Here is a 72,089-nt window from a genome sequence, read left to right as displayed (position 1 = left end):
CAATTGCTTTTCAACTGTATGCTTTACAGTACATTTTCTTTAAAAATAAATTTATTTTAATTCATACAATTTATTATATATTTATTTCTCCTTAATACTTCTATTAGTTTCTTTCTGAAGCTTAGATTCGCTTAAGATAAACTAAGGCTTCTAACATTCTGGAGCAATAGAGACCAACCTAAAAAATATTCAACATTTTGCCTTGATTTTCTTTAACAGTTTCAAAAGGAAACAATGTATAAACTGGAGAAGTTATCCATGTGCTGAACTACTTTAGGAGATTGTCTTTTGTCACTTAAAGTACTCAGTGAATTTTACTTCATGTTGCAGTTAAAGGCTATAGCAGAGAGTCCTGAGTCATCTTTGAAGATAATTTCTCATTTCCTATCTCATGAGAAGAGGAATGACTGTTTCTCTTTCTTTTGCCCTTCGTATGTTTTAAAGTGTGATCATAGTAGAGTTTGCAGAGGGTGTTATTTATTTATTTTGAAGTGGACAAGTAACAACGTCACTAGGGATATCCAAAGTAAAAGGTGCTTTCATAATATCTACTGTGTTGCAGTAAGGCAAATGTAAATTACCAAAATGGAAATATCTTCTTTTGGGGAAAGCACAGTGGAGAAGAAATCACACTTCTAACAATGGAATGATTTTTTCTTTTTTGTCCTACCTATCTTTAACCTGGCAGTATTGATAGATACTTTTAGCATCTAGCTGTTTTGATGGTTTAGAGTAAGTCACACAAGACTTTCCTTTTAGTGAACTGAGATTAGTCATTCACTCTTTCATCTTCTTGAGTCTGTTTTTACTCTCCCCACCCCACCCCCAATCTTCTTATTTTCAGAAAAAAAATCCCTTGGCAATAGAGTACACAATGTTTTTCCACCTCTCCAACAGAAATTGTTTGTGTGAAACAAGCCTTTCCTAGACAGTGCCATCTTTAACTGATCCTTACATTAGTACTTGCTGCCGTATGGCTTGCTGCAACTATTTGTACATCCCAAAAAGACTTTCTTTGCTTTTTTACAGTTGTAGGTGAAAACAGCCTACGTGTGACACAAAAAAAGTGCAGCAGGAGGAAATCAGTTCGGGAGAAAAATCAGGGAAGGTGTGCTGGTCTTGATTGGGGTAGAGTTAATTTTCTTCATAGTAGATAATATGAGGCTATGTTTTGGATTTGTGTTGGAAACAGTGTTGATAACACAGGGATGTTTTTGTTATTGTTGAGCGGTGCTTACACAGAGTCAAGGCCTTTTCTGCTTCTTACCCCACCCCACCAGCGAATAGGCTGGGGGTGCACAAGAAGTTGGAAGGAGACACAGTCAGGACAGCTGACACCAACTGACCAAAGGGATATAAGACATCATGATCAGCAACAAAACTAGGGGCAAGGTTGGCAGGGGGGCTGCTCCTCGGGGACTGGCTGGGCATCAGTCAGTTGTTGGTGAGCAGTTGTTTTCATTTGCATCACTTGTCTTTCTTGGGTTTTATTTCTCTCTCTTTGTTATTTTCCTTTTCATTACAAATTATTTATTTATTTAAATTGTTAAACTGTCTTTATCTCAACCCACGAGTTTTCTCACTTTTACCCTTCCCCTCATCCCACTGAGGGGGGGTGGAGTGAGCAAGTAGCTGCGTGGTGCTTATTTGCCAGCTGGGGTTAAACCACGGCAGAAGCCATAGATTATGGCATCAGTTTTTCCTTGGAAAGGGAAGATTTAGTTGGACGAATGGAAATAACTTGTGGATAGAAGATGAGAATCCAAGTGATAGATAAGTTGATAAAGCAGGGTACAGGAGACATTAGCAGGTTTAGTTTTCTTCAATAAACAGAAAATTCTTAAAATATCTATCTGCTTTTCCTGCCAAAAAAACCCAGACTTCTAGCAGTCTTTTTCAGTTGGTACCATTAATTCTTCTCATCAACGTGTGTAAAAAAATCTAAATAGAAAGGAAATAAAGGAGAAGTTTAAAAAGAAAGATTAAGTCTGCCAAAAACCTTCTGTAGTATGTGTTGTCATAATTTAATGATTATTTCTTCCATTTATTCTTTCCTCTCACACTCACAAAAATGCAGCTGTTTTCACAGTTATTAGTTACCTTTGATGTAAGGACACAACACTTTTCCAATATTTTTTCTCATTTTGATCACCAAAAGTTGGCATTTGTAAAAACAGCTGTAAGAGATGCAGCTGTTCTGACACTTCCCCAGAGCATTCTGAAGCAAAAGCTAACAGTGCCATGCTCAGGAACAGACTGCCACAAGGGCAAAGTCCTGGTGTTAATTCTTTAGTAATTAGGTAAATGTACACTTGGGGTTACATTTAGACCATCCATTTGCATCAGTATCTCAAATTTAATAGCACAGTCACTATGTCTCATAGCTACTTTGAAGGCAATTATTTTGACAATTATTCAGAGACATTATAAATAATTCAGGGAATAATAATGCAAAATAAATTCATTAAGAAAAAAGCCCTAGGGCAGAAAGCCTGGGTCTCGTAAAGTCATGAATAAAATACTTTTCCTGGAGGCCAAGTTTCCTACCTTGTGACTACATATAAGAAGAACGGCCAAAGCAGGTTACAGAATGTGTAACGTTATAATGCTAACATAGTAAATCCTTTGCTTAACACTTACCTAATGCAAATAAGGGAACGGTGATTCCATCATAGTCAGTAAACAGAAATATTCTCTTGGAAAATGTCAGGTAAAGTTGTTGATGTTCCCATGTCAAGACTGAAGACTCAGCAGATATGGGAGGAAGGGCTGAAGGATGTGTGGGTTACCCTCAGAAGACAGATGGTAAGTGTGCTGGAAGCAGGATGGTCCAGAGTCCTCAGCCTGCTCTGTAACAGCTAGCAGAGAATGATGGTTTCCTGGATAGATGCAGAGTGATCATTTGAATATTCTTTCAAGTAGTTTTAGGTTGCTGATTTTTTAAATCCTCAAATAAAGATCATGAAACCCAGGAGGAAAAACAGCACCTGCAAAGCAACCCCCAGCATACTGCAGTGTTTTCTTTCAAAGCATTCTATAATTTCTATAATTTGAAAAGATTCAGTGTACAACAGTATAGCTGTGGACAGCACACCACACAAGAAGGTTATTCTAGATGGAATCTAATTTCCTAATAATATAGAGCATGTTTGTTTACGTGTTTTAGGAAGCCTATGTTTGGTATAATCAGGTTGAGTAATACACTCAAAATATGTTTTAATTGTTTGAGAAATAGTCTCACTAATGTAATAGCCAAGGCTTAATAATATGTATAAGATGCACAGTTGTTTCCACGATGCCTGCAAAATCTTTGCAGCCAAAATATTATCTTATGCTTTTCTTTCCTTTCCTATTTTTATGAATAAGCTTGTGCTTTTGCAATCCATCTGTGCCTCTTGGATCTTATCCAAAGGCTGTCCATGCACCATTGCCAATACCTATATGTTCTATCATAGGATTAAATAAGTGGACATATACAGATACTGATTAATATGTGGCATGTTTCCATTAAAAATTATATATTGGAGAGATTATTCATCAAACACTGGCAAGGCATGGTTTCTAAAAAAAAACCCCAAACAAACCACTAAAATGATTTATGCTTCTTTAAGGTATGAAAAAAACCCAGTGCTGCACTTTCTAGAGAGATATTAAAAAGGCTGACTTTATTACAATTTGTCAATTTTGTATTGTCAAAAATAGATGAGGACTTGAGACAAAATCCTAATTAAGAATGATTAATCAAGTAGTATTTAATTATTTATTGAGAATGTAGTTGCTGATTGGATTATTTGGCCTTCTGAGCCTCAATACCCATCATGAATTCTGCATGCTGCATGTTAAATATATCATAAATCATTTGCTCCTCTCTACCGCAAAAAAGGTGAAAATTATTATTTTTAAATTGTATGTCACCATTAGTGTAAAAGAAATGTGTATCTTTGCTCATAATTGCTACTACTTAATGTCTCCTAACTGGCTACATTTTTTTTCAGTGTTTTTCCAGGCACAGGAAGGACAAGAAGGTAAATGAGTACAGCCAGCTGGATTTATCAAAGGCAAATTGTGTCTGGCCAATCCAGTTGCCTGTTTTAGTGAGATGATCAGTTTTGTGGACAGGGACAGAGCAGTGGATGTTATATGTCTTTGCTTTAGCAAGACCATCAACAAAGTCTACCACAATATTCTTATAGCCAAATTGGAGATACTGGATAAGTGGACAATAAGGTGGGTGGAAAGGTGGCTGGACCATCAGGTTTAAAGGGTCAGATCACTGGCACAAAGTCCAACTGACAGTTTGTGACAAGCAGTATCCCTCAGGTATTAATACAGGTGGCAGTACTGTTTAATGTCTTTATTAATGACCTAGATGATAGGACAGAGTGCCCACTCAGCAAGTCTGTGAACTATGGTAAATAGGAGGACTTCTGTTTAGGCAGTGTTCAAGGGGCTGGAGAAATGGGCCGATGAAAACCACATGAAGATGAACAAAGCAAAGGAGAAATCTTGCAGCTGGGGTGGACTAAGCCCATGTAACAGTACAAGCAGGGTGCCAACACAGCACTGTGTCCAGTTTTGGAGCTTCTCATTACAAGACAGGACATACTGGAACAAGTCATTTGGAGGACCGCTAAGACTACCAGAGAGTTGGAGCACATGGCATATGTGGAGATACTGAAATAGTTAAGTTTGCTCATTTTTAAGTGAAGATGAAGTGTGGGGAGGACCTAACTGCTGTGTTCAGGCTGCCTAATGGGAAAACAGAAGATTAATTCAGACTTTTACTAGAAATTTCAATTAAATATAAGTAAAAACTTGGTCACCATGAGGGTGTCTGGAATGAGTTGTCCAGAGTGATTATGAGATCTCTTTCTTCAAGATTTTAAAAATTAGACTGGTGATTGGACCAGATGACCTCTGGAAGGCCCCTTTAGGCCCATTATTTGGTGATTGTACCATTCTAGAAGACAGAATCCAGAAAAATATGACATTTTTTTCCTCTATCTTAGCTTCATTAACAATATGACATAGTGTGAGAGACTGAATTGTTACCTAGAGCTGTTTGTCTCAAAGATTGTTAAGTGTGAGACTGAACTGTCATCTCAAGCCATTCATCTCGAGGATTGTTTGACTGAATTGTGAACTGCTTATCTCGAGCCCTTTGTCTCTGAGATGGCCTGCCTAAGCAGGACATTCCTCTGTCCATAAGGACGATTACTAGGCCACTGAGACATCCAGGAGAGGAAACAGGCTGAAGCCAACGAAGCAACTCTGTCCCGACTGCTTGCTTGATTTCTGCCTTTTCTTCCATTCTATCCTATCGCTACTATTTTCTACTTTTGATACTTTTGATAATAAAAACTTTTTTGGATATACGGCATTTGACCTCGTTTGTGTCTTAATCTCGCTCTTGGGATCATATCAAAGCCATCCACAACATTGGATCGGGCCACATAGATTAGACAACAAAAGTTCTTAATGTCAAACTTAATGTCTGTGCTCATCACTCTGCTGACATCAAAAAGTCTTAATACTTGGTAGGGGGCTAAGAAGAATGGCTCATTTACTCTATTGCAATACTTGCTACTACAACACTAAAAGATAAGAAACTGTACTTCACAAATGCTAAAATGCCTATCTTTTTTAATATTTTTTAAAAAGTTTATTTCTCAAAATCTTTCTCAAAATTTCTGTAGAAGTCATTCAAATTTTGTATTCATACATGTCATCATGCAATAGTCCTCAAATCCTTATTCTTTAATTCTTTGTTACATCCGGTCAGGACTTTTCTTTGGCATTGTTAAGAATCCCCATTTTGGACGCCACGCTAATCAGCACTTAGCAGATTAGCAAAAACAGTTTGTTGTATGTGCTGCTGTTAAGTGGCCAACGGTAATTCAAAATCAGAATTTAAGCTGTGCTATAAAGCCTAAAGTTTTGCAAAGTGTACATATTTAAACTTGCATTTTGTGCACAACTAACTAATAATATTATACTTACTAGTCCATAAATTCAATTTATTTAAAGACAAATTTGTTGCAGCTTTGAAGAAAGGAACACTGCAAAATATACAAAGTAATCTTGTATCATTTGAAAATGTCTATATTCTAACAAATATCTGGAAAAGTGGTCAAGGATCTATTAAAATTAACAGGATTCCTCTAATAACCTTTTGTTCATTTAAAATGGAATTAATCCAAATTAGACTTGATTCTAGAGAGATTATAAAAGGAAAGAAAATATCTTAATGTCATTTTTCTGTAATGTTTGAAATTAATTTATCACATGGTTTTACTTTGATTATACTTTATATAGGTTTCATTTGATTTCTTATCATACCAGTTTAATTATAAGCAAAAAACAAACACAAAAAAGCAAACGAACAGCTTCTAAATCTGCAAATATCAGAATAAAACCAAGTAGCTCTAACTATAATAGTTCATTTCGGTTGGAAAGAAAAACTAAGCAGAAAGAAAATTATCTAAGTTAAAAGGTCTTACCCAATTACTTAATAAGAGTTTCAGGATAATTTGGTCCTTGGCTCCTGTACTACCTCTAGGATTTAGACAATGAATTCTTTATTTGCTGCTGACTTTTACAAGCCAGAGATAATCTCCTGCTTTACACTGAGAAAAAAGTCTGTTCAGCAAAACGAATGACAAATTCATCATCATGTATTGAACTATTTTCCTCATGTCACAGCAGATTTTAAAATTATGAAGGAACATAAAGACATGTTGTATAAAAGAAGTTATTTTTTCCCATCATGAAAAAAATAGAAGCAGAAGTTAAACAGAACAGCAAACTTAAACAAGACTCTCAAACACTAGAGAAAAGAAATGTGGTTATGTAGTACATTTATGAATCAGCATCAGAAGTCCCCCTCTTTTTCAGTCCTGAGAGGGTATAAGTTATTATACACTCCAGTGTTATAAAGGCAGAATAAGTACATCTCAACATACTACTAAATTTAAGGGACCTCAGTTTTTATTTCTCTGGATTCAAATATTCTATTTTATTTCAGCGGCTGGAAGGATTCACACAACTGTCCAGCTGATCGGGGAGAGTTAGTTTAGAAGCATTAAAAAATGCTTTCATTTAAATTAATGACCTGTGCTTATTCAAGTTTACCTATTCTTGAGCAGTTGTTGGTCCTTAGGTTCGTAAGAATTTCCTGTAGGAACACCTTCTCGGTTGGCTTTAGCAAATGAAAAATACCTTTATAATGACAAGGAGTACCGCATCATGGGCTAAGAAGGAACAGCCTACAAAGAGCTGATATTTTTAAAGCAGAAGAAAAATTTTTAAGACAGATTTTTTTTTACTTTGTCAATGTTAAAAAAAAAAACAAATTAATTCCATTTTCTTGCTGTATCCATATCAATGTCTCTTTGTCCCTTATGAATAGGTTTCATAATAAAACTGAGAGTTTGGGGCCATTCTGTCAAATAAGTTGAGCTGAAAAGTGACTAGGGTTACAGTTTTAAATTGCTTCCCAAAAAATCTGAACTAAATCAATTTCTTGGATGGGTTTAAGTGGTGTGTATATATATATATGTATATCCACATGTAGGCACACAGGCTTTTATAGCTACATGTTGCTCTGATGCTGACATGGGCTTCTGTATGTATTGTAGGATGCTGAGCAATGTGTGATCTTGGTTCCTCTTCTATGCAAATGGTGTTCCTTGTTCTTAATTCTGTTGTGGAAATGGTGAGTCACTTTAATTTACATAGCCATACAATAGAGAACTTGATCTCAATAATTTATTTTTTGCCTAATCAGATATTAATTAAGTCAAGAGAGACTTTCCCATTAACTTAAATAGGTGCTGGACTTCAAGCCCTGAAGAAAGCTTTATATTTGATATAGGATTTATGCCACTATAAATTTGGAAAAAAGAAAGTGAATGTATATCATATGCATTTAAACAATAACTTCAAATAAAGCTTGAAGCATTACTTTATTGCTGCTGATAAAGTATTTCAGCAAAAACCAGGCATTTATTTGCATGTTTCTTAGCAGCATGAACAAGTTCCAAAATTATGCATTAAAATTCAAGTCAACCTGTATTCATGCATTGCAAAAGATTAAGGGGAAAACATTCAAATTTGGCTAGACTAGATCAAGTACTGAACTAAGTGTGTGTAATGTCATTTGCAATGCACAGTGACAAATAGGCATTGGAAGTTGAAAAAACTCTTCAGTCAGTTATGGCTGCAAAATTAGTATTTGCAGTTCTGATTAAAAATTGTCCATATTTGCTAGTGTCTAAAATGGGAAAAATTTAGCATTATGGAAGAAAAGGATCTTGTAATTACCTAGTTTGAATCTTCATTAATTTAATCTGAAGGAAGATTTGATTTCCATAATAAAACCTCTTACAAGAGCACTAACTTCTTAGTAATTGCAATGAAGGACAGTAGTTGACTTCTATAACAGTAATGTAAATGCATGTTGGATCATTTTTTGATGCTGAGGGTTACTGAACTCTCTCTAGTCTGTGCTGTTACAGTTGCTGTTGCCCAGAATAAGTTGAGAGTGTCCCATCTGCAAGCTGTTGGCCCTGGCCTTATCACAGAAAACATCCTACAAGCCTTTTCATCCTCTCAGCTATGTACCTCAGGCACTGCAGACACACAATGTTCCCCTCTCATCCGCCCTATGCAGGGCATGTCATCGTAGCTGCAGCTGCTTTATAAAGTGGTTCAGCTGCACACAACTTCAGACTGTGGTACTGGCTACTTTCCAGCCACCATGCCTACCACATTTGCCATCTTAACATGCTCAGGCTTCTGGGGTTCCTGCTGTTTCTGCTCATGTTCACACTGTGACATTTCGCAGGCAATGTGGGTCCATTCCATTTCCCAAACTTGAGGCTACCAGATTGATGCTCAGCACCATGATGGAAACTGTACGTTTCTGATGGGAAGACATTGCACTATAAATGTGGCATCCCATGGCAGCTGGTGCTGAACAGCAGATGCAAGAAAGCCCTTCTCCCTGGGCACCACTTCCACGAACCCTTACATATGGAGAAGGGAGTTGCCATTGTTCTCTTGAGCTTTGCTATCTCTGACTCTCAGTAGTCAGTGGGTAACTGGTTTTGGGTCTTCAAGTCCATGATAGGAGAATAATGGTGGCAGACAGAGAAGTGATAGCAGGATTGTCGACCCATGATTAGTGTCAGCAATATTTATTAGGCCTCTAGTCCTCTTTGTCTATTGCAGCCCCCCTAACTGCGTAGCGTTTGCTGTAATTTGAATTCTTCTTTCAGAGTCTTCTACGAGTGCATCAGCAGTAGCAGCTGTCATTCATTTCTGTGAACCACCATGGACATAGGACACCAACTAACTATGCTCTTTAAGTGTGTCTGTCCTTCATGAGCAATCCAGAAAAGCATCCTTTTCCTGACCATGGGTGTCAGTCTTCAAGTGGATACACTGCATTGTGAAAGGTGACACTTCCAAGTTACGATCCTGACTTTAGCCACAACGAAAAGCATCATGCTCACTTCTGTTGGTCCCTTCAGGATCTCAATGAAAATTGGATTCAGTTGTGTGTCAGTAATCATGTCACCCCTCCTCAAGAGTCAGTCTCGGTGTGTGATTTCCTGCAGTACCATCAATTACTTGTGCAAGGACACTGGTGAGCAATTTCAAAGTGATGCATCACAGCAGAATTGGTCCTTGCATTCCTTTTTGCCAGGCTTTCCTTGCAGCTATGAGGATGCGGACATGGAGATGTCTGTTCTTATCTGGCTTGGGGTTTGTTGCAGCCCAGTCCTTAGGGATGTGGTAGCAGAAACCTAAAAAGGCTTTTCAGAGTTCCAGTAATGAATTTTAAAAAAGCCAAACAAACAAACAAAACCCCAAAGTGGCTTCTCTCCCTCCAAACTTCTCAGACACACGGTCTTTGCAAATTCCCCAGCTACCTCTTGTTCTGTCTGTGCTCTCTTAAGAGCTTCACACTGACAGCCTGCTTCTAGGCATGGATTATAGCCTTTTGGCTCTTAGTAACAGGTGTCTCAGTTGAAACTCTCAAGATACTTATAGGTCTCTTCTCCTTGTGTTTCTCTGCCATCTCCTTTCTTCATCTCTGTAATTTAAACAGATAGGAAATGTCACAAAATGCCTAATGTCTCGTGTAATGCTTTGTTGCCTTATTCCCCTACTCAAATCCATTCTTCCCAAAAGACCTTGGTTAATCTGACCTCCTTCCCTGCTACCCACCACCACCTCTGTAGCAGAAATATTCCTAGGGTATACAAACATACATAGGTCCTCTACCTGACTGACTATCCAACAACTTTTACAATTCTCCTGACAAAGGCCAATAAAAAATGTGGAATGCTGTTGTCCTGGGTGAGTTGCTTGCTCCTATAAGGAAAAGAGGCTTTATTGGAAAGGAGCTCTGAACCATACAGCTTGCCAAATTCTGATGAATACGACAAGGAGTGGTGGAGATGGCAGTACGTGGGGTGGGAGAGGAGCGCCTAGTGACCAGCATACCTTGGAGAAAGGCTACTGCTGCAGCAGCAGAGGGGGTGGGAGGCAGGTGTAGGAATAATACCTTCAGGACCTAGGAAACAAGGGGTTCAACAGCATCTGATGATCTGTGTAGGCTGACACACAGCTGCAGTTGTGCTGCAACACCCTGGAATGACAGTAAGTATCCTTCCCTCTTAGTCATGCCATTTTGAGTTTTATCTTCTGTCTGAGTTGCAAAATGTTGTTGCTTTCTTCAATCCACGTACCTCGAAGTCATAGGTTAAGTTAGGGATTTGGTATGAAGGAGGTCCAGGCAGAGATGGATCCACGTTGTTTCTCACTCCATTTCTCTCAGATGGCAATGACAGATATCCTTTTCTGAAGACACTCGTCAAAACCACTTGTGCACATTTTGTGCATCAAGGGACTGAACACAAGTTATGTAGCTTCCTTGACTTGGGGTTTTGTAGCATGACGTTGAGCCATGTGTGATGTAGCAAAAGGGCATAAGCGTCTACAGATATAATGCCTGTTGTGATACTGCTGGAGGACTATTCTGAATGACTTTATATTAATAATTACCAGTAATTAGTCATTAATATTTAGGAACTTCCTTTGAAATGCGCTAAATCCCAAATTCTGCCCAGGAATTATCTGAAAGTCTGCTTGTTGACACAGGACAAAAGTGTGCTATTTCTGTTTTGTTAAAAAATTAACCCTGTAGAAAACACCAGTGCCTGGGTATAATTTATATCTTCTCTGTGTTCTTCTTCAAATTTCCAGTGAAATGCTTCAGTACTGCTTAATTTAGCAATACAGATATAGTTTGCAATACCTCCTGAATTTGGATGTGGATTTCTTTGTCATCAAGGGAGTTACAGAGATACTTGGGATCAAGGTGTTCTCATTTCTAAGTAGAGCTCTTGTTGATTAAAATTCCTAATTCACGTATTTAAAGCATGTCTCAAAAATAGTGTAAGAATATCCTCTCTAATTTACAAGCCTCAAAATATTTTTAAAAAACATCAGAGGGATACATTGAGAGAGAATGAGCTGCATGTCCATTTCCAGTAGAATTCTATTCTAATACACTCCTAAAAGTATCAAATAGGTAGGATCAAACCTTGATATTTTTTATGTGACTACTGCACCAGACAATGATTCTAGCAATGATGTAGCTTAAAGCATATGAGGAATTTATCCCCATTTTTATTTGATATTCTCTTTCATATTCTTCCAAAGATTAAGTTATTCTTTTTTACTATCATTAGTAAAAGGAATGTTCTTTATTATGAGTCACTCAGAGCAGCATTCAGATTTTGCATTCAGCTTAGTCTCTAGATTATTTCAGGATCTTTTCATTTGAGAGTAGTGACTTATATGTCCGAAGTTGTTTGTACATTCTTTGTTCCTAAATATGATCTGCATTTAACTGCATTAAAATGCATATTGAAGCCTTTAATTTGACACTTATTATATTTTTTAAAATGCTTCACTTAGAACAATTGTTATAGGCTTGATGAAGAAACTGGATAAGGTTATTTGACATTAAATTAGATTTTTCACATGGTACGTTCTGGCAAAGTATACTCATTGTCATAACTGCACTTTTTTTCCCTACGAAATGTAGTATTTCAATGACTTTTTTTTATCTTTTAAGAGAAAATTCACAAACAAATTAATTTCTTAGTTATTTTAGCTATAAAATATATTCATAATTTTAAAATTGTAACAATCATTAGACCAGTCTGTTCCTTCTATCATTACATTTATTTTAATTTAAAATATTTGGGTTTGGAGTAGGGAATTCTGTATGTTTATTTTTCCAAAACAGTCCTTTTAAAAATTATTTTCCCCTAGACATTCAGCATTATAAATTTTCATTTTCACAAAATAAAAGTGAAAATACACATTTTCCATTTTTTACCATTGTCGTGGTTTAACCCCAGCCAGAAACTAAACACCACACAGCCGCTCACTCACTCCCCCCCCACCCAGTGGGATGGGGGAGAAAATCGGGAAAAGAAGTAAAACTCCTGGGTTGAGATAAGAACGGTTTAATGAAACAGAAAAGAAGAAACTAATAATGATAATGATAACACTAATAAAATGACAACAGCAATAATAAAAGGATTGGAATGTACAAATGATGCGCAGTGCAATTGCTCACCACCCGCCAACCCACACCCAGCTAGTCCCCGAGCAGCGATTCCCCGCCCCCACTCCCCAGTTCTATACTGGATGGGATGTCACATGGTATGGAATACCCCGTTGGCCAGTTTGGATCAGGTGCCCTGGCTGTGTCCTGTGCCAACTTCTTGTACCCCTCCAGCTTTCTCGCTGGCTGGGCATGAGAAGCTGAAAAATCCTTGACTTTAGACTAGACATTACTGAGCAACAACTGAAAACATCAGTGTTATCAACATTCTTCGCTCTGAACTCAAAACATAGCACTGTACCAGCTACTAGGAAGACAGTTAAATCTTTCCCAGCTGAAACTAGGACAGTACCCACCCCTTATTCTATACCATTGACGTCATGCTCAGTTCCCATACCTTTAGTTACCTCCTGGTCAATCATCATCACCTCTTCCATCCCTTTGAGACATATGAACAATGATATATATATGTATATGTATATATGTATACACACTCAGAGATATCATTCCTTTAGTTTATGTTTTTTGTTCATAAAATGTTCGTTGAGTTCATTTAGTTCCCGACTCTGGGCTCCATCTGTCATACCAATCTTTCTGGGCAGGAGGGATGGTGCAAAGTCCTCTCAGTCGGTAGAGCAGAATTGGGCTTCAGTGCGGTGTGATGAGCAGGTGACATTTGATGCAGCAGGAGGATGGTGTGCACTGTTGGATTGTTGCATGCTGGAGTCAGTTCTGGTTCCATCACTACTGCGCTTTGCTCAGTTTTATCACAGCTCTTTCTTGCTTGATCTAAGTGATTCTTACTATAGTACTATGGATATAGCATATAACAATTATAGTAATGATAACATACAGTAGCAGGGTTATATAGCAACTAATATCATACAGTTTACTTCTGGCTATTCTCACCTCAAATCAAATCTCCTTGAGGCACACATTGGACTTCCCCATCTTTTCACATCACCCACCAAGTGCACCCAGGCCCTTGAGCAAAAGCAATCCCACGAATGGGTTTACCTTTGCCTGAGGCAGGAGTAACCCAGACTGTCTTCCCTAACATATTTTTTATGTGCACTACAGGGACTTTATCCCCTTCCACAGTATGTAAAAATTCTGACTGGGCAGGGCCACCCCGATTGGCAGATCCTCTGGTGTTGACTAACCAGGTGGCTTTTGCTAAATGTGTATCCCAATGTTTGAAAGTTCCACCCCCCATTGCTCTCAATGTAGTCTTTAACAGTCCATTGTATCGCTCAATTTTCCCAGAGGCTGGTGCATGATAGGGGATATGATACACCCACTCAATGCCATGCTCTTTGGCCCAGGTGTCTATGAGGTTGTTTTGGAAATGAGTCCCTTTGTTTGACTCAATTCTTTCTGGGGTGCCATGTCGCCACAAGACCTGCTTTTCAAGGCCCAGGATAGTATTCTGGGTGGTGGCATGGGGTACAGAATATGTTTCCAGCCATCTGGTGGTTGCTTCTACCATTGTAAGCACATAGCGCTTGCCTTGGCGAGTTTGTGGGAGTGTGATATAGCCAATCTGCCAGGCTTCCCCATACTTATATTTCAGCCATCGCCCTCCATACCACAGGGGCTTTAACCGCTTGGTTTGCTTAATTGCAGCACATGTTTCACATTCATGGATAACCTGTGCGATAGTGTCCATGGTCAAGTCTAACCTCGATCAGGAGCCCATCTATATGTTGCATCTCTTCCCTGATGGCCTGAGGTATCACGGGCCCACCAAGCCATAAATAGCTCACCCTTATGTTGCCAGTCCAGGTCCACCTGAGCCACTTCAATCTTGGCAGCCTGATCCACCTGTTGGTTATTTTGATGTTCTTCAGTGGCCTGACTCTTAGGTGCATGGGCATCTACATGATGTACTTTTACAACCACATTCTCTAGCCGGGACGCAATATCTTGCCACAGTGTGGCAGTCCAAATGGGTTTACCTCTGTGCTGCCAGTTGCTCTGCTTCCATTGCTGTAACCACCCCCCCAGGGCATTTGCCACCATCCATGAGTCAGTATAGAGGTAAAGCACTGGCCACTTCTCTCTTTCAGCAATGTCTAACACTAACTGGATGGCTTTCACCTCTGCAAACTGACTCGATTCACCTTCTCCTTCAGCAGTTTCTGCAACTTGTCGTGTAGGACTCCATACAGCAGCCTTCCACCTCCGATGCTTTCCCACAATGTGACAGGACCCATCAGTGAACAGGGCATATTGACTCTCATTTTCTGGCAGCTTATTATACAGCGGGGCTTCTTCAGCACGTGTCACCTCCTCCTCTGGTGACATTCCAAAATCTTTGCCTTCTGGCCAGTCTGTGATCACTTCTAAAATTCCTGGGTGCCTGGGGTTTCTTATGCGAGCCCATTGTGTGATCAGTGCAATCCACTTACTGCACGTGGCATCAGTCGCGTGATGTGTAGAGGAGACCCTCCCTTTGAACGTCCAGCCCAACACTGGCAGTCGGGGTGCTAAGAGGAGCTGTGTTTCAGTACCAACCACTTCTGAGGCAGCTCGAACTCCTCCATATGCTGCCAATATCTCTTTTTCAGTTGGAGTATAGCGAGCCTCGGATCCTCGATATCCTCGACTCCAAAACCCCAGGGGTCAGCCTCGGGTCTCCCCAGGTGCTTTCTGCCAGAGGCTCCAGGTAGGGCCATTCTCCCCGGCTGCAGTGTAGAGCACATTTTTAACATCTTGTCCTGCCCGGACTGGTCCAAGGGCTACTGCATGAACAATCTCCCGCTTAATTTGTTCAAAGGCTTGTTGTTGCTCAGGGCCCCATTTAAAATCATTCTTCTTCCGGGTCACTTGGTAGAGAGGGCTTACAATCAGACTGTAATTTGGAATATGCATTCTCCAAAAACCCACGACACCTAAGAAAGCCTGTGTTTCCTTTTTATTAGTCAGTGGAGACATAGCTGCTATTTTGTTGATCACGTCCATTGGGATCTGACGACGTCCATCTTGCCATTTTATTCCTAAAAACTGGATCTCCTGTGCAGGTCCCTTGACCTTACTTTCTTTTATGGCAAAACCATCTTTCAGAAGGATTTGGATTATTTTCTTCCCTTTCTCAAAGACTTCTTCTGCCATGTTGCCCCGTACAATGATGTCATCAATGTATTGCAGGTGTTCCGGAGCTTCACCTTTTTCCAGTGCAGTCTGGATTAGTCCATGGCAAATGGTGGGGCTGTGTTTCCACCCCTGGGGCAATCGATTCCAAGTGTACTGGACGCCCCTCCAAGTAAAGGCAAATTGTGGACGACACTCTGCTGCCAGAGGGATTGAGAAAAACGCATTAGCAATGTCAATTGTGGCATACCACTTGGCTGCCTTTGACTCTAGTTCGTATTGAAGTTCTAGCATATCTGCAACAGCAGCACTCAGCGGTGGCGTAACTTCATTCAGGCCACGATAGTCAACTGTTAGACTCTCCATTAGACTTTCGCACTGGCCATATGGGACTATTAAAGGGTGTGCGAGTTTTGCTGATCGCTCCTTGGCTCTCCAGTTGGTGAATCAACTTGTGGATGGGAATCAGGGAGTCTCGGTTGTATGATATTGCCGCCGGTGCACCGTTGTGGTAGCAATTGGCACTTGTTGTTCTTCAACCCTCAGCAACCCCACAATCGAAGGGTCTTGAGGGAGACCAGGCAGGGTAGACCGCTGTTCAGTGCCCTCTGTCTCCAAGGCAGCTATACCAAAAGCCCATCGATACCCCTTTGGGTCCTTAAAATACCCTCTCCTGAAATAGTCTATGCCAAGGATGCACGGAGCCTCTGGACCAGTCACAATGGGGTGATTATGCCATTCATTCCCCGTTAGGCTTACTTCAGCTTCCAATACAGTTAACTCTTGGGATCCCCCTGTCACACCAGAAATACAAATGGGTTCTGCCCCTTTATAACTTGATGGCATTAGAGTGCACTGTGCGCCGGTGTCTACTAGAGCCTTATACTCCTGTGGGTCTAACGTGCCAGGCCATTGAATCCACACAGGCCAATATAGCCGGTTATCCTTTTCCTCCACCTGGCTGGAGGCAGGGCCCCTCTAATTCTGGTCAGAGTATCCAGTATTCACTTCTCGTAAAATTGGCTCAGAAGTCCCTTCAAGGGGATCGGAAATAAGATCAGCCCTTCTACTCTGTTTGGAAACTGGAGTGGCATTTTTCCTGGTAGAATCCCCTTTTGTGGTGGTTTTTCCTCGCAGCTCACGTACCCTTGCATTTAGGACTGAGGTAGGTTTTCCATCTCATTTCCTCATGTCCTCTCCATGATCACATAGGTAAAACCACACAGCACCTCACAGTGTGTACCTTCTATATTCTCTCTCTTGGGCAGAGGAGCGCTCACTCCTAATAGCTGAGACATTGGTCCTCACAGGTGGGCAATAGGACATCTCCTCTTTGAATTGCTGGAAATCCTCAGACAGCTTCTCCACAGCTGAAATGCAGGCTTGTAGGGAGGAGGAGAGATTTTCTTCATATTGACAGAGTTGGCGAACCACTTAATCCACTGTCGGTGCCTCTTCGTCTTTCCAGGTCATTATTGCCAGGGAGTTGGCATAGGACGATGGTGCGCTCCGTACAAACTTCCGCCACATGGGTCGTGTGCATTGGACTTCGTCTGGATCTTTGGGTAATTGTGGGTTGTTCGGGTCATAATGAGTCATCTCTAGCACAGCTAATTCCCTCAGATATTGGATACCTCTTTCCATGGTGGTCCACTTGCTTGATTGACATATAACATCTTCCTTAAAGGGGTACCTTTCCTTCACACTTGACAGGAGTCGCCTCCAGAGGCTGATGGCTTGCGTCCCTTTTCCAATTGCCTTGTCAGTGCCACCTTCCCTGGCAAGCGATCCCAGCTGCTTGGCTTCCCTACCTTCTAATTCTAAGCTACTAGCCCCATTGTCCCAGCATCGGAGGAGCCAGTTGATAATATGCTCACCTATACGGCGGCCAAAATCTTTTCGCATATCCTGCAGCTCACTCAAGGATAGGGACCGGGTTATTACCTCTGGTTCTGCCTCTTCCTCCTGTTCCCGTGATGACCCTGGTTCACCTTCATCCTTTGCTAAGCGAACTGATTTTTTTGTATATTTCTTTTTCTGTATGGGGGCAACTGATACTGGTGCAGGTTGGTCTGCTGGTTCAGTTGCAGTACCGCTCGACGGGTTTTGGATAACCGCAGTGTCTGTTGCCAAGGTTTGGGTAGCAGCAGTGCTCTTCGCTGGGGCTGGAGGGACCTCAGTGCCCATTGCTGAGGTTTGGGTAGCTGCCGTGCTCATTGCCGAGGCTGGAGGGGCTGCAGTGGCTGTCGCTGAGGTTTGGGTAGCCACAGTGCTCGTCGCCGGGGCTGGAGGGGCCGCAGTGCCCGTTGCCGAGTTTTGGGTGACCGCAGTGCTCATCGTTTTGTTGTTAGGTCCAGAGACCTTCTCTTCCCCTTGAGGGTACTGAGTGGTGTCGAACAGGGCTCGATAGGCATGAGCCAGGCCCCAGCACGTTGCAGTGGTTTGTATCTCTCTGGAGCTGCCGGGGTGACAGCATACCTTTTCCAAATATTTTACTAGTTCTTCCAGATTCTGCACTTGTTCAGGGGTGAATTTCCAAAACATTGGAGGTGCCCACTTCTCTAGGTACTTGCCCATACTACCCCACACACCCTGCCACTCATAATTATCCAGCCTCAGGGCAGATCTCTGGGTGATCTTCTTAAATAGTTGTTTAACCTTAAACAAGAGCTGAACCACATTCGGGAGCATGCTAATTCCTAGCAGTAGGGCTAGGACCGTGCTGGTCCCAACATCCCAAGAGTATTCAAATTTTTCAAAATTCTCAAACACCATTGTAACTGGACTGAAAGAGAAAGGAGAGGGGAAGAGAGGTACGCCACCCATAGACTGGTTTTCCAAGGAGGAAAGGTAAATGGTGTAATTATTAATAGTTTCCTACAGATGGCTCCCGCAGTATAAAGGTGACAATGCTGAGTGCAAGTACCAGATTAATCCCACAACCAATGACTTTATCATACCATAAACCACTGTTATACAGTACATCAAAGCAAAAACCTTAATCCACCTCCCACAGATGATAAGCAGCAGAAGAGGGACTACATACAGCAAGCGAGGTGACACATAACAGAACTTTAAAAACCAGAGCAACAACTCTAAGAACACATAAATCAACATAATGACCAGCGAGTATTAGACCAATATAATGAATACTTATAACAAATTTGTTTCATCAAGCTCTGGTCAGGTTTGTCGTTATCTCAACCCTTCGTGCCCCACGTTGGGCACCAAAAAGGACTGTTGTGGTTTAACCCCAGCCAGAAACTAAACACCACACAGCCGCTCACTCACTCCCCCCCCACCCAGTGGGATGGGGGAGAAAATCGGGAAAAGAAGTAAAACTCCTGGGTTGAGATAAGAACGGTTTAATGAAACAGAAAAGAAGAAACTAATAATGATAATGATAACACTAATAAAATGACAACAGCAATAATAAAAGGATTGGAATGTACAAATGATGCGCAGTGCAATTGCTCACCACCCGCCAACCCACACCCAGCCAGTGCCCCAAGCGGCGATTCCCTGCCCCGACTTCCCAGTTCCTATACTAGATGGGACATCACATGGTATGGAATACCCCGTTGGCCAGTTTGGGTCAGGTGCCCTGGCTGTGTCCTGTGCCAACTTCTTGTGCCCCTCCAGCTTTCTCGCTGTCTGGGCATGAGAAGCTGAAAAATCCTTGACTTTAGTCTAAACACTACTGAGCAACAACTGAAAACATCAGTGTTATCAACATTCTTCACATACTGAACTCAAAACATAGCACCATACCAGCTACTAGGAAGACAGTTAACTCTATCCCAGCTGAAACTAGGACAACCATGAACAATTTTTTTTTTCATTATTCTAACTTCTCCAAATCTGTGAGAAAATGTCCAAAACTGGTATGTTTAAAGAAGACTTAAACATGGGAAGGAGCTTATTAAAAGTCCCTTACTATTTTGGTTTGGGTAAAGGAAAAAGGATAAAAAAACCTAGTATGAAATTCCCATTTTTTTAACTACATTGGAAAAGTATTTAAGATATATATTCCCTAAAATCATTACATTACTGGAGTAATTTAAAAATGCAGTATGAATTGTGAAGTTAGAAAAAACATGTTTCCTAATCATTTATCATTTTAGTTATCATAAGTGAGATCTTCAGATAAAAAAATTAGTAAACTAATGACTTTGAAATCTAATTTTTAGTTACTTGTTGCTGTTATACAGGAGAATCAGGAAAAAAATAATGTTACTGAAAGTCTTTTATAAATGCAATATTCTATATTTCCCTATAAAAGTATTCTGAAACAAAATATGATGGAAAATTAAAAAAAAATAGCCTGGTATTGCTATTCACTATAAGAACCCTGGCAATTTCTGCAAAACCTTTGTTTCTCATTAAATTAGACTTTCCAGCTCTCTTTATATTTTTCAGCATTAATTCACTTCTGATCAATCTTTTATTTGAAATAAATTGCCCTAATCTTTTCCTATTATATGAGATATTTGCAGTGATTCTAAGGTTAAACCTTACAAGAGTGTGCATTTGGCCCCGGTCTAAATATTTAAATATGTAAAACTGTTTGAGGTACTTGGGAACTTAAATAACTGGTCCAATTCTGGCTAGGCTATGAGACCAGAAAAGCAGAGGAGTACCTCAGCCTAGACTTTGTCATTACTTTATATATTATGAATCACTTTTAGGAAATTATCACCTTAAATCACTGTACTTTCAGCAAGTTACATTTCCTTATGTGCTAATAACATGTACAATTTTTAAAAGGGCTCAGTGCCAACTGCAATTTAAAATTAATATTAGAAACCTATAGGAAAGTACTAAAAATGAGCAAGAATAAAGAAGCATTTGGAAGGTTTAAAAAGAAAAATAATCCAATTTTACTCTGGGCCACTTCATAAAAAGCTACTCTTTTGGCAGCAAAACTATTCAATTAAACAATGACAAAAAAAATCTAATTGATATATCTCAGATCTAAAGGAAAATTTATATCTTTGTGTTCTTCCACAAATTTTCAGTGAAATGGCTGGGAAAAGAAAATATCAAACTTTTGTTTAAAATAGCTGTTAAGAATAACAGATATAGAACTGTAAAGAGAACATAAAGAAAACAGACATCTGACAGTGACTCCAATTATTAACGGTTTTTGGTCTGTGTGCTTCTATTCTTCACGGAGTGTGAATTTTATAGCAGAATCATGCATCTTTCACTCTTAATGATCCCAGAAAACAGCACTCTGAAATGAAGTTGACAATTTCAATAGGCAGCTACTTAATTCATAACATATGGTATCAAGTAGCTTTTTTTTAAAAAAAAAGAAGATATTTGTTATGTATATTTACAAGTTATTAAACTAATAAAATATGAAAAAAAATCAAAGTAGATATTTATGTTTAACTAGAAGATGAAAAACTACACATCCAGTCTTTATGGGAGGACTTGAAATTCTGAAGCTGTAGTACAAAGTATTTTAAAATGCATTCTAGATTAATTTTTAAATTTTGAACAATTGAAAGTAGATAAACATTGTCTTTCTAGCAGACATAGAAATTCACATATTCTGAAAAAAAGAAGGAAGGGAAACACCTTAAAAGTAATCAGCAAATAGACAGGCCAGTATTTGGCCAGTTTACATGACAGAGACAGAACGACGCCCTGGATTAAGAAGAAATTAATATAAGCTAATACCAGTATATACATGAAATATGCAGATGGTTGAAAATTTTCCAGTGGCATATGGAAATTTTTAAAGCAATGATGTTTTGCGAAAAATGTAAACTTACCCTGTGAATGTGTACTTTTTCAGTGATCTGAATATGAAAAATGTTTCAAAATTATTAAATTTCTGGCTTATTCTGTATTAACATGTTCCTAATTCCACTTCCCTCTCCTCTCCCCAGGAACTTTGTTCATTATTTTGTTTTATTTTATTTACTGACAGTTAGAAATATAAAAGTTTGTCTTTTTTTTGTGGGGGTTGTTATTTGGTTTTAACAAAAACAAATCCACAAGTGTTTAAACATTTTAATTTGATAGAAGTATTCTTGGAAATTTTATGTTTGGAAAAAATTTTTTTGAGAAAAATGTTTTTATATATATGAGCAATATATATCTGTATTTCTATGTTTAGGTTTTACAAAAATATAAATACATTTCTACACAGATTAGGATGGGGGAAAGTTTCCCTCAACAGATGAGGTTTCTTCCTGAAGCTTTAGAAAGTTGTGATTGTGATTTATCTCTTCAGCTGAGAAGATACAAATGCCCAGTTGTATGTCCAATGTGAGAGACCAGGGGTGCACTGTTCGCAGCTTCTCACCATTTTATTTTGTATCGTGCTGAACTATTCACCAAAGTAGGGGTAGGGACACTGTTTTTTCCTACCATCAGATGAAAGTGACAACTGACGCAGCTTCCCAGACAGAACTTGGGTGGAAACACGCTGCCATCCAGGTGCCAGGCTGCGGTGTGTGACCTACTCTATGTCAGTACCGGGCAGCAACAGTGAGCACACCCCTGGGAGGTGCGCCCAGTTAGAGGGACTCCTCTGCTTAGTGGCAGAGCTCTGGGAGGAGTTGAGTAGGTTGAGGAGTCTCAGGGAGGCCGAGAGAGAGATAGACTACCAGAATCGCACCCTACCCTCCCTGGGACAGGCCCAACAGGCAGACAGGACGCATGGTATGGAGGATTCCCTGTCCTCTCTCCACCTGGCTGAAGATGGTGACTTAAGGGATAGGGGGAAATGGTGACAATTTCCTGCCTGGCACAGCAGGCATGTCTCCTCTGTGACTACCCCACCTTCCCAGGTGTCCTTGCATGATAGGTATGAGGCTCTGCAGGTAGAACCGAACAATAATGACGATGATGGTTCATCTAGCTTGGAGGTGTCGCCGAGGTTAAGTCGGCCTATGCCCTGTGTCAAAACCTCTTCCATTAAGAAAAAAAGATGGATCATTGTCACAGGACACTCTCTCCTGCGAGGAACAGAAGGCCCAATATGCAGACCAGACCCACTTCATAAAGAAGTCTGCTGTCTTCCTGGCGCCTGGGTTAAAGATGTGAAGAGAAAGCTTCCTACCCTGGTACAGCCCTCAGATTATTAACCATTATTGATTCTTCAGGTAGACAGCAATGAATTTGCAACAAGAATTCCAAGGACAATCAAGAGAGACCTCAGGGCTTTGGGATGACAGGTTAAGGGATCAGGAGCACATGTAGTGTTCTCCTCCATCCTTCCAGTTGCAGGGAATGATGAGGGAAGAAAAAGGAAGAGCCAGCAGATCAATGCCTGGCTCAGAGCCTGGTGTCACCAGCAGAATTTTTTTGATGATGGGTCGGTCTGCACGACGCCAGGCCTGCTAGCGACAGACAAGACACAGCTGTCTCAAGGGGGAAAAGGATCTTTGCACAGTATTTAGCAGGGCTCATTGAAAGAACTTTCAACTAGATTTGAAGGGGGAGAAAAGGTAAAACTAGGCTTGCTAGAGATAAGCCTGGGGGCGACACAACAATGTTTGAGGGACGGTGTGCTAGCGAGGTCCCTCAGTCTGCCATCTCAGTGAAGGCGGGGGGTGGAGGTCCACACAGCACAAAGATATGAGGGTTATTGATGTGCTGGAAACCATGGAAGTGCCTAAGAACGGTCACGTAGGAATTAGGGCTCCTCCTGCAGAAAGGTGGTGGGATCAACAGCCCAACAGAAGTGCATCTACACCAATGCATGCAGCATGGGCAACAGACAGGAGGAGCTGGAGGCCATTGTGTGGTGGGAAAAGTATGATATAGTAGCCATCACGGAAACACAGTGGGATGACTCGCACAACTGGAGTGCTGCAATGGATGGCTACAAACTCTTCAGAAGGGATAGGCAAGGAAGGGGAGGCAGTAGGGTAACCCTGTATGTTAGGGAGAGTTTTGGCTGTCTAGAGCTTGATGATGGTGACAATAGGGTTGAAAGTTTATGGGTAAGAATCAGGGGGAATGCCGACAAGGCAGATATTGTGGTGGGAGTCTGTTATAGACCACCCAACCAGGATGAAGAAGCAAGTGAAATATTTTATAAGCAGCTGGGAGAAGTCTCACAATCGCTAGCCCTTGTTCTCATGGGGGACTTCAACTTACCAGATGTCTTCTGGAAATACAATACAGTGGAGAGGAAACAGTCTAGGAAGCTCCTGGAGTGTGTGGAATATAACTTCCTGACACAGCTGGTGAGGGAGCCAACTAGGCAAGGCGCCCCACTGGACCTGTTGTTTGCGAAGGTGATGTGATGGTTGGAGGCCATCTTGGGCATAGTGATCATGAAATGATGAGGTTTTGATTCTCGGAGAAGTAAGGAGGGGGGTCAGCAGAACTGTTACCTTGGACTTGTGGAGGGCAGACTTTGGTCTGTTTAGGGGCCTGGTTGACACTGTCCCTTGGGAGGCCATTTTGAAGGGCAAAGGAGTCCAGGAAGGCTGGGCATTCTTCAAGAAGGAAATCTTCAATGTGCAGGAGCAGGCCGTCCCCATGTGCCAAAAGACGAGCCAGCAGGCAAGAAGACCGGCCTGGCTGAACAGAGAGCTTTGGCTGGAACGCAGGAAAAAAAAGAGAGTTTATGACCTTTGGAAGAAGGGGCAGGAAACTCAGGAGGACTAAAGGATGTTGTGAGGTTATACAGACAGAAAATAAGGGCCAAAGCCCAGCTAGAATTTAATCTGCCTACTACCATAAAAGACAATAAAACATGATTCTATAAATACATTAGCAACAAAAGGAGGGCTAAGGAGACTCTCCATCCTTTACTGGATGGAGGGGAAACATAGTGACAAAGGCTAAGGAAAAGGCTGAGCTACTTAATGCCTTCTTTGCCTCAGTCTTTAACGGTAACACCAGTTGTTCTCAGGGTACGCAGCCCTCTGAGCTGGAAGACAGGGATGGGGAGCAGAATGAAGCCCCCATAATCCAAGGTGAAATGGTTAGTGAACTGCTACACCACTTTGACACACACAAGTCTATGGAGCTGGATAGGACTCACCCGAGTGATCTGTCCTGGTTTCGGCTGGGATAGAGTTAATTGTCTTTCTGGTAGCTGGTATAGTGTTATGTCTTGGATTAGTATACGAATAATGTTGATAACACACTGATGCCTTCAGTTGTTGCTAAGTAGTGTTTACACTAAGTCAAAGATTTTTCAGCTTGTCATGCCCAGCCAGCAAGAAAGCTGGAGGAGCACAAGAAGTTGGGAGGGGACACAGCCAGGACAGCTGACCCAGACTGGCCAGTGGGGTATCCCATACCATGTGATGTCATGCCTAGTATATAAACTGTGGGGAGTTGGCCTGGGGAGGGATCGCTGCTCGGGAACTAACTGGGCATGGGTCGGCAAGTGGTGAGCAATTGCATTGTGCATCACTTGTTTTGTATATTCCAATTTTTTTATTATTATTATTGTAATTTTATTATAGTTATTATTTTCGTTATTAGTTTCTTCCTTTCTATTCTATTAAACTGTTCTTATCTCCACCCACAAGTTGGTTTTTTTTTTCCCCGACTCTCTCCCCCATCCCACTGGCCTACAAGAAAGCTGGAGAAGGATTGTTTACAAGAGCATGTAGTGATAGGACAAGGGGTAATGGCTTTAAACTGAAAGAGTATAGATTTAGATTAGAGGTAAGGAAGAAGCTCTTCACTGTGAGAGTGGTGAGGCACAGGAACAGGTTGCCCAAAGAGGTTGTGGATGCCCCATCCCTGGAAGTGTTCAAGGTCAGGTTGGATGGGCTTTGAACAACTTGGTCTAGTGGAAGGTGTCCCTGGCCGTGGCAGGGGGGGTTGGAACTAGATGATCTTTAAGGTCCCTTTCCAACTCAAACCATTCTATGATTCTATGCTCCTATGACTTGATGAGTCACTTTCTGTGTTACTATACTTGATGTTCCATTAGCTTACATTTAATAAGAGCAAATGAGGAAAGATGGTAAACATGGTAATTGATGTCTAAGAAAAAAAATAAATCTATCTATTCAATTTTTCAGCTAGTTTTCAGAAGTGAGGTGCTATTCTGTATAAAAGTGTGTTCTGAAGTACATTTGAAATATTAAAGTATATATCTCTCAATCTTTTGCTTAAACACATTTCATTGAACCATTATCAGTGGTTCACAGATTTTTTTGCAAGATTGTTTTAAGCATTAGTACATTCACCACTCTTTGTGTCACACTAGTTTCTTTTTCTTCCTCTTATTTTTACAATGCAAGTTGTACAAATTGGAGGATATGCACATAGAAATGTTTTTGTTTAGAAACCATTAGGATTAATAAGAAGCTGTAGTATATTGGGACTTTCTTGAAAAGGAAGCATCTGGGGTTACCAGAGTGGATGAAGCTGTTCCTTTGTCGTCTGTCCTCTGGTTGGACTGGCAAAGCAGGCTGTTAAAATGATCTAAGTGAGTGCAGAATATACTACCTAAATCAATGCTTGAACTGAACTTTGACATAGGATCACCCAGAATCCAAAAAAGTCTATGTTTTTAAACAGTGTGTTCTGTTGTCTAAAAGTAATGATTTTTTTTTTTTTTTTTAGGAAACTGAGAAACTTGCAATTATCCTACTTTTTAAGGAAAACCAGGATTGACATCTTTCACAGGGGGATATCATCTACAGAGAAAATACTCAGGGCATCACAAGAAAATTATTCTTACGCACATACGAAGTACGCATTATGTACAGTCTTAGTCAAGGGGCTCCTAATCCTTATTAAAACATGTACATATTATAAAAAACTCACAGTGCGTTCACCAAATTTATAGTAATAATGCAAAGTTCAAACAAAGTAATATGCTTTAGAGAACATACTTTGTCTCCAAAATGATTATTTATTGCATGATTTTCACAGAGCAGGCCTCAATAATAAATCTTTTTGAATTTTCTTATTAAAAAGGGGGGGGGGTGTCTTTTTTATTGCTTTTGGGTTTTGTCATTTTAATTTTGTTATTTGTACAATTTCATATCTGCATCCAGGCATTTAAACTCTGTGTAATTATAACAGCCATATTACCAATTTGTTTGTTTTCCCTTAATGTCACTTAGTTGAGATGTTGTGCTTGCAGGAAAAAGATCAGACCATTTTGAAGCTATATTGGTATTGGTTTAGGAGATTTTTTTCTACTGTATGATGGAATTTTAATACTTTAATAATAATAATAATAATAGTTGTTATTATTATTATTATTTTGTGTGATTTGTTATAAATCATGGCTCTTGCAAGTAAAGCATATCATGAAGCTATAATAATAAAATAGTTTGGAATAAAATGTTCCCTGAGGGGAGAAAATTTTTTTTTCATTCTTTTTTCCTTTAAGATCATTAGGATACTACTAATAAAGCTCTTATTCTTTCTCTTATTTACATATTTATCAAAACTGACTGAAATAATTATGTGAGGAAGTGTGACCTAGAAACAAGAACTTTTCCTGCAGCTGGTCTAGAAATACCAACATCTGCTTTCTGTTGGTACTGAAAAACTTTAGTAAGTGTTACTTTGTGGGTTTGGGGTAGGGGTGTGCAGAAAAATACTTCAGTTCTTATGACACTTCATTAAGAAAACTAAAAAATTATTGAAATTATCAATGAACTGAAATGTTCAACATTGGACTTTTCAAGATAAAAACAATATTTCCATGTTGAAGTGTTTGCTTTACATAGCTGATACATCAATATAAAAGTTATTTCTGAACTGGCACATGGTAAATTTCAATTTTAAAAATGTTGAGGGTTTAAATAAAAAATATTTGGTTTAAGAACTGCTTTAAGGACATTTTAGGGTCTCAAGAACTTCAGTTCTCTCCATATTTCTTAAAAAAATTTCAGAATTTCCTGAAAATTAATTCTTAGTCAGGTTTTACTCAACAATTGCAGAGAGACAATAATAGCTACATTTCCTTTTAAAATTTTATCACATTTTAATGAATCTGTCCAGAAATCATTCTGAGTTTTAAAAGAAATAATCCTGAACTGAAATTAAAAGGCAAAAATGTGGAAAATTTATCCAGGAAAAAATGTTTTGAAAATATCAAGTCTTGATTAAAGTGTTGATGCTTTTATTCTTTATACACAATTTCAAATTGAAAAAGTTAAGCAAGGGGAAAAATAGATTGTTTCCTAATCTTTTTCTAAATTAAAATCTGTTGGAATTCTTATTTCTAAATTTCATAAATTTTAGACAAAAGAGTATTCCCCTATGGAAAATTTTCTTGATAATTTTTCAACTGGTTATAATCAGTTGCCCACTTCCCCTATAAGTACTTCCTAACCTATGTTAGGTTTAAATACTTTTGTTACCACTAGAATTAAAAAAACCCAAAAACCTCTTTGTTACTCTTTTATAGTTTTGATTGTTCCTTTGGCTTTAAGTCATTTCTGCCCAAAGATATACTACTTGCTTTTTTGATTAGATAGATTATCTAGTTTTTTGTTTCCATGAGTGAGCAGAGAACTTTAAACCATCCCTCACCCCAATAAATTCAACAGGGCATAAATGAATAACAAACTCATGATAAATAAAGGAATATTTGACGAGGTAGCTTGCCTCCGCAAGACAGCCAAATGTTTGTTGAAACCAAAATTTTTCACAGTATTTCAATAGCTTATGCCTCTCTCTTACTGTGTCCATTCACAGTACTAGAAGAGAAATAAGGTGGTGATAAAAATATGGTATTGCTGGTGAATGACTGTTACCTGATCTTGTGACCTGACCTAATGCCTGACATCCTCAAATGAATTCAAACACAGATTAAAAATGACAAAAAACTTTTACTTAGTCACTTTTCACAGAGAGGAAGAATGGGCCAATAATCAGAGCACTAGTCATGAATTTAAGAAAATAGGATTCAATTAAATATGTTACCATTTGTATATGACCTTAGATAAATTACTTAGGTTAAATTTTCAACAGTATTTTGTAGCCAATGTGGAATTCATCTCACTTAAATTTAACTGTCAAAACTGAAAGCATTTAACCTAAGTAGTTGTATCAGATCTCTTTATAGGCAATGAAATAGAAAGATATGTCCCTCTAGAGCAAATGTCATCCCACTTATCTTTTTCTGCCTTAGAGAGAACCTATATAATTAGCTTAAACTAAATGCTCTGCTCTTATAACTTTATCCAAAAAGAAGTGATGATTTACATGACTAAGTTCTCTAGTGAGTGGTACTTTTCCTACGCCAGTGATAACCTGAGGATAACTGTATTATGTGAGATGAGCCAATAAATTGGTAACAGGTGACATGGTTGTCCTAAAACAGAGCAGCATTTTTAATGTTCAAGTATGTGAGACACCTACAGCATTCTGAAACTGAGTAAGTAATAGGTCACTTAAAATACACCAAGTCTCCTTTGAGGACAGATGGTTATATATGTAACGTGTGTATGGAAATATATGTAATGTGTGTATGGAAATATGTGTCCACATACACACAAGGATGCAAACTAATACAATTAATACATATGCATTGATTTTCCTCTTGAACACCTGCTGCATTTGACTTCATCTTTGCTACTGTAAGAGAAAGACATCACAGAATGTTTTTCCTTAACGATATAGCAAGAGACTCTGAATGTTAAGTCTAAACATGTGCTTCAACACAGATATTTTAGATATTCAGCATGGGCACAATAAAACTAATAACTAAGTCAGGAGAAGAGGAAGAACGGGGCTTATGGAGCCTTATATAACATAATGTGGCACTTGACAAACCATATGTTGGGTACTTAATTATGCAAATAGAAACCCTGCAAGAATATGATCACAAGATTCCCCAGAGTGTACGTTAGAAAATGAATAAAAGGAAAATTAGAAATTCAATATATATACCGTTTACTATCAGAAATGGATCTCTTTTTTTAGTCAGTTGATCATATTTTGTATTTTACACTCAGTAAAATTGGTTTTATGAACATATTTCAAATTAGTATTATTTCATTGTTGATCTGGAAGTCCTATTTCTGTATTGATATTGCAATTCCGCCTTTCTATTCTGCTTTTTTGTTTCATTTGTTTGTTTGTTTGCTTCATAAGTAATTTTGGTTCACTCTCTTCAGCCTAATTAAACATGGTGGAAAAATTAAAACTATAACAGAAAAACAAACTGGTTTTGTTTTGTTTTTGGTTTTTTTTTACAAAACTTTCTAGATTATTAAAAATCAGTATTTTGAGCTCCATTTGATTTTGGCAAGTAGAGTTTTCCATCTTTTATTTGAGCATGCACATATGCAAAATGTGTGTCTTGCAAATAGATCACCAATACCTGAATAAGTGTTTACAATGTAGTGGAAAATACACACAGCTTTTAGTTTCACTGGGAATGGGATTCTCACCTCAGACCTTAGTGAAAGTCTGAAAACATGCTTATGAGTGGCCATTTCTTTATTTCCTTCACTTCTGCATCTGTTCTGTGGGGAAACTACCACTCAAATTGTGGCAAGGATCTCTGACTGAGTCGTTGTAGTCATTCTGAGATTCTCTAACTGGTCTGTAGAGCTGCATATATATCTGATCTGAAACTCAGTTAAACCTGTTGCAGCAGTGAAAGAACGTGTACTTACCCTTTTCCCTTAATCAAACAGCAGGATGAGATACAGATTATAGAATTCCCAAATGTTAATGCTCAATTCTTAATTTCAGCAGGTGAAAAAGGATAAAAAGAGGAAGTCAAGAATGCATGAGCCTTCAGCAAATTCCAGATGTGTAGTAACTGAGTAAATAAGGTTTTCCTATTGCTCTTGGCAGGCTGTGTCGGGTCCCAGGGGGTGGCTGGGCTGCCCTTGGCCTGAGCAGGGCTGAGCTGGGTTTACCAGGTGCCCCGTGGCCGAGTGCCCATTGCCCAGCCTGTCTGAGCTCCAGCTCTGTGAGTGCCACCAAGGAAGGGGCTGACAGGCCCAGGCAGTCCCTGCCAGACAAATGGACCCTGGGGGTATAGGGGGCTGCAGGACAGCTTTCACCCCTTCCCTGGGAGTCCAGGGGGGAAGGGAGCAGGCTGGGGAAAGAAACTGTGTAAAAACATCCCCAAGCAGACGTGACAGAGGAGCAATACTCTCCCTCCCGCCATGAATATCACACTCCTCCTGGCAAAGATGGAAGGATGCTGAACACCAGTGCCTTGCTCTTCTTGAGGAAGACTGAAACTGTCAATGGAAAACGTCCAAGACGTGTGCTGGAAGGTTTAGTGTAAAACTAGTGAAAATAGGTAGGTAATAGGACAGCTTTTTCTGTAAAATTTTCATAATGATCTATAACTCTAATGTCAATGAGGTTTTTTTCTGATTTAATTGGGCTATTTTGACTATAAAAATATTAAAACATTAGTTGGACTGACAGTAAATTCATGGTTCTGTGGCATACTCTCATTTTTCCATAACAAGGCCTCGAGTAAAATAACATTTAAATGCAAGTTGGAAGCAAGTGATTTTGCTATATAGTGCAACATTGGTTGCGCTTCTTATTAATTCTCTTTCTGCTTTTATTCAGCACTTTACTGTTGGCAGAAAGTGCACATTTTGGTAGTTAAATCCAAATTAAACAGCATCCCAATGTCACAAATTCAATGTATAGCTCTAAAAAGTATGCATGCAATAGCTGGCTTTTCCTGTATTGGTGCTTGCTTTGCAACAAAAATTAAAATAAGGTAAACCCATATCACATGTTAAAATGTACCACTGTGCACATCCTGCAAATGCTGCATTCAGACACCAGTGCAATGAAGCTAGTTATTACTCATGTGTTGATACCATTTTCTTGATATTAAGATACTACATTGATTATAAATAAGACATTAATATTTCCTTTAACATAAAATTTTACTTAATTTCCAAGTTCAAAAGTTCACAAAAAAAAAAAAAAAAAGATTTTCAGTGCCGAGTCCTGCAGGTCCTGGAATTAAAATACATTTGTTTTTTAGCATCTTTGAATTCAACACATATTAAAATTTCTATAAAATAAATGCTACCTACAATTGTAGTATATCTGGTGAGTTTCACTGTAAATGATTCAGTCACAGTTTGCTGAAGTACAGAAGACATATTTGGGCCTTCCTCCATCTTAATAGCCTCTGCAGACGTAAGAAAAGTTCAGAAGTTTTGGTTTTAGTTGAACAGTATGCTAGATGTGAAGGGTCTAGAGCACAAGTCCTATGAGGAGCAGCTGAGGGAACTGGGGTTGTTCAGCCTGGAGAAAAGGAGGCTGAGGGCAGACCTTATTGCTCTCTACAACTACCTGAAAGGAGGTTGTAGCGAGGTGGGTGTTGGTCTCTTCTGTCAGGTAACAAGTGATAGGATGAGAGGAAATGGCCTCATGTTGCACCAGGGGAGGTTTAGATTGGATATTAGGATAAATTTCTTCACCAAAAGGGTTGTTAAGCACTGGAACAGGCTACCCAGGGAAGTGGTTGGATCACCAACCCTGGAGGAATCTAAAAGATGTGTAGACGTGGCACTTAGGGACACGGTTTAGTGGTGGACTTGGCAGTGTTAGGTTAATGGTTGGACTTGATGATCTTAAAGGTCTTTTCCAACCTAAATGATTCTATGATTCTATGTGTTGGGGGTTTTTTTCTCCAGTATTTAAAGTACTGAATATTTTGAAGTGTAAGAAAAGAACATCTAAAGATTGCAATACTTCAGATAATACTGTCAAAGAAATAGGATTTCAAGAAGTATAGTATAATGCTTGCTGGAATTCTTATGGCTGTTATTTATTATTCCTTTCTTTAAGGATCTAAGTACTCATCAACTTTGTGTTCAAAGCAACAAGGTTTTAGGATATGTCATTAAAAATTAAAAAAAAAAAATCTGTATTTTTGACACATGCTGTTGCAGTTGATAGAACTGCAAAATTTTTTAGCATTATTAGCTAGAATTCAGTTATTAAACAACAGGCTTTGGTTCAGTGCCTAAAATAGTCTCTTCTTTATCTTTTATTTGTTAGTGTGTCTATTATTATAACTCATGCTGGGTTCATGAGTGTCACATCAATAGGCACAAGATGATGCACTAAAAAAAACTTTTAAATTGCTTTGAATTTAACTCCACAGGAAAAATACAAAAGATTTGTTGTTGCAGTTTTTTACAGAGATTGCAATCAGTCTTTTATTGTGTTATTATTTATGTAGAAGTGTATGTATAAAGACAGTATATTTCCTGTATCAGTGTGGCTGATCAACACACCTCCACGGTGTAAGAAGGCTCAGCGAAGGGCACAAGTGAAGTGCTCATGAAGTTCAGGGAAGAATACATGGAGTGGCCACAGCTGCTGTGAAGAAAGCTGAACTTATCTCAACACAAAAGGGACAAGGGAGTGGCTGTATCAGTTGAGTGGATCAATTGGTTGTATAAACAGACTTCCCTGAGTTAATCAAAAAGGTGTGAATATCTTCTTAAGCTAGAAAGACCAGCTGATCACTCTTCTTCATTCTATGACAGAGTTAAGGTATAATCTTTCAAGATCACTAGGTTAGCATGCTTTAAACTACAGAGGGTGAGTAAATTATCAAGAATGCTAAAGGCAGCAAAGAAACAGACTGTTTTATTCCCAAATATTCTATTATCTTGACATGTGTCTATGTGCAAATTTATTTTTATCTCAGTTTTCACCAGACAAAATTTCCCATTTTGGAAAGTTCTTTAAATTCATGAGTCAGCTGATGCAACATATTTTTGTCTCTGTTATTTGGTTTAGCTGGCTATATCTTGAAATGAAAAGTAGACTCAGTCTGAATCAGAGAAAGCTGCAATGCCCAACTATGTGGGTGTGCTTCATGGCCCTGTAAAGAGGCAGAGAGGATACAGTCCCACCTTTCCTGTCCTCCCTTCAAAGAAATTTCTATGTTGTCTTATGTCCCACACTTGAATTATATATGCTTCATACTAGACAGGATGTTGTCACTTGGTTTATTTATTTATTTTTTAAGTTTAGCAGAAGAGTGTCCCGGTCTCTAAACAGAGTCTTTGGGCAATGCTGAAATCAAAATAAAAGAACTATTTTATGTGTCTAACATTGTTATTAATTAACTTCAGGATACACAGTTCTTTGTGACTGTCAAAGGTGTTTAGAGTGGTAGCTTAACCCGTGTACATATGATTAAATTGGTAGTTATATGTTAATGTCTCTAAGTTTCTTTTTTGCTTTCTCTTCATGTAATTTACATGACTCTGCCTTCAGTCATGCATTCTCTGTTGTGCTGTTTCTTTATAAACACCCTGTTTGTTTCTTTATAAACACCTTGCTGCTCCTTGCAAGACCCAGAGAGAGTAAATTTGCATAATGACCTACTAGCAGTAGGTAGGAGAATACCTGTGGATGGCTGAATGTTTGAAAGCTTCTGAGCTAGTCTGAGCCATCCTGAGAGCCTACTTGACTACTCTGTGTTCACCCTTTGTCAAGTAGGACAGAAGTCCAGAAAGCACCTATCTTCTTAACCATAGGAGCAGTCAATCAATTGCTTTACACATTCTTTTATGGTTTGGATCATTGAATTATTTGATCTGTTGGGGCTTCATTTTTTGCTTATGTGTGTCCAGTAATTCTGTTAGAATCTCACTTAATAATATTATTTAATGATTCTCTTTTTAAGCTTGCTAGATGGTCTCACTTTACTTCCCACGCAGTCTGTTATTCCTCATTTTTGTCCTTGTTGCAAGAAGAAAATGAGAACATGGGGAGGGGAGAAATTAAAAAATCATGGTCTTGAAACTTGACAAAGACATTCTGGAATGGTACCAATCAATCAGGGTAGCATTTGCAAATGGTCAGCACTTGCAAAGGCTTGGCGCACACCAGAACTAATTACTTCACTGCAAAAAAACCCCACCCCAAAACAAGCCCACCAATCCCCAAAAAACCCAAAGCAAAAAAACAAAAACCAAACAAAACAAGCAAATTTGTCTTTCTTTTCCAAACAGTTCCTTAGCATGTTAATGTCATTTAAAAGTACCTATGATTTTTATACCTCATCACGATAGAAGACCAATCCATGAAACTTAAATTTCTCCAGCTTTGACTATTACACTTCTTTTTTGGATGAAAGAATGACTTATCTTCCCTTTCAGCACCTCCAAGTGTATCTGATTCCTAAGGCTGGTTTTGGAACCATGTATCTCTATGCAGTGATGAGTATACAAAAATTGACTTTCATAGCAGCTGGAGAGATGAATGTTAGCAACAGGTCAGAAAAGCCCAATGCAACAAGACCACTGAGAAGAGAACTTGTCCCTTCAGGTTCACAATTGTTTTACAATGGCTGAGCATAGATGGTCTTAAATCAATTACTTTTCCATTGCCTTGCAATGAGTTTTCATATTTAGATTATTTTTTCTTCAATTATTATTAGTTAGTGAAACAATAATTTCCTCCTCTATTAAAGAAATACAATCATAACCTGACAGCATATTAAGACTTATTAAAGAATATTTTTCTTTTACAAATGTAGCCTTGGCAATTAAATGCTTGTTTTATTAGAGGGGGAAATAAAAGTAAGTGTGGTGTACTTCAGGGAGATAAAATAGTTCTCCTACAATGAGCAAAATCAATGGGTAAAGGATGATCTGAAGGCTGCTTTCATATAAGCTTGGAATCTGTTGATATATATTATTCTTTAAAGAATGTCTTTACTGTTCTTTAGAATGTTCTACACATCGCGTAAATTCACTTGGTCTTTAGACAAACAATACTTGGGATTTTCAGGTGAAATATAGGTAATTCTTCACTTTTTCTGCAAAATAAAGTGTTTCTTTCTTCCCTCTATAGCATGGTCAGATCATCTTTCAGCTGAGCACCACAGATAGAATACCAGATATTTTAATCTTGCCTCTTTATCTAGTGCCAAATCTGGTTAGATAGGTCTACTTTAAACAGTTTTCCTTTTGTTCTATATTGCCTTACTTATCTATGAGCATGTAAGGTGTTCTATGCCACCTTATTTAATTTCTTAGAATATTTGTTTGACTATGGAAAGTGCAGTAAATTTTTACTTTAAGTTAATAAATTGCTCATTTTAGCAATATGAAAGGCAGAGATTGAGTGCAAGTTTATATTCTGCCTGTGTAACTTGGAATTGTTGCTAAATGTGTGAAAGAGTGCACAAAAAAAGAGGAAAGAAAATACATCTTAAGTGGTGATGTTGCACTGACTGAAAAGATTTTAAAGGCTGCTTTTGAGGTAAATCAACAGAAACTTCCGCACCTCAGAATTATTATCTTTTAGTATTTAAGTGGCGTTCTTGTGCTTGCTATTAATCAAAATTTAAAAGATTAATAATTATTAGCTTTTAAATATCTTTCACCTTGAGATACAGGACAGGCCAACAGTTTTGGTGGTAGTAAACAATTCTGGTAAGCTATTAGGCATGTCTGAGTTTAATTTTAGAGTATTACTTGATTACTGTAGTTATATTTTTATGTTTGGGAAAAATTTGTTTTCTTTTTAAACTCTGCCTCTCTTTAGATAGATGCATACACATATCTAGTGAGAAACAGTAGAGACTGTAAATGCACTGCCGTGCAGACATTTTAATATATGTGGTACAAAATCTATTGATAGCTTTTGTCTTATCCTGATAAAAGTAAAGGAGTATTTCTTGTTTCCAAATTTCTTGCTTGTGGCTTCTGATTTTTTTTTTTTAATTTATGAGTTTTCTCTTGCTTTAATTAGGGTAATCAAATATTGTTTAATATGATCCTACAGATAGCAAATCAACTATATGGTATATGGATAAATTGTTCTCCTGTCCTTTATGTAAGATTATGAAATGGTTTTCTGTTTATAACTGTCTTAATCAGAAGGATGCATTGATAGAAACACTAAAGAAAGCTTAGCACAGATCTCTGTTGGTTTGATTGCCTTGTAAAACTATCCGTAATTCACATTAGTATGTGTCATGAAAAGTTAATGACTAGAGTATGTTTCATCTATTCTTTAAATGTTATTAAATAATGTGCTTTCATAAAAAAATGAGTTTTAGAATAACCCTCTGATATTTTGTTTCTCATTAATGATTTGCCAGATTGTATTTGGTGATGTTCCTATTAAGCAACACACTCTTGCAGTTTTATTGGTGCATTCTGCTGAAATCGCTGGAATTGTACTAAAATAAAGACAAGAACAAATTGTATCCATAGTTGTAATGTGATAACCTTACAGTCAAATAGTATGTTTATTATCTTTCTGCTTACATTTATAATACATCAGTACTGAAGACTAGGCTTACCCAAAATGGTTTAGGGATGCTTGCTGCTTTGTCTGGATATCAGATACTTAGAAAATAATGCTTACTTTCTTCAAAAATTGTGAAGTTTTTGATAAATGCATTAGAATAGTGGAAAGATACTGAAGAGGAAGATAGCTTGATGAATCCCTCTAAAAATATAAGTACAGAAATACAAGACATTGATATCTGTGTTGTTTGTAAAGTTATGCCTCATGTCCTAGGTAAAGAGCTGTTTAAGTTTTTAACAACCAAACTATTCAGATGTATATGCACTTGGGAAAACATGTAGATTTTGTGGAAGGAAACAGGGGAGAAAAATTATCCAGGTGTTATAATAGTTTATAATTTTGTCTTTTCTTTTTGTGCTTACAGCTGGCAGCCCACAGGATTTTAAAGTGACAAAATAATTAGGAACAAATTTAGCAAGTTTGTTGTGAAAATGACTCTTAGTATTTGGAATCCTTAAATAACTTTCAAATCATTGATGATGAAAAAAGAGTACAAGAGGAAAAGACAGAGCATATAATGTAATTTAGAGTATTTAAGTCAGCTGATACTAAGAAACTCACAAATATAAAATTAGTTGAAATAAAATGAAAATACAATTCAAAAAGTTGTTTTGAATAATGTTGAAATATTTGGTTCTGTAAAAAATCTTGATGTAAATTCTTTTTTGTAGGATGAAACATTGCTCAGAACACTGAGTTTTTCAATTTTATCAGTTTGTTTTGTTTTGTTTCTAATGAAAATCTAACTTTTCTGAGAGGGGAAAAAATCTCTTATTCCTGGCCAGGTATATCTTCTGTATACAAAACTAAACATTGTGACAGTTATTGGTAATGCAAGTTAATCAGATATTATAAGAAGTCACACAAAGGATGATGTATTTTATTCTATTGTTTGGTTTGGGGGGTTTTTTTGTTTGTTTTTTTTTTCTATTTGAATTGAGTGTCGCTGATGTGTGAAAGGAAATCCTTTGCTAGTTGAGATTAGCTCAGGGAAAACAAGAAAAAACAAAATTCTTTGCAAAACAAAAATTGAAATTCAATTAATTCATAGGGCTTTATATACATATACAAACTTGTATCTCTTTGGATTGTGTGGCAATTATTTTTAATGCCTGTCTATGAACAGTTTTGAAAGCTGCTGTTTTCAGCATCTTTTGAAAGTACCCGACAACAGCAACCTCCTTGCTCATTCCCCTGCAACACTGGTTTACTGTCTCTCTCTCAACACAGATTCAGCTCATCTGTCATCCTCAGCAATAGCTAAAGTTATTTGAGGCTTTATCTGTCAGCTGGGGACTCACCAGGCAAGCAGGATAGTCTGGGCTTTCTTTTTTAAGTGATTTCTAATTTAAGCACGGACTTTATGCTTCCTGACCTATTTTTGCAAATACTTGCTTCTGAGTTACTGCTCAAGTGTAAGTTTTTATGTCCTATGAATTTATATTATAGATAATACTTTTGTGCAATAAATGCTTTAGCTAGTAGAATTTCTCTGTGAATGTCTATGTCAATATGACCATCTAACACTAATAATAGTAGTAGATGGATCAATCCTAAAATATAAATTACTTTTGAAGGATTGGTTTGTACATGATTATTTTAAATGCTTAACTTTGATATCAGCATTTTTCTCTGTTGAGCTCACTTCCACATGTGTTTTATAATGCTTATGAAATGAATATCCATAAAGTTTAGTAGTTTTACAAATGTACTTGAATAGGCTGCAGTAATAGCTATATGTTTAGGGTTAAATCAGTTGAAAAAAACTCAAGTGGAAAGCACTAATTAAAAACAAAAGTAGAAATAAATACTTTTAAATGAAATTATGATTAGTTCATTGTCACCGAGTAATAATAATAGTGCTATATTTATATGTCTAATAGAGTTTTAATGTGCTACAAGTTCCCTTGTGATTCGAAATATCTGTAGTTAGAGCCTGGAGCAGACTTTCACAGCTAGGCCTGATCTTGAGCTTAGCTTTTATCTGAGGCCTGTGCTGATCATCACCTTATTCAAACAGATGTGTTTGTTCTCACAACCAACAAGAAGCTGGACAACCATTTTGTCTCCATTTTGTCATGAAGTTTAGGGAAGCAGGCTTCTCAAAAACAAACAAACAAAAAAACCCCGAAAATGCAACTGCCCCCAAACAAACAAACATAAAAACCCATGTGAAAAACACCTGTGGGGAAAAAAAAAGGGCAAGGGCTTTGAAGAAATTGTGGGAACTACATCATTGTTCATCTGTTGCTGTCTTGATCCCTGGGTGCCTTTTCTTGACTTGCCCAATGTAACAGGTTTTTGAATGACTACCATGAAGTTTAATCAGGATTACCTCCTATAATTTTCTAATGGTTAGAAGATTGATTCACTTCTTACTTGCAATGATACATATAATAATGGATAGTGCATCTTCTTCAGCAAAACACAAACACACAAAATGCGTACCTCTCACTGCAAGTATCACAGGGGTTTCTAGTCAACATGGGTGGAGAGCTCTGATTCAAGATTTTTATTTCTGATTTCCACGTTTATACAGGATAGAGATCAGCTATCTTGGGAAATGCTCTTTTTTTCACATCTCAGCAGGAAGAGATACTTATTCAGGGAGTATTTTTGTCAGTGGAAACTCTTGTGGTGAGTCATATAGAGATCTTACTATTGGGATGATTCAGGGTCTTGACAAATGTGAAGCAACATACAAAAGATATCCCCAATATTTTCTCAACCATGGAAGCCACAGAGTCTGACAAAGGGAAAAAAAAAATCTTACTGAGAAGTCCATAGTTCAGGTAAAAGAAAGAGGAAAAAAATGACATTTTTCCTGTAGCTTAGTGGTATAATGTACAGGTATTTTGTGTATTGACACCTTTCAAATACTTAGATGAAGGACTGTTTCTTAAAAAAACAGCCTGCCATGTATAAATAGGTTCTTTAATTTCTTGATAAAGTAGAAGGTATTTTGCTACCAGTCCTGTGTGTGCGCAGGAACAACTGTAGAGGATGAGCATGAAGTAATATGATGGTTCTTCTCTGCACAATATCTTCTGTAGGTTAAGTTGACAAATGCTACTGCCACTGCCAACAGTGATAGCAGATTGAATACACTGCACCACTAAATGAAAATAAATGTTACATTTTTTCAATCGGTATAGTGAGGTAGTGAGACTGAGATGCAGAGTCATGACTTTCTCTACACCTTTTACTATTGCAGTTCACCTTCCCTCTATCCTTCAGAAATAACAAACAAAAAGTATTCTTTGAATAGGATATTTGCTCAGTTATTATTCTGCACAGATAAAAATCCCAACAGTTTGAAATGCAGAAAATCATTGCTAAATTATCATGTAAAATAGAATTATTTTCCTAAGAGATGTAACAGGGTTTAAAAGGTAAGAGTTGGATAACCATCTTTGTTTCCCTGTCTGTTTTTATAGCCTATATTCCAAGACCATTAAAATTTCATTATCAATTTGAAATTATTTAAAATCAAATTAGAAACAACATGAATAATTATATTATGCAAACTGTTCTAATTACTAAAGTTCTGATAGGGGCTAAATCAATTGACTCTTTATTTCAACATTATTCAGAGTTACATTTTTCGCTAAATTAGCACCAGAAGGGGATCATACCTATAATAATTGGTGTCACTGCAGCTGGTAGGAAAATGGTTGGTTTGAGAGTTAGGTGGAAGGTTGTGAACTTCTTGGTTAATCTCCTCCCTGCTGTTCATTTTGTAAAAGAGTGGGAGGAAAAAAGGATGGAAAATATTCTCTTCACTTTAATGTCCATAAGTGTCAAAGTCTTGAGCCCATAATGAGGAGGTAATGTAAGCCACCGGGTTCCCAGGCAGGGTACAAAAATTACACCCTGGAGTTATCATCAAAACTGCTTTATTAGCATTAGTATTGCTATTGCATGATATATTAAAAAAAAAAATCAAACAAAAAAATCACGGAGGCAGCACACGAAAAAAGAAAGGCCAGGAAAAAGAGAATAAAATGTTTGTTAGCTTTCTTTTCTTCTTGCAGCATTTTCACACTTATTGTAACCTGACAGTATAGATCAACATGCCTTTCTGCTATCAGACCATCACATAGGTGTCACCAGTTCAGCAAAAGGTAGATATATAAAGTCCTGTAGCTATACCAAGTGTGTCATATATGTATGATACATAGCCCATAATCATGCATCTTCATTGTGCAATAACAGATTTTGACAAATTATTGCCTTGAAGGAAGACATAGTAGTAGGATGAGGATTGAGGACAGATTAGATAGCATTGCTCTCATATTTGATCATGAGTGCATGCTAATACTAAATATCTATTGTATTTTCTTTCCCATGCAAAGATAGTTTAATTAGAACAAAACATTATTTCCAAGTAACAAATGGTGCAAGGTAAACAGCCATCTAAACGTCTGATAACAATATCTGCAGTCAGTCAGTCAGAATTTCCAGCTCAGATAGGGCATGCTGAACTGTTTTCTGTTGTTGGGGTTTTTTTTCCCCCCAGCATTTTCAGGGCAGTAAGCAACTGTTCTCTTTTTAAAGTGTTATAGGGTGGAAAAAACCATCAAAGCCTTCATTTCCAGAACATGAACGTTTTCATTAAGAGCTTTAAAAAAACCCCAAATTTTTAGAAAAATGTGTTTTATTCTGTAGGTGAATTTTCGTGTGACACACAACAATATGTTTGCCAGTTGTAAAAGAAGAGAGTAATGCATAAATGCCATGCCCTTGTGGCAGTACACTTCCTCTTCCTCCTCCCCCCCCCCGCCCCCCAGCAGGAAACGAAACTTCTCCAGGCAGGGAGAAGAGAAAAAAAAACCCTAAACTCTAGAGGCCGCAGGTTAAAAGTTGAACAGACCAATTGAGACGAGCCAGGTACACTGAGGTGACCTTCTTGGCCAATAGGGATTAAATGACCACAGATCAGATTCAACAAGAGTATAAACAGGGTCCCGCCAGAGGACATGTTGCAATCAGTCCTCCTTGGAGCAGCGGGTCTGCAGTCGGGGACTCCCCCTTGGGTTGGGGCACTGCCCGAGGTAGCTCCTCAAGGGAGAGAGCCCTCAGCTTTTAGTTGAGTGATATGTGCATTTTGAGTCATCACCTTTAAATCTTAAGGATTCTTAAGTTGGCTGTATAGTACTAATTCCCCTTACAACATTGAGCCTGTGGTTTCTAAAATGTTACCTGAGTTCTAACTAACTTTTCTACTGAAGAATAAATCTGAGCTTTAACACCTGTTGGATTTGATTGTGCATGCATCCATAACATTTAAGGTGTCTTGGATCTTTTCACAATCTTCATAAGCTCAAGTCCATTTTAGAACTACTGCCAAGGAAAAACACCTGATACTATCTAGCAAGTGGGATTCCTATCAGTACTGATTAGGATTATTCCATGTACTTCTCCCCAAACCCATAACAATGTGTGAAGCGAGCATTTCTCCTTAGTAGAAGGCAAATGGTCATGAAGCAAGTCTTAAACATTGCCTGTTTCCTGATTTTTGCTATTTCCAATTTATTGTTCTGAAATAGGTTAAAAAATAAAGACTGCTTCTATTTGTCTTTTCAACAAAGTCTCTAGATTTTGGATAACAGTAGGAATGATAACTGTATCAAGGCAGACACCAGTGGAAATATCATGTTTAAAGGCATAATTTTCTGCTCTTTTGTTTCACTATTTGTTTATTCATTTACTTTACTGACCTTTTTTCTTGAGAAAACAGATGTATTGCAGCTGTTACTTACGTCCGCGTGGGGTCAGACTTCTGCATCTGTCATGAATAGTTAATACTATATAATTTAAAAGGTAGCTATCTGCTCTTCTAGGCTGTCATGCATTGTGCATAGCTTTAAGCGGGTCAAGCTGAATTTTTCCAAAAATCAGAAAAATAATAACGCTGTTGTAATAACAGAATTAGTGAAGCAGACTTGATTTGCTGCTTTGTGTCAAAAACTTCAAAACCCAGTCAGGAATATATTGAGCTATACTTAGAAGCAGAATAAGGAAAATAATCCAGACAGGGATGTATATATGCAGATCAACACAGTTGTCCTCATTACAAAATTAAGGAAAGCTCAGACATCTAGTTCTGTATCCTTTTTCTGATGGTGGCCTATAATAGATGCTTAGGTGATGAATAAAAGCATGAAGTAATTACAGCATGATCCCTTCCCTGGCAGTCTTCTAGTTATGATAATTTTAAGTATATCATTACTTGAAATGGAAGTTTTATTCACATGTGTCTTCTATGAATTTTTATTATTTTTTAATCAATTTGTAAGTTCCGTATCCAAAGTATCCTGTTATAAGAAGTTCAAACTTATTATACATTGTGTGGCAAAAAACCACCCTCCCCTTGACTGTTTCTTAATTATATGCAATAACCTTCAGTTTTTCTATTATAAGTAATAATAAAGAATGTTTTTCTATTGATATTTTCCTGCAACTTAATTTCTGACACGGGCCCTTCCAGTTCCCTGGGTTTTAACCTGAAAAGTCCTTAAACATATCACTGTAAGGAATCTAATTATTTTTTCATGTTCTTCTTTGCACATTTTTGGTTCCACAATATCTTTTACAGATGAGGATGATAGATACACTGTGCAGTTTTCAAGACAACAGGCTACAATTTCTAGAATGATTATGCTTTTAATGTTGTTCTTTATTCCACACTTCCTAGCATTTCTACTTAAATTTTACATCATTTGTACAAACTGAGAAAGAATCATCCTCAGCAACTTTTTTTTGTTGAATTGTGTTATTTAACTAAGTGGGGGAGGGTGCTTTTTTTTTTTTTTCCTTAAGATTGTCCTTTTTTTATTGCTGCCGTTTTCTTTTTGTTTTTCCCTCAGGAAATGGAGAATAGTTTCATATTCAGCATCACTACTTTATTTGCATCCCATTTATCTTTGATACAATAAATTAATTACTTTTCAGTCATTTTAGTAATTTTTTAATGAAAAATAAGTTCATATTCCTTGATTTTGAATTCTGAGTTCTTGTTTGTATGAAATATTTATTTTATTAATTAGTATTTCTATTGGTGGTTGAAGTTTTGGATTGGCAATAAGTCCAGCCAGAAGAATGCACATCGTTTCCACATTCCAGAGTTTGCCTGCTTCCATGAAAATGGTGCAGAAAAATCAAGCTGCCTCTATGCAAAACCCACTAAGGTTCATCATAGCTTGATGCATTTTTCATCTGTTGTTTTTGTCTTTTGGGAATAAGCCAAACTTTATTGTGCTAGAGAAGGAAACTGTTGATTATGGTCTTCAGCCCAGTGATTTACGCCTATGAATATCTTAATTTTCATGGTTGTTGCTGCTTAGATGTCAGGCTGACTGCATGGCTTTCTTTTCCTACAAGTAGTCATTGTAGCAAGAACATGATTTTGTTAGAGATGGTCAAGTGAAGGGTTTGATAACCTTTTCCCATACTCTCTGATCTCAATGAGAAAATTTTGTCCATTATGACCAGAGAATGCTGTAGGAATAGAAGGCAGTTAATGAAAAGTGACATTATGGCAGTAACATAAAATAACTATTTAATGTCAAAGAAGTGCTTTACCAGAAGTTTCTACAGGTTGCTAGTGTTTCTTTTCTAATGACATAATGAGATACAGGAATTCAAAGTCATTATTTTTATAAGAAAGCTATGACAGATGAAGAACGGATTTTTATCTGCCTTGAAGTTTACATCAAGAGTGATTTTAGTGAGGATCTCTAGAGATGATGCAGCTTTGTACCCAATGGCATTTATGCCCATGTCATAGAACTAGGGAGCAGAGAATTTAAAGGGTTAATAAATAGAGGACATGGTTGCTATTCTACTTGGTAATTAGGTAGGGGAGGGTGAGAATGAACAGGAAAATGATGACGTGGCTGCACTTCATGCTTATTAGGATGTCCTTCCAATGATGTCTGCCTTGACAAGGTGTGGAAGTTACTCCATCAAATATGATGACACTGATCCTTCATGGCAAAGGCATCAGGAAGCACTGTACAATGATAAAAGAATGCCATGCAAATGGGGCAAAAACTATGTTCTCTGCATGTCTTGTGTTTTCTGTAAAGTTTATAAATCTACGTCTCAAAATATTGAGTAATTTCTGAACTCTTTCACCAAGGATTTCCTAAAACCTTCATGTGCTGAAGAAAGGACTAGGATGCCTGAAGTGGCTTTGAATGTATAAAGTATTTTTTGTAGTATATTTCTTTTTCACTGTGTTCAAAATGGTGCAATCTACTGAAGTCAATAGAAAGCCTCTAACAGATTGGGATGTGCTTTGGACAAAATGTGAAGAAGTTTTCTTTTACTTACCACCCTATTGTTCTGAACTGATCTGGTTTAGGTGGATTAGTCTGGATAGAACTGTGGATGGAAAAGGAGTAGCTTGTCCTGTGGCAACTGATCAACTCCCTCTCCAGCAACCTAGACCTTACTGACATGCAAACTCTCAGGTGCTATTTTTCACACTGTAGAGTGGCTTGGAGCTTGGGAAAAGCAGCATAAAACTGGAAAAATACACATTACCCTTCAGATTTCCAACAGCCATCAGATTAAGAATCCTCTAGGTCATTGTGTTTACTCTGTGTTTCTTTTTTTAAACATATTTTGAACTCATGTATTCATGTTAGTTCGGGAAGTTGTATAGAAGGTTTTAATTGTGCATGCAAAAAGGACTTTCTTTCCTGTGTCTAAACTCTTTATGCCCCCAAGTGTTTGAGGTGTTACAAAAAATGAACAATAATTCCCCACTTATCTTCTGTCTTCTCACTGATTTAGGATACCTCTCTCTCCTCAGTGTGTCTTAAATGAGTTACTCTTTACTGATGTAAAAGAGCTAGTGAAGATAAATGACACAACAGAACTGTTAAAGAAGTACTTTAGATCAACAGTCACTACAGCGACTGTCAGGGAAGTTTTTATTTTGTACCCATCATGATGAAGTGTCCAAGAACTGTGTCAAACTAAAATGCGTTGATTACTGCAATTAGTTAGTAAGCTAACTTTCCTATAGCACTTTGGCAGTGATAGATCTGAGACTTGCTCCTCCCTTTTTTTCACACCTGGCTTTCCAAGAGGAGTCGGGAGTTTTCCTGTCTGTGACCCCTGTTATCAGGGGTCCTCAATGCGCAGACCGCTGGATACGTTATGGTGCTCTCTAAAGCACCTGTTCAATACTTTGTGAGTCTTGTACATCTTTGCATATGCCAGTCATGATAGGTCTTCCTGACCAATTGTCTGGGCTCCAAATAGACAGTTTCCCTACTCAGACCATAAAAACTCTTCTATTATCTACTTCTTGAAATAGCTTTTTTACTGTTTTATAAAGAGGTCATCTTGGTTTTGGAAGGTGGAAATATTCCCTCACCACCAGACCGTCTCTCTCTGGATGAAATCTTTTCTGCTTTCATCATGATTTCTCATGCAGATTTATTAAATTCTTTTTGACTCAGATTTTGAAGATTTAGCATATTTCTTTCATCAGTTTTCAACCTGAAAATTAGTGTTTTAAAAAAATAACTTTGTCCTCAAATTTCCAGCCAACTACTTTTGTGATTAATGGAGGGAATAGGGGAAGAAGAAATATTAATTTCCATCTCATCTAAATTGTCAGTAGTTTGACTGGACCTTAATGAAATACATTGGCAACATAGTATATTTATGATATTTGTCAAAAGTTCCCAGAGTACTGCATATGTTTTTTTAGTATCAGAATAAGACAGTAATGTTCAAGTGCTATATCAATATATTGGAAACATTTCCTAGCCTCACAGATCTAATCAATAACCTAATTTTAGTCAAGTGAATGTGACAAACAATGAGAATGAATGGAAGTGATTGATTAAAAAAATACAATACTGGCAAATAGGAACAATAAATCAAAGTCTTATCAAAAGCATGAAAGATGATCAACCTATATTTTCAATCACCGAAAAAGAAGAACATGTGAGGAATAATGATAGTACCATGGCAGAGAATTGGATATAGTTCACTTTCAGAAAATCCCTGAGGCTTCCAATGGAAAAAAAAGAAGCAATTAAAGCCTGGGTTTAGTTACTAGTGTTGTCTCCACATTCATCTGCTTATCATTGCAAAATCATTGCCTGAGCTTTCTGAGACACAACATTGCTCCAAATTAGAAATATGACAGGGCCAAGGACCTTTCCATCCCTATAAGGACACAGGTTTTCAGATGCAGAACTTCATCTTTTTCTTATTCTACAACAACTCCACTGAAGTCCATGGAAGCCAATGATAAATCAACTTGATACTCTGGAGTGTTTTAGGCTGAATGGCCTACATGCTCATTAATCCATAAGCTAACACAACATAATGCAATATTCATAGACAGTGAGCAATTCTGCTTAAAAAACCCCAAAGTACACTGTTCATAGCAGCTACTAGGTGGGTTCACCTACTGGCCAAATTATTTGTAAATCTAGGCAAGTTTCTTAGTTACACACTTGTGCCACTTTGATATCGTGTCCATAATGTATACAACAGTACTTAATTTCTTGTTATGTCACCAGAGACTGTATTTAATGTATGAGATTATTCTACTTTCATAACCACAGTACCATTTACAGTTTTGTGGCTTTCTTTATCTGAACTGCACTGGTACTTTGAAAGGAAGAACCTGATAAGTGAATCCAATTCCTGCTTTACCCAGTTATTTTGATTTCTCTGTAGTAGGTCTATTGCAGTATAGGTGGTTGGATTTTTAAATAAAATAACTAATCCCCAAAGCATTTACATGAAAAGATATTTTACTGCACTTACAGAAAGTTGTAGTATATCTGATTTGGGTCCTATTTCTTCACCTTCCATGTATATCTGCATCTAGCCAAGCACTAAACCTCTTTCCCTATTAAGACCATTTCACAATGACATGCTGCAAAGATGTCCTGCCTGTTAAGATCTTATTGCAGCAATACAAGCTGTAGTATTGCTCACAGCCATTTCTACTTCTTATCAGTTCTGTGTTAAGGTGCTTTGCCTCTCCAAATGCTTTCCTTGCAGAGGAAAGTCCCCAAGGCATTCAGCCTCAGCTTCCTTACTGTAGCTAAGTGACAATGGAAAGTTTTCAGTCTGAGAATTGAAGGGAAAAAATTTAACAGAAAGTTCCTTGTGATTTCCTTTTGGGGAAGAGGTCAGATGGCAGAATGATTAAAAAAAAGAAAAGAGAAGAAAGGAAAAGAAAAGAGAAGAATATTTCAAAGCATCAGGTAATTTTTATCAATCATCATTAATGTCATATGCAGGCCACTTTTATTGTCAGCCACATTACTTAGCACAATAAGAGGCAGGTTTTGACATGTATTGCATGCCTGGCCAGAAGAAGAAGGAAAGGCATTCTTTTGTATTCTTGGGATGTTAGAAACTATACTTCTGAATCCACATTGGTAATTGTACGTTCAGCTGCAAAGGAGAAGTTGCCTCATTGTGAAGAATATTGGAGGCCTTGTTGATATTATATCACAACTAGTCCACTAGCCACACAAAGTAGAATCGATGAAGAAACACAAGAAATAATAAGTAGCAGTAATAAAATGCAGCCACAAAGAAAATCAAATTTTTGGGGGGCACAATGAGGGTACTGATGAGGAAATACCACTGTTCATTGATGCTACTTGTAGTTACACCCACAATCAGAGCTAAATTTCCTTTTTTTCAGAGAAATTAAATTGCATGGTTAATTCACATTTCACACCAGGGATCATGGTACAGGCAATATCATGTTTGCATTTCTGATTTAAAGGAGACATAAGCAGCAAATGACTTATTTATAGTGTAGATTGCCTCATCGTGCTCTCGTCAGGTGTCAACGTGTTCCCCTGTGTCCTGATTGAAAGGTTGCTGATGGCAGCAAATGACAAATGCTATCGTGTTTCATCCCTAGTGTATGAAGGTCACTGCAGGGAAAGATACCATGGCCTGGTCAAGTCTTCAGGCCTATTTTCCTCAGTACAGTTTCACTAACAAAATAGATAAAATGAAGATATGTAATGACTGTTACTAAAAGCCTATTTTTTTTATTTCTTTAATTAATTTTTATGCAGACTCATACATTAAAGCTTTGCATAATATATTTAGCTCAGTAATAGCTCATATTATTGTACTTCATTACATACACTAATATATGTATTTATGCAAAATGAACAAGCAGCCTTTGTATGACAATCAAGAGTAGGTATGAGTAAGGAGTTATTATTACTCATAGAAAAATAGATAATGTCCTGGTGGTAGGGAAGCTCATAGTGTTTAACTTTTTCATTATAATTTCAATGGTCATTTATTAGACTAAGCTGGATGGGTTTCTCATGCTTTTCTGAATTTCCTTCCAATTTCTCTTTCAACAGGAAAATGCATTTAACCTGAAATCTCATCTTTTAACTCCAGTATCAGCAGGATGACTGACTGAAATGTCAACCATCTATTGTTTACAAAATATCAAAAAAATAGTGACTAAATAAAATCTTTTAAGAAGAAAAGCATGCTTGTTTTATATATCGATGTTGTAAAAATTGTGATGTGAATTTGAAGAAATCTGTCACATTTCATATTTCTACCTGCTTTTCATAGATAATAGTACAGTAACTATATATTTTTTATTTTTCCTTCTTAGAACCAAATCTGATCGGTAAAAGTTGAGCAAAAGTAACTTATATCAGAAACATTTTTGTGTTTTTTTGTTATACATTGATAACATCAGCTTAAAAAGGAAAAGGAGAAAATAAAAAGAAAAATAGTTTTCTAAAAAGACCTGATTGACCACTTAAAATATGAAGAAAAAACACATAGAAAAGCATCAGAAATACGACTAAACTAAAATAAATATAATAAATACAATATGTATAATCTTTTCAAGGGGATTGAGACAAAACACAGAAGGTAATGTTTGCATCCCAGAATTACTCTGGTGATCCCACCAGTCAAACTGCTTACTAGTAAACTGTTGACAGATATATACTGAACTGACAGAAATATAAAGAACTCCTTCATGATCTTAGGCTGTATGGAGTACATGATGTAGTTATACTGAAAGGTATTTGATAAATTCCTGTGTAACATTAAGACCCAGGATACACATCAATATCATAATTTAATAAGAATGAAATATGCTTTTCAACATAACATACGTATAGAATAAATAAAAAAATTGAAAGAATACCTTATATACTATCATACTGTTACCAAGGTAGTATTATTTTGTTTTACATTAATTCAGGAAAAAACCCCATCATGTATCACACTCAGAAGGAGCAATTATAACATGCAGAAGTTAAGAAGAAAGCCATACATGGCACACATATTGAAAAGCTGGAAAAATATTTCAGACCAATTACCTTAAAATACTCATCTCTTCTTGCTCTTCAAATATTGTACCAAGACCAGGATTGTATGATATCAAGATCAGAAACTAAATAGGAGAACAGGAGGTAAAATTAGTTGGTTGTGTAATTCTAATTTAAATTATGCTCTCAGAGTAATTAGATCAAGTAGTCATTTGAAAGATATTAATTCTATTGTACAGTTGTAGAAATTTGAAAATATATTGGCAATAAAGCCACATCAGTCAGCTCACCAGAGTTTAAGATTTTGTCAAATAAGCTTTTACTGGCTTGCCTTAAAAATCTAAACTTAATTAGTGTTTGATTCAAATTTTAGGCTTTGGCCTGTGTAGACTAGATTAGACAAAGACTAGGCTGAATTTCCTGTCTTCTGTGTTTCTTCAAATGCAAAAGCACACAATAGATACAAAAAATGCATACAGAGATCTGCTAAACTAAGAAAAATATTTTGGAAATACAGAAGGCTAGAAAAATGTGAACACAGCTTACACGACACCTGCATCACCAGATGCTTCAGAAGATAGATACAATGGAATGGTAATTAACTCTGTTTTTCTAGCTCAGAACCATAACCCAAAATAACCTCTTCCAATCTAATCATGCTTACTTAATATAGGGTAGAATGAAGGAATGGAGGAATGGATGGGTGGGAGGTGAAGGGGAGCTGTATACATTGAGAAGCACATTTTGCTTGAACTTCATGAATAATTTCTATAAAAGTTGCATGTCTTGGGTAAATAAACAAGATAAGCTAAAGAATACAAGAAATGCAATGAACCTGAGGTGCCTGTTGCAATGCCAAATCATCTACAGTTCAGAGTTTGAATACTGAGGTTGATGAAGAAATTTTGACCAAAGAGAAATAAACACAGATATTTACTGAATATGAGTAAATAAAAAATTTTTAGTGAAAATGTTGTAGTCTGTTTTCTACAGGAATCCACCAAAATGCATAGAACAGATAATACAGTTTCTGCTCAGAATTTCAACTGGCTCCAGCAAATGTGTTTAAATGAGTTTGAACTAAAGTTATCAAGTTTCAAGTTAAAACTCAACACAGTGGTACTAAGGCTATTTTTTTATCTTGATAGAAATATCCATGTCACCTGTGATCAGAGAGCTACTAGAAAAGCCGGCAATATTATAAAGTATAAAAAAAAGAAATTTCAAATACCTAACAGCCCCTAGTAGTGAAGACACTACCTACTAGTGTCTTCATATAGAATACTGTCAGATCCTTCTTTCATCTTATTCCTAAAAAGTCAACACACTGCATGCAGATAGAAGCTAACATGGATCAAAAAAGGCTTGGAAATCAATTTAATAAAATGATTAGCGGCATAAAAAGTTAAACTGTGCATATCTTCTTTCTTCTATATACATATCTTCTTTCTTCTATTGCAAGGAAAACAGCAGAGTCATCAGTGAATTTATAAAATAATAAATTAACAGTTTAGGAATGGAGAGGTAGATTCAGGGACAGAATATACTCCTGAGGTCAAAGAACAGCAGCTTTAAAAAAATAATTCAAAATCTTTGTGGCCAGTAACAGAATTCACAGTTAAATATTATGATGACTTAGCTTGAAGTAAAGATTTGTACATCTTCTTAACAAGAATTAATCCTTGACAAAGTTTCTTCTTAGATTTCTGAAATGGAAGCCATCTGAGTTCTTTCTGTGGTCTTCTGAAGCAGCTGGTACTTGTCATTATGGGAGTCTGAACACCTGACAAATTTTTTGGCAGCTCTGATCAAGTCTGGCAATTTCTATTACTTTGTATTACTGTCAAAGATATTTTCAAGAACCCACGGCTCAGTTATCACAAGAGGGCACTATAGGAATGCCTGCTAAAGAGTACCCAAACATTCATCTGAAGCATGTTGGTTACTTTTTCATTTTCTCCTTCTGTAAAAGTGGAATAAACAGTAAAAATACTAAGAGCATTACCAAGATCTCGCAGCTTGTTAATGAAATCTAATATTCCTCTGGTGAAGATGTTAAAGAATTTACACAATGTAGTCAAAGCACTATGTTATCAAATTATTAATACCATCCTTTACAGGGCCGGTTCTCTGTTCTAAAACAATTCTTCCACCCCCTATCTTGACGATACTATCTTTTTCGTGACCAAGTGTTCTTTTTATGTTTAATGATATGATCAATAGCCCAGTTGAAGTGCCTCTAAACCAATACACACAGCACAGGTAACAAGCAAGACAAACTGGAAGCCACTGTGCAGCTAGAAATCTACGATCTAATCGCTATTGCTGAAACATGGTGGGATGAATAACTCAACAGAGTGCTGCAATTGATGGCAATACACTGTTCAGAAGGGACAGGCAGGAAGGAGGGGTAGAGGATGGGAGTGTCCCTCTATGTAAAAGAATGGATTAACTGCACAGAGTTGTCTTTGAAAAACAGTGATGAACCGGTTGAAAACTTATGGGTAAAAATTAGGGGCTAAGTCAAAAAAGGAAAACTCATGGCTGGTGTTTACTACAGGCAGCCCAACCAAGGGGGTCCTGTTGATGAAATGTTCAGTTACAGGAAGCATCCCACTCACAGGCTCGGATCCTGCGGGGGGCCAACTTCAATCACCCTGACATCTGCTGGAAAAGCAACACAGCAAGCTGTAAACAGTCCAGGAGACACTTGGGGTGCATCAAGGATAATTTCTTAATCAAGGTGATAGCCCAGCCAGAGGAGAAGTGTTACTAGACCTGTTGCTTACCAACATGGATGAACTAATTAGAGATTTAAAGATTGGTGGCAGCCTGGGCTGCAATTATCATCCCTTGGTGGAATTCACAGTGCTGAGGGATATGGGCCAGCTGAGGAGTAGAGTCAGGACACTGAAAAGTAGGAGAAGAAACTTTCAGTTATTTAAGGAATTAGTGGATGGGAATACACAGGCAGTGGAACCAGGAACATGTGTCCTGAGAAGAATATAGGGATGTTGCCCAGATGTGTGGGCATAGAATCAAGAAAGCTAAGGCACAGCTGGAGCTGAATTTGGCAAGGCATGAAAAGAAGAAGAAGGACTTTTACAGGTATGTTGGCCAGAAAAGGAAGATTAAAGAAAATGTACCTGGCCTGACAGGTGAACTAATGACAACAAACATGGAGAAGGCTGAGGTACTCAATAAATTTTTTTGCCTCATTTTTTAGTGGTAATCTCTCTTCCCATATCTCTCAAGCCCCTGAACCTCAAAGCAAGGACTGGGGAACAAAGTCCCTCCCATCATAGAAGATCAGATTCAAGACCACCTGAGGAACTTGAACATACACAAGTCCATGGGACACAACAAGATGCATCTGAGGGTCCTGAAGGAATTGATGTAGTTGCCAAGTTGCCACTCTCTATCATATTTGAGAAGTCATGGCAGTCAAATGAAGTCCCCAGTGACTGGGAAAAGAGAAACATTACACCTGTTTTTAAAAAGGCTAAAAAGGAGCACGCTGGGAACTACTGACCAGTCAGCCTCATGTCTATTCCTGGTAATATCATGGAGCAGATCCTCCTGGAGGTATGTTAGGACTGTGGAAGACAGGGAGGTGGTTAGATACAGCCAACACGGCTTCACCAAGGGCAAATAGTGCCTAACTAACCTAGTGGTCATCTACAACGGAGTGACTGCGTCAGTGAACAAGGGAAAAGTTACAGATGTCATCTACCTGGACTTCTGTAAGACCTTTGATACAGTCCCCCACAACATTCTTACCTCTAAATTGGAGAAATATGGGCTTCATGGGTAGGCTGTTGATGTATAAGGAATTGGCTGGATGACAGTGCAAAGAGTTACACTCAATGGCTCAGTGTCCATGTGGAAACCAGTAATGAGTGGCATCCCTCAAGGGTCTGTACTGGGACCAATACTATTTAATATCATCATCAGTAACAGTGGGATTGCAAGTTTGCTGATGACACCAAACTGAGTGGTGCAGTTGATTCACTTGAGGGAAGGGATGCCATCCAGAGGGACCTTGACAGGCTTGAGGAGTGGGCCCATGCAAACCTCATGAAGTTCAACAAAGCCAAGTACAAGGTCCTGCACCTAGGTTGGGGCAATTCCCAGTATCAATACAGACTGGAGGGTGAATGAATTGAGAGCAGCCCTGTGGAGAAGGAGTTGGAGATACTGGTGGATGAAAAATTGGACATGAACTAGTATTGTGTGCTTGCAGCCCAGAAGGCCAACTGTATCCTGGGCTGCAGTAAAAAAAGTGCGGCCAGCAGGTCGAGGGAGGTGATTTCCCCCCCCCTCTACTCTGTACTTGTGAGACCTCACCTGCAGTACTGCGTCCTGCTCTGGGGTCCCCAGAAAGACATGGACCTGTCAGAGTGGGTCCAAAGAGGGCCACAAAAATGATCAGAGGGACAGAACACCTCTCCTGGGAAGAAAGGATGAGGGATTTGGGATTGCTCAGCCAGGAGAAGAGAAGGCTCCAGGGAGACCTTACTGTGGCCTTTTAATATATAAAAGAGGCTTATAAGAAAGACAGAGAGAAACTTTTTATGAAGGTATGTAGTGACAGGACAAGGGGCATGGTTTTAAACTGAAAGAGAGCAGATTTAGATGGGACATAAGTAAGAAATATTTTTTGTGATGACAGTGGTAAGACACTGGAACAGGTTGCCCGGAGAGGTTGTGGATGCCCCATCACTGGAAATGTTCAAGGTCAGATTGGGTGGGTCTTTGAGCAACCATGGCAGGGGGCTTGGACTATATGAACTTTAAAGGTCCCTTACAACTGTAAACATTCTATGATTCTACACTTCTGTAAATAGCAGTATCTCTGAATTTTTATATTTTGGTTATTAACATGTGCTTAGAGGTGATGAATGGGAGCTGGAGTTCAAGTCTTGGCAGTAATGTGTTCCTGGCACAAGCATAAGAAAAATGTTTCTATTTTATCACATTGCTAGAAAACAATTATTTTTTTCTGCTTCTAATTGCAGCTAAATCACAATTTTTATCAAATATCTCTGACCCAAGAGAGGCGAAAAAGTCACTATTGCCTTTAAAAGAAAACAGAGGACTACAGAACTGACACCACCAATTATGATAATTCAAAGATTTGTTGGAAGGTGAGCCTACATACATTTTTTCATTTCCTGTAAAGAGTTTTCTTTCAGCACCAACTCTTTTCAGTAAAGAAGTGGAGACAACAATACTAATCATTATCCACAAAGCTAACTGATAAAAGCCTCGTGATCTTCAGAAAATAATTCCTAACAATCTTATCTCTCAAGTTCTGCTCATGGGGTTTCCTGTTGCTGAAGACCTCACTTTTCCAGGGAAAAAACTGTGCTTTTGATCATACTTTGCAATAGGTAGCGTAACTGTGTGAGTAATTATACTATGTACACACCTATATTTTAAAGGGGTCTTCTCTTTTCTTCCTAAAACAGACTACAGAAGGTATAGGATCTGCTTTAGTGAATGAGCAAGGTCATGCTTTGGTTCTAAAATTTGGTTGGCTGATTGATTTTTAGTAACAGCATACAGGCATCATCTTTTTTCCAGTTATATACAATCAATCTTTCTCAAAATAAACTATAAATTGCATCTTGAAAAGAAACTGTATACACATATATATATATGTTTTTATGTCAGTACTGAGACATAAGAATCCCTGCTAAAGCAGATAGCCAAAATTTAGAAGACCTTTTTTTCCCAAATGTTGATTAAGCCTCATGACCAACAATCTTCTCATGAAATGAAATATTTTGAAACTGTGCAATTCTTAACTTTTCATAAGGTCCTTACATTCTGGTTTTTTACTTCATTTCACTGCTCCAATATCTTTGCTATAATAATACCGTTAGTGTTACAAACACAATAAAGTCAAAATGAAAAACTCTGATCTCATAAATATATATTTTTTTAAATTTTATCATGTATTTTTATTCCATGAAATTGACATTTTTAAAGAGGAAATATATTGCATCAGAAATATGTTGACTAGTTTTGCTTACTAACATAACCCTACTAAAATAATTGGAAACTTTCTGAACCCTGTGAAATATAAGGTTTTTTTCTGGGTTTATTTTGCCTTTATGTCACCTTGCCTTTGGCATGCTCCAACTGAATAGAGTTTATCCGCATGAGTAAGGACAGTTTTTCTTTTCTGTGGATGAGCTGATGGCTTCTGGCTACTTTATGTTGCACAAGAAATACAGTCTATATCCCTGTGTTCTAGATATCACAAGAATTTAGGTATCTTACCAATGCGAGCTAGCTAAAAAAGACAGAATTGCCCTTTTGTGAGCACAAACTAAAATTTAATCTGCCTTCAGACTCACAAGTCCTTTTTTGTATATTTTCAGTTTGTAACTTCAGGGCTTCTTCATAATTAATGGAAGCCAAGACTTTGTAACTGGTTAATACTATTATCTTAAAAACTAGGTGTAAACAGGTCTGCGTGTCTCTGATACCATGCAAAATTGCAAGAAACTATGGTTCAGGTTAGGCATATCAATGCATTCTTTTAAGACAACCTCACCATTTTTCAAAATGAGATAATCGAAGATAGGTTTTAAAATGCAGCACAGTTCCGGTAAAGTAAAGCTAGATTTAAGAAACTGCTACAAATTCACATCATAAAAATTATCTTTTGAAGGCAAGTAAACAGCAAGCCTGTAATTTCAAAATAGAATAAAAATCAAATTTCCCAGTAGTACATATTCATGAACTATTTTTTGTTTTTCTGTCAGCTGTAGCAGATGCGTAATATACATTGTCTATGCACATATTATTTTGCCAGATCAGTGGTTAAAAAATGGCTTATATTGTAGTAAAATTCATCACATTTCAAATGTGCATTTGTCTTCCAACTATGAAGAGCCATATTATAAGTCCTTTGATCAAATTGTGGCTTCAGCAAATTTTGTTTCCTACATAGGTCCTTTGATTGCAAAAGGTCTTCCTCTGTCAAACTTTGTTTGCTGTGTCAGGATTTTGGCATGCATGTTCCTCTCAAGCCACAGGCAATTTTGCAAGTGGGCGTATGCAATAATTACAAAGTTTATATTACTACTGGGGAAATCTTTATCAGCTATAATGGATAAAACTCTCGTTTTGCAAATACTCCAAGTCATTTATCAAAGTGGAATTGATGTGAAAACTGGGCACTATCCTTTCAATTCTTTAGAAATGTTCACACACAAATGTTTGATATCATGGGAGTTTGAATTGATACCCTCCTTTTCAATCCATTTAAGAGGACTTGCCACCAAAGCATTAACTGAATGGTAGACTGATCGTTGCTATAGTATCTTTCTACCTGTCTGAATTCTGATATTGAACTACTGTTTCAGCCACTGAAGTCTTTTCACTTATGGTTCAGCTCTCAACAGCACTCTGACATGGAAATTCTTTCTTTCTTTGTAAGAACTTTACTTTCACAAACATCATAGGTTTTCTGAGGTTAGAGCTTGAAAAAAAGCAGCATAAAGTCTGATAGATTCCTGTAAAATATACTTGATAATCTTGTACACTGAAAGCCATCTGCTTTTTCCCTCTGTCACAGAAGGAAATACCCTGTATTTCCTGAGACATGTAAAATGTGTTGCAGGTGAGAGTATTCCAAGTTGAAAATTCCTCTTGAGTACTAACAGAAATACTCTAAGGAAGAAAGACAGGGCAAGCAGACTGTTTAGAAGACCATGGAGGAATATACTGGTAATTATGCTGAATGTCCTAGTGCAGACTATTTTAATAGTAACAGGTTTTTTACAGTAAATTTTTCAAAAGATAAGACATGCAGAAATGCTTGATACTACACACAAATTGAGGTAAATAAAATATATATTCTAAACATGCTGCTGCTTTTCCTTGTAAATATTTTACTTGCTAAACTATGATAATGTTTGAAGTGCTACTACACCTTCCAGAAATACTACAACAGTCTAGTAACCAGAGAAAATGTTAAAACTGGGAGTTGAGTAACAAAGGCAGTGTTGTTACACATTGTTTTTATGAATTTTAATGTAGATGCAGAAAAGAAAATGTGAGGAATATTAACCAGAATTGAAATCCTAACTTCTGGATTTCCTGCTCTGGCAATAAAGAAGATAACAAATAAGAACATAAGTTTTATAAAACTTATGCTTGATAGCTTTACAGTGAATGTATTGGAATATATACATATATTATTAGAATTGTTAAAAAATAATTTAATGACCTTGAATACATCATTGAAGTTTGGAATAACCAGGGCATATAATATTACTTACTTGAAGAAACTGTTAGGCTCTCTTGGCAAGGTTCTCTGCAAACTTGAAGGTAATGTGAAACCTGCCAATACTGGCACAACACTGCACTAATAAATAGCATGGGAAACTTGTATAAATCAACCAGTTGGCACAGAGGTTACTTTTCTTTCTGAAAGGAAGTTGGACATTTTTTTTCCTCTGCTGCAAAGAAAATAATACTCTGCTATATTTTATTGTAACATATTTGAGGTTAAACAGGTGTACAACTTAGTAATAAGATTATAATGCTTGTCAATACGAACTGCTACATGCTGCTTTTACACTAGCTTCTAACTTTCCTAAACTTTAACCATCTGGGCTTGATTTTTCTGTCAGATGTTTTAGTAAAGACTACTGTTATTATCTAATGTTTATTTTAAAAAATCAGTCCCCACCCTCCAACCCTCCACCCCCAAATCTTGAAATAATTTGAAACAACCTTTTATCCTTATAATTGGGAGTAGAGCCTTAACATTTTGATTTTAAATAGCTTGCAGACACTCAGTACCATTTTTTTAGAGCTTTGTTGCTTAATTCTTTAAAGATTTTCTTTGCATTGGCCATACTCTAAGACCATTTTCCTTGCAATTACTGATCTTTTTTTGTTGAAGCAGTGTTAGCCTGAGGTCCAGAGCTGGCCAGAAGAAAAAAGTCTGTGTGACTTGCCCTGTGCTCCCTGTTCTCTTTCTACACTTCCCATTGAAGGAAGAATCAAGAGACAGAATAAAAGTTTTGTCCTGAATAAAAGCTTTTTCCACCAAGGTATGGATGACATAATGGGGCATTAAAAGGAGATATTTGGGCCTGAGTGTGAGTAGACAGGTAAAAATGGGGAACTGGAACATGGGTTTACAGTGGCTTTGAAGGCTGAGGTTGGCTGGGAAAATAAATTAGTTTGGCCAAAGGAGACTTTGACAGAGTTGACAAGGCAAAAGAACCAAGAATATGTGATGAGGTGTGGATGGCATGCTTACAGCATTGTACGGTGTTGCCAGCAAAATAGTCTTAAGTAGGGTAATTTTATTTGACTGAATTCCTTGCTAGTGGACACAAACTTCTGATCCGTGATTCAGACAGTGAGAAAAAGAATAATAAACAAAAAATACTTATATGATATCTATCCCCCTCCCTCCATAGCCTCTATTTTCCATATGTTCACTGTGGGTTATACTCTCTCCACCAAGATTCTTTCAGGGAGGTGTTGGTTGGTGTAGTAGGGGGAGGTGATCTGCATAACCATGTTTTGCTTTTTTTTGCATGAGATGATGGTGTTTGGCCACTCTGGGCATAATGGTTCCTTTCTGCCACCTTACACTTAATGGTTTCCTGCCACCCTGTTCTTTTGTGTCTCGGCTGTGGTCTAGATTGCCCACAGGCTGTGGTGCCTCAGGTCTCTTCCCTCCCTGGCATGGGTTGCCCACAGGCTGCAGTTCTTCAGGGGTGTCCCTGCTCAGGCAAGGATTACCCACAGGTCATGGTACCTAATGCATGTCCCTGCTCTGGCATGGGTCACCCATGGACTGCAGTCCTCACTGTTGTCCCAGCCTCAGCATAGGTGATACACAGCCACAGTCCCTCAGGGGTGTCCCTGCTCTAGCATGTGTCACCCTTTGTGACCAGCACATGATGGTTCATGGCCTTCTCCCACACAGGGTACCACTGTAACCCCCTCTTACTTATACCTTGTCACTTCTGGCCATTACAAACAGGTCCTGCAAACGGGAAGACTGTCAGAGTGACATGGAGTTGGCCGGCCACCGGACTGAAACCAGAGAAATGAACACTGAGATGGGATTAGGATCAGGAAGGTAAGACTGAAGACTGGGACTGAGTCAGTCAGGATGCCAGAATAAGAGGAGAAGGGCAGCAGAAAAACTTCAGTGTGGCACCAGTGGGGACAACTGCAAGTGGCTGGGTGAAAAGTCTGCTATGGACAGGATGAAAGAGGCTGAGACTGTGGTGGAGAGTCCAAAGGTGTTAAATTAAAAATTGCCAGGAAAGAAGGCACTGTATTTCACCAACATATAGCATGTGTTTCAGCAAAACTATTCAGTCATTCAAAATTCTATGTGTGCTCTGCTCCTCTTTTGCCAGCCTCAGGAAATCTCTGTATCAGTCATATTTTCCTTGAACGTGTTATAAAGAACATCTGCTTGTTACCAGCCTGGCACACAAGTGCAATGAAGTGTCTGTGCAAATGTAAAAGTATGTGTGAAGACGTTTCACTGGCCTTGCAGGTGAATGAGGCACACTATCCCTGGAATATTTGTAGAGCGAACAAGAGGGACCTTCACAGTGTGACTTCCTATTGTGAGCTGGACACAGAGAATAACATCTACTTGGGCTACTGAGAGAGATTCAGGTGCCATGAGGATGTTTCAGGCTGGATATCTCTTACTCTGTTTGGTTTGTACTTCATTTTGTCATTTCTCAGCAGCAGCAACAATAGGAAGACAAAGAAGGGGGAAAAAAGCGCAACTGTCTGGAGATATCTGTCCATATGTGGTAATCTTTTTTTTTTTCACTTTAGCGTATTCCACATTGTTAAAAGTAATGGTAAGGCTTGGTCTGTTCCTTGCGTTCTTCTGAACCTTCAGGAAAAGTTCTCATTCAGGTACAAATTCTACCTGTTCAAACTCACAGAGCAAAGGTGCATTCTGCTGTAATTAAATCAGACAAAAAAACCCAGCCAAACAAGAACCAACAGATGGTATGCATCATACTACAATCTTTAGAAGTCACTCTGGAGTAGCATTCTTTGTAATAAGCTCTGTCACAATATAGTATAGTAACAGCTCCTGATTTTTAGTTTACAAAAGTGTTTTGTGTAGTGTGTTGAAGTAATGCATAAATATTTGTCTACATTTTTTCATATAATCTTCATTTATATTGAGTATTGATCAGGGAATCACCATTCATATCAAGAACTGAATGCACAGAGCAAGCTGAAAATCTGGATAAAAGTATTGCTGAGTCCAGACCACACAGACATATTCTGAAATTTATTTTCAAGTGTTTTCCAGAGTACAGGATCTTAGCAGACTAAGCTCAGAAAGAATCAGATAGTAGATTTTTTCATTAAGAAGGAAGTTATTGATGCATTTAACTACTCTCTGATTAACAGCACATCAAAACAAATGCAATTAAAGTTTTTCAGAGAAATATGGCTTTTATGTTAGCAAACAGTAAGTGAGATTGAAGGATAGTCCCTTCTGGGCTTGTATATGTCTTGCCATCCCCATTACTTGTGTCTGACAACTAACACCCACTTCTCATGTACAACTTGCGTTGAACTCTTTGCTACAAGGAAAATCTTACTTTTCAAATACTGTATTGTAATTCTATTTGTCATTCTTGTCATATTGCTTAAATGTCACTCTGGAGAAAATAATATAGTAATTACCAGTGATTTGTTCAGAATGTTTGCTCTGGGTCTAGTCCTTCAGAGCAGCAGTCCTCTAACTTTTGTATTGGGAGTTTATACTTCTTGCTTCCTGTAGTAGTCTATGCTCTCTCTTTTTTGCCTCTTCACCACAGAGATAGGTACATGCAGGTTTGTCTGTGAACACACATTCCTAGGCACACATACATGCATGCACAATTGCTTTTCTGGTCTGCTTTCAGTACCCCATTGAGTGTAACCCCAGTAACTTTTACCCGAGTAAAAGAGTTCTAGCTCTCAGGAGTCAACTTGCTTTGTCTAGTCTACTCAGGGTAATGCAGGGATTTTCTGCACTGTCTCAAACTTTAATCATCCTAGACCTGTTCTCTTTCCAAAATCCTCACATTCTAGAGGTCACTGTGAACCACTCCCTTCCCTTTTGCTTAAGAATGTGTTCTCTAGCAGTAAATTTATTCTGTAGAATATTTTAAAATGTCTTACTCTGAACAGAAACTACCTATTGTGGTGGTTGACTTTAACAAAGCTAAAGATTCTGATTTAAGGAATGAATTTTGAGCAGCAATGTGTCCTGAGTAGAGCTGTTCAGCCTTTAAGAACAGAGACAATAAAATAGGATAAAACCAGGTATAGTTGTATTTTGTTACAAGACAAAAATTACAGTAGATAATTTACTCATTGAAGATATTTAAAATAATTATCCTGAAATTCTAGATGTGACTGAATGAAATTGAGGTGATTTAAAACCCAACAAAATACTGCAATCACTGAATAGAAAAAAGAAAAAGTTAGATTTCTCCATCCAAGGTTTTACAGGCCATTTTTTATCATTATATGAGTTAGATGTGAAGTAAGGCTATTACACCCTATAATACAGGGTGTTCCCAATGAAGTTTAGCTTTTATATTTCACTTTCAGACAAAACTAATAAATACATGATTTTTTATTACAGAGTTCAGAAAAAGTTTTGAGGCTGTAAACCTGTAGATACATAGTTTGGTGACAGAATCAATCACGTTTTCACAACTTTGAAGTTGTGTACCACAAAAGTATTAGCAAAGAATTTCAGTGAAGGAAAGTCTTTTGGTGGATTCTCATATTTCAGTTTCAAAAGTAGACCAAAACGTAGGCTTACTAACATTTAAGGTTTAAAAACATATTTTGTAGAATATGAAATAATAAACAGCTTTAATAGAAAGCAACATAATATAATTCAAGATGACAGTCATGTCAAATGAAAGATTCCTCTTATCAATATGAGTAAATATATTTTGCTGTATTTTTGAATGACACGTTTCTTGCTTTTTTTGTGGTATGCCACCATATGTAAGAATTTCATTCCTAATTTTTATTTTTCCATTTCATGGACCCAGTTCTGAAATTAAATAGTTGATATTAATAGCTGACTGCAGTTTCTTCTTTTTTTTTTTCCACATCAAAATACAGTGCTCTTGTCCTTCATTTTTCTAATCTGTTTTTGAAGCTCACTTATCTCTTTCCTTTTTTTCCAAGAATGTACATGGAAAGTTTCATGAAAACCCTATAATATCATATTATACTAGATACTTTGTGCATTGTAAATGTCTGAGGATGAAAATTAAGCAAATAATATCTATTTCAATGTGGCTTTTTGCTACTATGCTAAGAACTTAGTTACACCTTCCTTTATAATTCCTCAACACTGTTCTGTTTATAATAATTTCTCTTACATGCTAGGATGCCTTTTTAGGGTTCAATGGTTCCCATGATTTGGAAAAAGGGACTTCTGTGAAGTGCTAACAGCTTTAGATTCCTGCACTGTTTCTTAACGCCATTGTAGATGTTTTCCTTCATTTTTATACTGCACGGAAAATTTCTGTAGGAATTTCTTCGCTGCATATTATTTCTATTCTTCACCAAGCCATTGCAATTTGATAACATGCTCTTCCCTTTTCAGTTTCTTGCCTTGTTCTGTCTACTAAACTTCTGCTTTAAGAAACTTATTTCATTCAAATAGGTTGAGAGCTCACGTCCTGAGTGTTCTTGCAAAACTACTCCAGAAGTTGGAGCTTGTTGGATTCTGAGGTTTTTAGATATTTTCCACTGAAGTCACAAGATATTGAAGCCATGGATGTTGGTGCATTAGCTGTTACCACCTTTCTGTAGAGCTAAGATGAGCTGGCACTACTGCAGTGACTGTAATCCTTCAGTGTAGGAGACATTGAGGCCATTACACAGAAAGGACTTCACTAACATCCTGCAACATCTACTTGTAGCAAATTTTATGTAGAAAAGTTGATGCAGCATTGAATAAACTCAAATATAACCATATCTATGGAAAGCAAAACATTAGTCTGCTATGGAACCATAAGAAAAAGCTAAAGCATTAGTATTCCACAACAGTCTTAAAGCTATTAAATGTAGAGTGTTTGTCTTTAGTACGTCCATAAAATTCACCAGAAAGCCATAACATCAGTGTGCCCTTGACACTTTGCATCAAAAAAGTATTGCTTGAATGCCAGAAAATTTGAATTGTTTGGCTGAGGTATTATGGAACCCACTCAGATCATAAAATTGGGTATAATCTCATTCTTTCAGCTGTACAGGAATATCGTAGGAATGAAAGAATCTCATTCTTTCAGCTGCTATCTATACAGATATTCCTAGCATTAAAAGTGGAAAAGCAATGCATTTTTCCAGTTTGATAGTAGAGAAAAAACTCTGGAGAGAGGAAAGAGAACACCAATTTGTTTGAACTGAAATGAAACAGAACTCTTTTGATGAAACCGAACAATATTATCTTCTCAAAATTTGTCCTTTCTCCTTTTCTGGATAAAAACTGTTTGTCAGATTCAACCTGATTTTGCAGATAGTTTTGCTTCCTCTGCATCTGTTTTTAAGTTAATTTCTCCTGCATAAAAGAAAAGAGAGAAAAGAAGAAGAAACAAAAAGTATACAACCCAAGAGATGAACTACAACTGACAGCAGGATCTTAGGCTTTTTACTGCCTAAAGTCAAAATCCAAGGCATACAGTCTTCAGCATTCTTCTGTGCAGTAGATTATTGTGCACAGCCATCAGTGCATTGCAGCCAGTTTTTTGTGAGGACAGCTGGGAGGATGACAAACAGGTTATTCTACTGTCTCAGAAAAGCTGAGTCAAAATTTGGTTGATTTTTGGAAAATGAATTTTCCTTAAATAGGATTGCTGCCATTTCTAGAGCTTCAAGGCAAATAATTCACCCTTACATTCTACTAATCCAAATATTATATTTTGGCTGAAAGAATGTAATTAACATTGGCTTATAATCAGTTGTCGACATTAGTAAGGCTTAAAACCATTTCTTATTCAAATAATTTTTCCTGCTGCTAATATAAAACATCATAATGTGACATCAGCATAAAATTTTTCATACAGAGGGAAGGGGATGTTAGTGTATAAGCTTTTGATTCTGTACACCTTTACCACAAATGATGACCAAAGTTTTTACAAACAGACAATAGTTAACAGCATTTTTGTAACTCTTGAAATGACTTAAGCTTCAGTACGTTCAAAGATCTTGGTAATTCCTTTGTCCTATCAAAGTATTTCAACATTCAGGTTTGGTGTCTAGGTCCAATGATAAATGTACATTTTCTTTAAAATATCACACAATTCACAAGCCAAAACTAGTTATCTAAGGCATTAGATAATTTGCATATGAGTCATAACAATTGCACATACAGGCATAGATAGTACAGGTAACTTAATATGCATGCTTTTATGGCAAAGCTGATATAAATTCATGGAGCTCTACTGACCTATATGTACTCATTTCAACACTAGTACATACTGTGATGACCATACATTCTCTCTCTCTCTCCACATACGCATATATGCACATATACTTAAATATGATTCTTTATTATAAATTCACCAGCTGAGTACACTTGTAATTGGTGAAGATACCTATGAAATGCTGGCTGGACGTTTTTCTCCCTTCCTTCCTTCTCTTCATGCTATATTGGAAGATAGAAGTGGAAACCCAGAATGTTTTTACTCTCAGGGTGCAGTTACTTAGATTCTAGCAGGGAGGAAGCTGCACGTTGTGGTACCTTCTGGCTCCTGGGCTTAGCTCAGATGATTGATTTTAGTAAACCATTTTTGTTGGATGATGTTACAGTGCTCAGTGTTCACTATGACAATACTTTGTGTTAATCAATAAAGTTAAATACCACTTTATCCAAACACAGCATGTGTTCCCTCTGTTGAATAATCAGGATGTTTATATCATATCATAATTGATGGTAAAGGACAGTTTTCCTTAACTGGGGTAGAGCGAAGATGAAGAAATATTATTATTTTTCTGAGTTAAGCACAGTCAAAAGGAGATGACATTTTGACCTGTGGAAATTTCATAGACTGTAAGTATTCATAGATGTATGTTCAAGGCCTAGCTAATCTAAAATGGGCCTTTATTCCTTCTTTTCTAAAATTCTTTAGACAGGCAAAAAGTGATATTTCATGACCATACAAATTCATCAGAATTATTAAAGAATTGAGAAAAAGCATCTGGCATTTGATCTGTGTAGAAGAAACTCCTGGACAAAAAAGGCTAATAAGAAATCAAAAAGTAAGGATGAAGAATGCCTTGGGCCTCACTACGTGCTTATGCTAACATGACTGAAATACCTTCATTGAATCCAATCACACAAGACAGCATAGAATTAATGGTATATGTTATTAGGAGCCAAACCTTATTTTTATTTTTTATTTTTAACCTTTTCCTTAAACTCTGGAAGTCAAAATATATATTTTGATGGGGCTACATCACGCTGGCAGCCAGTCACTAGTGGGGTTCCCCAGGGCTCAATTTTAGGCTGGTGAGTGGAACCTGTTAGGGTTCAAGGAGCGGCTGGATGACACTCTTAGTCATATGGTTTAGTTTTAGGTAGTCCTGCAAGGAGCAGGGAGTTGGACTTGATGAGCCTTATGGGTCCCTTCCAACTCAAGATATTCTGTGATTCCGTGATTAAAAATAGGATAGATAGTACCTGAATTCACCTACATTTCTGAGGAGTTTGATCTGTAGATGCATTTGAAATGCTGGCTGAACCCTTTACTTAAAGAATTCTCTCACAAAACACTCATCCCCTGCAACCAGGGAAAGATTCAAACTGAATAATTGATGGACACAATTTAGATGAGGTATAGGCAAGATGTTACTATTCAGATACTTATCATCAAACAATCAAAAAATTCATCATCTGCACACTTCAGTTAAGTACGCCACATTTTCATTTGTTTGCATTAAACAGAGCAAGATTATACTTTATACATAATAGATTATATAATGTAATTGCACTAGCAATTTTTATACTAGAAGTTATTGTGCTAGAATAATCAAATATTCATTGTTTATAGAAAAATGTCAATAATAAGGTGTTATTTTCTAAATATATTTAATTAATTATTTGAGTTGTGTATTAGGCAGGTCACAGAGTGCAATCAGAAAGGAAAGAAAGGTGCAAATATTTCATCCTTTTCTTGTCCATCAGTATGAATTATAAGCTCATTTCTCTTGGCTCAATTTTATACATTTAAATTAACCTGTGCAAAATAATTACTTAATTTCAGAATTTTGAGTTTCCTTCCCCCTTCTGTGAATCTATTGATTTAAGACATATTCTCCCTCTTTATAGTATCATTAGCAAAGGTATTTCTGCTTCTAGTTAAGATTTCTAGCTGTTTTCTCCAGATTAAGAACATTTTAGAAGTTGTTTGTATAATGTAATTGTTGTTGCATAAAGTTTCCAAGTTAAATCTGGCTCATTTTATAAAATTTGATTTTATTTGCTTATAATTATGGTTAATGATAATTCTGCTGTTTATAAGTAATAGCCTGGGATAAACAGCTTTTTACATTTATTAAAGTAGTCTCATTTTGTGGCAAAGTTGCAAACTGCCTGTTTTGTAACAGAAAATTGAATATGATGGAGGATGAAAGAGGTAAGGTTTTGCCTCAAGGCAAGGAGGTGTGTTTGTTTCAAACTTTTAAAATGCCCCTTGTATTGGCTTTGTGTGGCAAGGTTTTGGTAGCGGGGGGGGGTTACAGGGGTGGCTTCTGTAAGAAGCTGCTGGAAGCTTCCCCTGTGTTCGAGAGAGCCCATACCAGCCGGCTCTAAGACGGACCCGCTGCCAGCCAAGGCCGAGCCAATCAGCAATAGTGGTAACTCCTCTGTGATAACATTTTTAAGAAGGGAAAAAAAGTTGGGACAGACGGAAAATGGCAGCTGGAGAGAGGAGTGAGAACATGTAAGAGAAACAACCCTGCGGACACCAAGGTCAGTGAAGAAGGAGGGGGAGGAGGTGCTCCAGGCACCGGAGCAGAGATTCCCCTGCGGCCCGTGGGGAAGACCATGGTGAGGCAGGCTGTCCCCCTGCAGTCCATGGAGGTCCACGGTGGAGCAGATATCCACCTGCAGCCCGTGGAGGACTGCAGGAGGTAGAAATAAACGTACGCCTGTAAAATTGAAAGCAGACGACGTTTATTGCTAAAACACACACATATTTATAATCATATGTTCTGCAAAGTCATTGTACACGCGCACAAGCATAAAATATGATTGGTTATATCAACTCTGTACACGCACATAAACATAAGGCATAATTGGTTACATCAACTCTGTACACGCGCATAAACATAGGACATAATTGATTATACCAACTAAAACATGCGAAACTTGTCTCAGTCTAATTGGTCAAGATAAACTGCTGAATTGAGGTTCTTTGTGCCAAGTTCCCTTTATCGTGGAATGCGCACCTCTGTTCTTCTAAGTGGCATCTTTCTTTTTTTGTCTTCTTGTTTATTCTGTTCAAGGTCTTCTAAAGGCGTCTGGAATGCTCTTGCGACCGTTAGCTAAATATGTCCCCACAATTCCCCCTTTTTTGTTTTTCGACAATTAACACCTGCTGTATTGCCCTTTGCAAAGATCTATGAACACAATTAATTAAACATGGTAAAAGCAACATTATACCTAATAAAATACATAAGAATAAAAGAAACCCCTATTTTTAACAAAGATACAAACCAACTCCTAAGTCCCCATCCCACAGCTAAATGCTCTAAGCCGAAATGACAGCTTTCTTAATTGCGTTAAAGCTTTTGCAGCCCCTTCTTGCCTCTGCAGTTCTGTTATCTTGTTTATTAATTGCTCCACTGTCCAAGTTCCTCATGTCCGTTGTGTTTCTGGTGGTTCAAAGTCCATTCATACTGCAGCTGTCACGTACTCCGGCCCACACATGCTAACTGCCGGCCTACTTACGCTAACTCTATATAATCATGCTCAAAGAAATCTCCCCCATTTTCCATGAAATCTCCCACAATTCCCCCTTTTTGTTTTTGTGCAAGCCAAGTTACATGAAATGCAATCATATGTTCAACTATTTTTATGATACATGGTACAACCATTACAACTGCTAATATTACAATTAAAATAATTAAGCCATGCATAAGCAAATGTTTCAACCATCCCATAATTCCCAAGCTTGCTAGCCATCCACTTAACCCTGTGTCAGTTATCGTGAGCCTTTTACTGTGAATCATATTGATATCGGCTGTTAGCAACGTAAGTTGTCTGAGGCTACATGGCCTCCCGTTAAGTTTCGATGGAATTCCCCCCCACGCTCTATCCCCACAGATTAAAAACATCCCCACAGGTAAAGCAGCTGGAATAGAAAAAAGAGCGTGATATTCTGGAATAGATATAGTTACACCAAGCTGTAGCATTTCTATATACAGGCAAAATAGATAGCTTCTTGATGCGTTATGTTCGCCAAGGTTACCCATACATTCTGTTTTGGTTGCTGGATCATCCATTCTTCACTTACGTGTGTCACCCATAACAGGCCGAATGCAGTGAGAAGGAGTCCTTTTAGGTTCAGTGTTTTTCCAGGGATGTAACGCCTGTCCAGGGTTTTACCCACTTTGCTCGTACCCGTCTTGTTCCGTGATCTGTAACAACACAAGCATAACCTCATCCCCAGGTTATTAATTGAAATGGTCCTTTCCATACATTTTTCTCAACATTTTTAACCTTAACTTGAACATTGCTATTAATGTCAAACAAATCTCCTACCATGCCTTGCACATGTTTTACAATTGGTGGTACACTTTCACCATCTGTCAATTTCAAGTAATTCAACACATATACTACTTTGTTCAATCGTTCTTGAGGAGCAGCCATCTGCTCTCCCCCTTTTTGTTTTTGCAGTTGGTGTTTCAAAGTCTGATTCATGTGTTCTACAATTGCCTGGCCTATAGGGGAATGTGGTATACCCATGGTATGTACAATACCCCATTGACTAAAAAACTTTTGAGTTGTCTGTGTGATGTAGCACAGCCCATTGTCAGTTTTTATCTGAAGTGGAATGCCGTGTGCTGCAAAAGCCAAACGCAGGTGTCGCTGGACGTGTCGACTTGTTTCTCCTGTCTACGCTGTTGCCCATACAGCTGCAGAAAAACAATCCACAGACACATGGACATATTTCAATTTACCAAACTCAGGTACGTGTGTTACATCCATTTGCCACAATTGTAAAGAATGCAAACCTTGTGGATTTACGGCTCCAGGTGAATTTGCTCCCACAAGTTGACACTCAGAACATGTCTGTGTAATGGCTTTTGCATCTCCAACAGTTATTCCAAATTGTTTTGCAAGTACCTTTGCTGATTGATGAGAAAACCCATGTGAGATTCCAGCTTGTCCTAGCTTATCTGTTGAAGGTCCCGTCCATGCATGAGTTCCAATCTTGTTACATGCCTCAACCATATCAACAAGGCTGGCATCTCTGGGTAATGCCATCAAAAGCTTTTTACAGTCAGCATGTGCATTCTCTACTGCTAATTTTAGCACCAAAACATTCTGAGCCTCCACACTCGATACTTGTTTAGTTACTGCATCTCTTAGTCTGTCAATGAGGGACAGGTACGATTCCTGGGGACCCTCCTTAATCTGCGTGAACGACATAACATTTCTACCCTCTTCTGGCAGAGTCATCATTGCTTTAAACGCCATTACTGAAACAGTTCTCAAGGCCTCTATGGGAAACCTTGCCTGTAATCTTGGATCAGTAAATTTGCCAGTCCCAATAAGGTGATCCATCCCTATTGCCTTCATGGGGTCATCATTGGGTCCATCCAAATTTTTTATAGCAACTTCTTCACACAGTTCCCTCCATCTGACTGTGTGGGTTGACCCTGGCTGGACGCCAGGTGCCCACCAAAGCCGTTCTATCACTCCCCCTCCTCAGCTGGACAGGGGAGAGAAAATATAACAAAGAGCTTGTGGGTTGAGATAAGGATAGGAGAGATCACTCACCAATTACCATCACAGGCAAAACAGACTCAGCTTGGGGAAAATTAACTTGATTTATTACAAATCAACCAGAGTAGGGCAATAAGAAATAAAACCAAATCTCAGAACACCTTCCCTCCACCCCTCCCTTCTTCCCGGGCACAACTTCACTCCCGGATTCTCTACCACCCTCCTCCAGTGGCACAGGGGGACGGGGAAATGGGGTTTACGGTCAGTTCATCACACGTTATTTTCTGCCACTTCATCCTCCTCAGGGGGAGGACTCATCACACTCTTCCCCTGCTCCAGCGTGGGGTCCCTCCCATGGGAGACAGTCCTCCATGAACTTCTCCAACGTGGGTCCTTCCCACGAGCTGCAGTTCTTCACGAACTGCTCCAGCATGGGTCCTTTCCACGGTGTGCAGTCCTTCAGGAGCACACTGCTCCAGCATGGATCCCCCATGGGGTCACAAGACTTGCCAGCAAACCTGCTCCGTGGGCTTCTCTCTCCACAGATCCGCAGGTCCTGCCAGGAGCCTGCTCCAGCACGGGCTTCCCACGGGGTCACAGCCTCCTTTGGGAACCCACCTGCTCCGGCGTGGGGTCCTCCACGGGCTGCAGGTGGATATCTGCTCCACTGTGGACCTCCATGGACTGCAGGGGGACAGCCTGCCTCACCATGGTCTTCCCCACGGGCCGCAGGGGAATCTCTGCTCCGGCTCCTCCCCTTCCTTCTTCACTGACCTTGGTGTCCGCA

The sequence above is a fragment of the Harpia harpyja genome, chromosome 8, assembly GCF_026419915.1.
Source record: "Harpia harpyja isolate bHarHar1 chromosome 8, bHarHar1 primary haplotype, whole genome shotgun sequence".
NCBI classification, from domain to species: Eukaryota; Metazoa; Chordata; class Aves; order Accipitriformes; family Accipitridae; genus Harpia; species Harpia harpyja.
Note: the sequence above shows the minus strand (reverse complement) of the source record.